This window comes from Tachypleus tridentatus, chromosome 10, assembly GCF_004210375.1.
Source record: "Tachypleus tridentatus isolate NWPU-2018 chromosome 10, ASM421037v1, whole genome shotgun sequence".
In the NCBI taxonomy this organism is placed as follows: Eukaryota; Metazoa; Arthropoda; class Merostomata; order Xiphosura; family Limulidae; genus Tachypleus; species Tachypleus tridentatus.
Genome location: NC_134834.1, coordinates 111,117,198 through 111,172,105, shown reverse-complemented (window position 1 = coordinate 111,172,105; position 54,908 = coordinate 111,117,198). Strand labels below are relative to the sequence as shown.

General features: G+C 35.6%; 1 protein-coding gene across 1 annotated transcript; it reads right to left on the bottom strand.

The window, feature by feature from the left end:
* Positions 1–14,837: 14,837 nt before the first annotated feature.
* LOC143228442 (choline transporter-like protein 1) lies at positions 14,838–49,239 on the bottom strand. Its single transcript, XM_076459702.1, has 16 exons — positions 48,208–49,239; positions 47,841–47,912; positions 46,154–46,268; positions 45,778–45,841; positions 41,675–41,783; positions 41,469–41,592; positions 38,342–38,389; positions 36,625–36,696; positions 36,199–36,333; positions 33,701–33,807; positions 32,187–32,327; positions 24,320–24,432; positions 21,491–21,657; positions 20,577–20,669; positions 16,402–16,494; positions 14,838–16,102 (listed from the first exon to the last, which is right to left on the bottom strand). Exons 1-16 carry the CDS (start codon positions 48,471–48,473, stop codon positions 16,034–16,036), a joined length of 1,788 nt encoding a protein of 595 aa, XP_076315817.1. The 5' UTR covers positions 48,474–49,239; the 3' UTR covers positions 14,838–16,033.
* Positions 49,240–54,908: the final 5,669 nt, after the last annotated feature.

Here is a 54,908-nt window from a genome sequence, read left to right as displayed (position 1 = left end):
TTTATTTTGCCACCACTATCGTTATGTATATGATCTTACTTATTTCCGTTGTCGCTCTTTCGCCTCCGTTTATCACTGTGTAATCCTCACTTGTTCTCTTAAAAGTAGGTTTTTTCAATACAAACCGTTGTTATCTACAGTACGTGTCTGCGACTTGTTGGCGATAAATTTTAAAAATAAACGAATAGCACACAATCCACTTGTTTTAAAATAATGTGTTCAAAACAAATCAAAATATGTACAAAATTCTTTCACATTGTAAGATATCACAGATTGTCTTTTATTTCTGTTATTATAATACCACTGTGAAACTCACACTTTAAATATTTCTCGCTGAGGCTAAACTAAGAATCACGCAGTTCAACTTTCGTTTCAGAAACTGAAGTTGCACGTCACGGAGTTAAATACTGAAAGTACAAATAGCAGTACTTGTAATAGAGGTAAATACTTAAAACAAACGGTAGTATGGAGCCGGTCCTGTAAAATGTTTTTTGGGGCACTCCCTGTTTTGCCCCACATCCAAATCCCAGGCATTGGATCTTTAGATCCCAGCCAAGGCAATATTCTTGCCTGACCCCAGAATTGTGCCGTATGAGTTGATGTTTTGTCGGGCGAGCTCCTTGCTGACTTACTTCATTTGTCTCCCTCCCCTCTCTCACCCGTCAGTTTTATAATGCCCCACCTCACTTCATCACCTTAAATAGGCCAAATCAAATTACAAGAAAACTTCCACGTGAAAGTAACTAACCTTCCATGAGCGGGGACGAAGAGGAACCACAACGTCCTCTGTTGGGGAGAGAATTCCTCAGGTTTCTCTCTCTCTAAACTAAACCCCTGCCAAGTTCAAGTTCAGTTTGTGATATAAAAGTACAAATAGTTATTATAGGGCTAACATTGAAAGTACAAATAATATTACTGTGATAGAGTTAATCACTGAAATTACAAATAGTATTTAATTTTAATAATGTTAAACACTGAAAGTTCAAACATTGGTCATTGCGATGCAGCTAAAACATTTGCAATTCAGCTACATGTGAAACCAACAACCGTTCTGCCTTTTTTATATGAAGAACAAATTCTTTTAAAATTTGTGGTGTATACTGGATGGATTTACAAATTTTAATAAGGTTAAGAATAACAACTTTATATAACCGATAAGTATAAAATAATATATTCTTATTTAAACCATCGTCGCCTTTGCGAATTCTTCAGGGTTAACGTATATAATATACACGTATATTAACCGTGAAGGTTTATTATGTATATTAACCCTAAAGAAGCCGCAAAGGCGAAACGTTAGTTTGAATAAAAATATATTATTTTATACTTATTTGGAAAGAAAATGTCGTTTTCTCTTAACTTTTATCAAAATGAAGAACATAATGTGTCGAACATTATTTCTCTAGGACTTAACATCCTCCCCTTAACTGTATATAAATAAAATAGTATTGTTTGTTGTATGTCCATGTAACTACTTGGTGTCGATGGATCCTCACCAGAATTGGTGTAGAGGTTCATTAGATCCAAACATTCAGCATTTTGGTTGTTCAGGTTTGTACGAACGCTTTTTTTCAAATACTCCGCCTCCTATACACGGATCTTCACCAAATATGGTATGGATATCCAATGGGTCCTTGGTGAGATACATACAAATTTTCAGTTTTGCAATTTTTTTCTGTCATATATAAGGAGATAAACTAAAATAACCTTTCATTAACGACTTCAATATTAAGTTCTATCTTTCGTATCAGATTATACTTAAATTATTCATTTCTAGACACAAATATCCAAAAAGTAGAAAACAAACGGAACAGTTTTCCAGCCAGAGGACATGCTTGCTGAATGGATGCTCGAACCAAAAATCTAATGGTTTATAACTTCATAGACCTCGTTCTCAAAGATTTGGTTTATTAGAGCGAGTACGGTGAGAATCTTTACGATCCATAAATTAATATTAAGATAACCACAATTACATAATATAATGTGATGCTACAAATATCCTCAGACAGAAGTTTTATAAGCGATCAAAGAAATACCTGGTGTTTCAATACGCTTCATAATTTTGTTTGGTTTTATTTATCGTAATGTGACTTAAAAGTTACAGTTGCAGTAAGAACTGATATCCAAAAAAAAGAGTTCTCTTGTTCTTTGGATGATATTAGTTTTAATAATACAAAAGAAATTTTTAGATGACGTCAGCTTTCCGTTCAGTCTTTGCTTCCTATGTACTGATTGTTAATTGTATCAGGGTCTTCTTATCCAACAAAGAAAATAGTTACCTTTATACACAAGTTTAGGATATTTGATGTGATAAATATAAGACAAGTTTTGTTACCGACTCGGTTATTATATCAGATTGTATACATAATAGCCAAATAAAAAATTTAAATTCAGTTTAAATTTGAGGCCCCTTGGCATTAAAACGTGCTCTGACACTGGTCTTTCCTGTCCATCTTTATAATCCTGACATTGCAGTATTAATAGGCGTTACGTAACGTTTCCAAAAACCTAACAACACAGACCATCAGTATTTCTTAAAATAGCTCATTTTTACACGATTGGTTTAGTTGTTGAGCACAAAGTTACTAAACGATCTATCTCTGTTCTGCCTCACACAGGAGTCAAAACCTAATTTTTAGCGTATTAAGCATGCAAATTTACCACTGAACCATTTAGCGTTTGCACGATTAAATAAATATCGGGCTAAGCGTTCTACACAAAAGTTGCATTGGGAAAAAATTCGAGTGAAACTAATGTTATTACTAAACAGCCCCCCCCCCAAGAGTACATCAGTATGTCTGCTGATTTACGACACTAAAAACAGGGTTTCGATACCTGTTGTTAGCAGAGCACAAATGGTCTATTGTGTAGATTGTGCTTAACTAGAAACAAACATGCACCACACACACATAAACACGTAACAAGACGAGAACCATAAACCTTTGGCTACACAGTAAAAATAATATATTAAAATTAATTGTGGGATTCACAAGCTGCCTGGATAGCTCAGGCAGGATGCTAGTTTCTGTCCTTTAGGAAGTCAAATCTTTAACGGATGGAATGTAAAACAAGCACATGCTATCACAAATACTTCAACGATATTTTTATAAGGTAAATTACTGCACAGTGATATAGCTTGAAAGTTTTGGCTTTGGGGTAAATAATATATCAGTGTTAATAAAGGATTCAACTTAGCTACTAGTACTGAGTTCAAGTTATTATTGTTTACTTTACCGTCGAATTCAGTTTCATAAAGAAATGTTACTGACATGACATGGTTGGGGAAGTCTGGTTATTTGTTACTGTTCAGTTATTATAATTAACGTGTTGGCTGTAATACAGAGGCTAGAGAGTTTCCATTGTAATTCTAAAAGTTTGTGATTCAAGCCAGTTGCCACAAACAACGCACTCAGCAACGTGTATCTTTTCTACTCTAGGTCAGAAAAAAGTGACTGCTTCGTACAGAATGAATACTTTGTTAGAAATATTATATTATATTTTATTATATTACTTACTGTTATTGTAACGTGGTCGTGGGCTGACTTGCTGGCAGACCGAGTGGATTCTCTCTAAGGGGAGAATTGACGGCCTAATTATAGTTCCTTGGTGTCAGCTGACTTCCTGTTTGTAATTTCTTAAGCTTGTTAGTTACTAATAGTTCATACTCACGCGTCATCAATGGTCAAAATTTCTTTCTTGTTTACGAACTTCTAAATTTCTTAGTTAATAACTCTGCTCAAAACAATAGCCCATGCTGTAGCGTCGGCCAACTAGCCAAGGTTCTTCTAAGTTTCAACGTCCAAGTTTGCTTAACCCCTTAGCGTCAATTCACTTCAACTGAAACATACAACGGACAGTTTCTCATTTTTAATTTATAGCTTGAATGCCTCTTTTAACCTTGATAGTGTCTGTCTATTTCAATCTAAATAAATAGCAGATATTTTTCAGCGGCTTTCTCTGAATCTCTATTTTATCAGATTATTCCATGGGTAATGTCCGAAAATTTAATAAATAAAGTACATCATCATTTCTGTCTTTGTAGAAGGCTTTAATGACTAAAATATGTAGTAGGACGTGTATAAAAATATTCAGACAAATAACAGAAACTAACCCAACTCCACTTTTTTCAGATTATTAATAAAATAAACCCTTATGAAGATGGATGTGTATGAGGTGCACATTTGGAATATAATGCTTTATGAGTTTAAAAAAGGCAATAGTGCAGCAGAAACTACACGAAACATTCAAGATGTTTATGGTGCGGAGTCTCTCAATAAAAGAAAAGGTGGTTTCAGAAGTTCAGATCAGGTGACTACCATGCGTCACGTTCAGGTCATCCTGTTGAGTTTAATGATGACTTGCTGCTGGCTGCACTCAATGAAGATTGTGCTGTAACAGTTGAAGAACTAGCACAGAAGCTTAATTCAATCCATTTAACAGTTCACTGTCATCTGCAACACATTGGAAAGATGTCAAAACTTGGAAAATGCGTCTCCCATGATTTGACAGAAGCTAACCTCAGAGCGAGAGTGGACATTTGCACTTATCTGTACGCTCATGAACGTAACTGACCTGTTTTGGACAAGTTAGTGACTGCAGATGAAAAAATGAATATATTATAAAAATGTCAAGCGCCGCATACGATGGCTCAGTACAGGTAAACTGGCTAAAGCACAGCCTTAAACGGACCTCTACTTTAGGAAAGTCTTGTTAAGCGTTTGGTGGGGGTATTATTGGTGCGATCCACTTCGAGTTGCTGCCACTCAATGTAACAATTACATCAGACTTCTACTGTCAACAGTTAAAGGAGCACTTGAATGTTCCACTGAAAGAAAAGAGGCCTGCTTCGATCAATCGTAAAGGTGTTGTGTTACACAAGATAATTCATGGCCCCATACAGAAAGGATCACATCTGTAAAGACTGAAGAACTAGACTGGGAAAAACTTCCACATCCTCCTTATTATCCAGACCTTTCCCCATCTGATTATCATCTATTCCGAGGTTTGCAGAACTATCTTGATGGAAAAGAGCTTGGAACACATGAAGATGTCAAAACTACCCTCACTACACTCTTTTGTTCCCAAATCCCAAGAATTGTATAGAAGTGACATTCAGAAGCTTGTGAATCATTGACAGGAAGTAATTAATAATAATTGAACATACATTATCGATTAAACAAGATTAAAAGCGTTTGAAATTCTTTCTCTTTTTCTGAACCTAAAATCGGACGTTACTTAAGGGATGACCTGATAAATAACTCCTCTGTTGTTCATGATAGCGTCAGTTCTTCATAAACTAGCTATAAATTAATCACATGGCAATAAGTTTCTCGGCGTGTCTCCTTGAACTGTCGTTATTTTACAGACATCATTGTCTTTAACATTTTTTCTTATACCTTACTATTTACTTTTTATTATTACAGTTACTTATACGAGGCATCCAAATACTTAGCGACAGCTAGAAAGAGTGAGGTAAAATTAAATATAAAAAATTAGGTAAAGTACTGGAAAATATAAATTATGGTTTTTAAAAACTAGTTTTCTGTAATAATTTTGTTTCTTCACGGAAAATGTAAGGAATGACTGACAAGGTCAAGAAATAAGTCGATACCTATCAAATTCAACTCGATGTTGAATTATTGAAAATGAATTATAAAAAAATAGGACAAAATGGTAAGGATGATTAGCATTGTTTCTATTTGCTCCATTAAACTGTCAAGTAATTTTTTATAAATATGGACGATGAAGGTTTCCATTTTTTTACTCATTTTACACTGGATTGTATTAGGCTAAATAAACTATGTTACTGGTTTTCCACCGAAGCTTTAGAAAAAAATGTCGCGGGTGGAATATATTTATTTTCAGTATTATTGTAATTTAGCGTTTTATTATTTAGCTTAATATTGGATTTAAAATCAGACAAAAAGGCCGATTATTCTAAGATAACGTGCGTTTATAATTAGTTCTGTTACGTCTAGCAGTTATGCCTGTTACACGTGTTATTTTTTATGTTATTCTGATAATTATCACTATTACGTGTTCTAGAACAAAGTGCGTCTGTAATTAGGTCAATTATCTGTTCTTTATTCCAGTACATCTAATAAGGAACATGTTATATGTGTACTAGGACAAAGTGTGTCTTTAACTAGGTCTGTCACGTATTCTATGTTCAAGTGCGTCTAAATTTTAGATCTTTTTAACTTCTATGTTCAAATATAATCTATAATTTATCTAGTAGTTAAGTCTATTGGTGTTATGGGGTCAAAACGTTTAATAATTAGATCTGTTACACGTTCTATGTTGAAATGTGTCTAATATTTAGACGTGTTACGTATTCTAGGATCACGTACATATAATAATTAGGCCTTTTACGTGTTCTAAGTTTACGTGGGTCGAATAATTAGGCTAGTTATGAACTTAGACAATTAGACACTGAGTTTACACATTTCAGTTCGTGATGACGAGAAACCCACTTGAAGTAACAATGTATCTCAACACGGCTGGTGTAGGTATTAAAACTTTTGTTAATATAAAGTGGAGAACAACTAACCGTTGCCGGGCGAATGTATTAGGGTCGAGAGTATAAACGGGTACGAGATTGTAGGGGCGTTGCAGTTGGATGTTAGGTTATTATTAATTAGTATAGGTATAAATATGTTCCTTTATATTGGTTTATTTTGGGTTTAAGTTGTTGTATAAGTAGGGCTTCTTTTATTTTGCGTTTGTTTATGTTTGTTTCTTTATTTACTATTTGAGTGTTTTTCATGGTTATATTGTGTTTATTTTATTTGTAGTTTCACAAACGTGTGAAGGCGTTTTTTTGTGCTATTGGAATTTGGTTTCCATTTTTCTGCTTGTTTCTCCAATACAGAAGTCGTGGCAGTTGTTACATTGTATTTTATAAATCAGTACAGTTTTTACACACTATGTACTTTAGTTTTGTACCTGGTTTTTGAATAAATTTAGTGTTTACTGGAATGCTGTATTTTGTTAAAAGTTTTTTCCAAAAGTTGGTTATCATTTCGCTGACACCAGAAATATCTGGTATGCAGCAGTGTAAAGTTTTGTTGGGATTTGTTATTGTTTGTTTGTGGTTGATCGTCTTGTTGATCTAGGATGTATGTATCATTTTTTCAACGGTTTTTCGAGGAAATTTGTTGATGTTGATGAAGTGTTGTTTTATTTTGTTGATTGCATCGTTAATTTTATCAGGTGAACATAGTTTTATGGATATGTTTATTTGGTTTCTTAATATGTTGAGTTTTTGTTTTGTTTCATGTACTGAGTCCAATCTGTATGTTTCTGTTTTGAATTTTGTATCAGTTCGGGCGGTATTGAGGTTGAAAAATGCTTTCTGATTATTTTATTTGTGTTCACAGGTGAACTTAATGTTGGGATGTATGGAGTTAACGTTTCTGTTTTTGAATTTCGCGCAAAGCTACACGCTAGCCGTCCCAAATTTAGTTATGGTAGACTAGAGGAAAGGCAGCTAGTCATTACCACCCATCGCCAACTCTTTTACCAACGAATAGTGGGATTGACCGTCATATTATAACGCCCTCACGACTGAAAGGACGACCATGTTTGGTGCTACGAGGATTCAAACTCGCGACCCTCAGATTATGAATCGAACGCTTTAACCTACCTGGCCATGCCGGGCCGGAGTTAAGGTGATTGAATAAAACTCAGTGTGTGTTCTGTATATGTGAATCCCGCAATTGTATCGTCAACAGATCTGTAACAGTTTAGTGGTGGATGTAAGGCTGAATTAATCGCTTGAGATTCAGTCTGTGTTATGAAAATGTTGGCTAGAACTGGTGACACGGGATTGCCCATACTTTATTTTAATAAAAGTTTTAATATCAATACCAGTCGTCTTGAGATACATTTATACATTTTAGGCTTTTTAAAGACGTGTAAAAATCAACTTTTTTATTCGAATAACATTTTATTTAATAGAATTGTTTTTGTAATAAAACGAAGTTCAAACATTAATAATGAATAATTTCAACATACATATATTAGTTCCTTATTAAGTATTCTATTATGGTTTCCCAGACACAGTCTACAATGTCACTTATTTATAATATAGATTCAGACCAAATATAGAAATCGATTAGATGAAAATTCAGTAAAGTAGTTTCAAATCCTTATACAAGGAGAAGCTAGTGCGAACGGTTCAAGGTGAATATAATGATTAAGTTTTTTCCATGGCAAAAATAATTAATTATTAAACACTGGCAGCCTTGAAAATGGATACATGTGTACAAAACGGCAACTAATATGTATCATCTTTATGTGCAAAATAAATACTGATTTCTTATCAAACACAAATATTGATTTAACGATAATGAAGAAAGCGAATTATTCTTGGTACTTTGATCAAACGAAAATTCTTAAATAAAAGGAAAAAGGCAACATCAAGTCAGTGATTGATCAAAACAGTTCAACAATATTTCAAGCGAGTTTGGAAACGTAAAACTTTGCACTGGTATTGTAATAATTATACAGATATTCAATATGATAACATTCAAAAATTTATTTTAAAAAGATAGGCATTAACTTTTTTTTGTATTTCAATGCAAAAATAACATAAACAACAATAATAACTTGCGACTTATATCAGTTTGTTTTTTAGTGTTTCACTAGTGAAAATAAATTACTGACTACATTACTGTACTGTCATATCTGATTAGTGCTATGAAGAAACTTGACACGAATGTTATTTAACTGATTATAAAACTAAAAATTCATCATCTTTTTTTGAGGAAACCTGAGACGGTGCTATCTCAGTGATCATAAAATAAGAGAGCAAATTTTTTCCTGATTTGCTTTAAATAAAATATGTTTAGGCTTGGTTAATTCATCCAAAAACTAATGAGACAAAGGTTTGAAATGCTAAAACACAATCAAGCTATTCATAATTGTGCTGGGTTTTTTAATCAAATGTCAAACTTTATGTGTTTTCTTACAGCAAAGCCACATCGGGCTGTATCCACCTATAGAAATCAAACTCCTGATTTCAGTGTTGTAAATTCGAACACTCACAGCTCTTCCCCTTGGAACGTGAGAATTTGAATATTAATGAACTGTCTATAATAAATAAAGTACAAGTTCAAAATATTTTTCACTAACTTTGATAAATCTCATGTATTCATATAACACTAATTTTAAAAATTCTGATTTTCTATGAAAACATCATACATATAAATTTCCAAAGTTTTTCTTATGAATTTAATTATCAATAAATAACCTTGTTAATCACCCAAGCTCATACAAGTACATCTTTACTAGAATCAATACATCACAGATCAGCAGTAAAAATAAACATATCGCTAGGACTAATTCCAGTTTTTTAAAAAAACTTTTAAAAGAAAAATTAGGAAGCAGTAATGGCAGCACTAAAAGGAGGGGAACAAGGTGGGAATGGGCAGGTAACATTACAATACTTAATGGTTTTTAATACAGTGCAACCCCAAAGAGGTGTGACAATAGTTCCGCCCATTAGGATTCATGTGCTTTTTGTAAGTTGGTAATTGTTCAAACTAAATGAATGGTGTATGTACACTACATGGCCAAAAGTGTGTGGACACCCCTTCTAATTAGTGGGCTCGAATATTTCAGCCACACCCATTGCTAACAGGTACATAAAGCATACATCCATACAATCTTCATGGACAAACATTGGCAGTAGAATAGGTCGTACTGAAGAGCTCGGTGACTTTCAACGTGGCACTATCATAGGATGCCACCTTTCTCACAAGTCAGTTCGTCAAATTTCTGCCCTACTAGAGCTGTCGCGGTCAACTGTAAGTGCTGTTATTGTGAAATGGAAACGTCTAGGAGCAACAAAAGCTCAGCAACGAAGCGGTAGACCACACAAACTTACAGAACGGGACCGCCAAGAGCTGAAGCGCGTAAAAATAGTCTGTTCACAGTTGTAACACTCACTGCCGAGTTCCAAATTGCCTCTGGAAGCAACGTCAGCACAAAAACTGTTCATCGGGAGCTTCATGAAAAGGGGTTTCTATGGCCAAGCAGCTGCATGCAAGCTTTAGATCACCATGCGCAATACCAAATGTCGGCTGGAGTAGTGTAAAACACACTGCCATTGGACTCTGGAACAGTGAAAATCCATTCTCTGGGGTGATGAATCACGCTTCACTTTCTAGCAGTCTGATGGACGAATTTGGGTTGGGCAGATGCCAGAAGAACGCTACCTGCCTGAATGCATAATGCTAACTGTAACGTTTAGTGGAGGAGGAATAATGGTCTGGGGCTGTTTTTCATGGTTTGGGCTAGACTCTTTAGTTACAGCGAAAGAAAATCTTAATGCTTAATTACATTCTAGAGAATCGTGTGCTTCCAACTTTGTAGCAACAGTTCGGGGAAGGCCCTTTTTTTGTTTCAGCATGACAATGCTCCCATCCACAAAGCAAGGTCCATAAAGACATGGTTTGCCGAGATTGCTGTGGAAGAACTTGACTGGCCTGCACAGATCCCTGACCTCAACCACATCGAACGCTTTTGGGATGAATTGGAACGCCGACTGCGAGCTATGCCTTCTCGCTCGACATTAGATCCCGACCTCACTAATGTTCTTGTGGCTGAATAGAAGCGAATCCCCGCAGCCATGTTCCAAAATCTAGTAAAAAAGCCTTCCCAGAAGAGTGGAGTCTGTTATAGTAGCATAGCTGCAAAGAGGGGCCAACTCCATATTAATACTCATGGTTTTGGAATTAGATGTTCAATGGGTGTGATGGTCGGGTGTCCACGTACTTTTGGCCATGTAGTGTAGTTAAATTTTTCTGTTGTAAACTTTGTTTGAGCAACCAAGTTCCGCTACATGCATGTAATCAAATTATGTGACCCTAATAAAATATATAACATCATAAATTATGCTAAAACTGACATAGGAAGTTCCAATATTTTGTTTATGGGAGATATTGTAGCTATCAGAGTGAAAGAATAGTATAGTGATTTTTAAGTTTCAATTTGTTCTATAATTGGGCCCGGCCTTGCCAAGTGGTTAAGGCACTCGACTCGTTATCTGAGGATTGAAGGTTCGAATCTTTGTCACATCAAACGTACTCTCCCTTTCAGTCGTGGAAGCGCTATAATGCGACAGTCAACCACACTATTCGTTGGTAAAAGAGTAGTTCAAGAATTGGCAGTGGGAGATGATGACTTCTCCCTTCCCTCTAGTCTTACACTGTTAAATTAGGGACAAAACAAAACAACTCTAATTGGATCAAAGCTCCATGTAAAACACGAAGTAGGAAAGGGCAGAATGATTACCACATCCACTTTGAGGTTGCACCATGTCAAAAATGTAATGTTATCCTCTTGTTTCCTTACATTTTGGTGCTCCTATTCGTGCGGTTTTTTTTAATTATTGAAGATGTTTATACTCTTGTCTCATATTTTTTATGTTTTATACTACACCCTTGTGCAAATTAATTGAAACAAATGGTCATTTTACAATATTTTCAGCATGGCGGCCAGTGTAGGCTCGCTGGACCCGCTGATTTCCTTTAATTGTCATTTTTTCGCACAGACGGCGTCATTAGCTGTGTTTTGCAATACGGTAGATCTATTTTTGGGATATATCACGAAATATTGAGGAATATTACGTCATTCGAAATTGTGTTAGAAGGGCAAGGAGACCAGTCAAAAAACAACTTCTTACCAACACAATGAAGAAAAAACTGTATCAATGGGGTCTGAAATACAAGAACTGGATGCAAAAATAATGGAGGAAGGTGTTATTCAGTGACGAGACTCATTTCTTCGTACAGGGTCAAAGAAGTCTGCATGTTCGCAGATCTCCAGGTGAGAAACTTCGAGAATCTCACATCAATCAGTTCGTAAAACACCCCTTTAAGAAGATGTTTTGGGGCTTTTTCAGCTACTATGGCGTCGGAGGCTTGCATATCGTAGAAGGTATGATGCGAGGACCACAGTACATCGAAGTTTTGCAGAAAAGAGTCGTTCTAGAATTGAAAAAGAGATTTCCAGGTGGATCTGGCATTTTTCAGCGAGATTTGGCTCCGTGCCACACATCGAAACTTGTGAAGAATTTTATGACTACAACGCGAATAAAGGTGCTGGACTGGCCTGGAAACTCTCCGGACTTAAATCCAATTGAAAATCTTTGGGCGATTTGTAAAGAAAGACTTCGGGGAAAAGTCTGTACTACGAAAGATAAGCTAATTGAGGCCATAATTGAGGTGTGGTACCGCGAAACAAAAATTAGTAAAGATTGCAGTTAACTCGTGGATTCGATGCCAAAGCGGATTAATGATCTTCTGAAAAATAAAGACGGCCATATCATGTATTAATTTGAGTAATTTTCGGATTTTCAGAAATAAAACGCAAAAAATTGAAAAAATCGTAATTTTCCGTCTTGTTTAAATTAATTTGCACAAGGGTATAACTATAAGAGTGTCGAGTATGTGACAGAGTCTCGAAAGTTATTGGACTCTTAGTATTTTTAAAACTCTTTTCCGACAATTCGTGGTTTCTGCTCATAGCTTTGCTATGTTTTCTCCCCAACTAGCCAGAGCAACAACCTTTTCGTTGGTTGTACTAATGGCTAAAGCTTGTTTATTCAACAATACTGTTTCTAAACTTATCTATAATATTCTTGAAGTAATATTCTGTCCACTGTGACAAATCTTTCAAAAGCTATTTTTGTTTTGTTTTATTTAAAGACATATTTTAAAAAATGCACTCTTTCAAGTAAGCCTCAGATGTCAATGGATTACAGTTATATTTAAAACAGTGAAAAAGGTAAATTATACAACTTATTGCTCTTAAGTCCAGACTGCTCGTCCCAAGTCATGTCAGACTTCAACAGTGAAGCATTTTTTCGTCGTCACGTAGTAGACTTATATCTTAGGCACAGGTTCCTATAATAGAAGTGTTTTGTGTAGCACAGAACCATCGAGTCAGATATATAATGAGAAGATAGATCTAGAGGATCTACGTAATCCACATTTTGTAGAAAGCTGATACAGTTGGAGGCTGATCAAATAACTTGTGCACATTTCACTGGTTAAAGCACCACCATTTAAAACTGTTACGCAGCTGTACATTTCCTTTACTATGTATTACTTTCCCATAATTCGAAACCATAATCTAGACGATCATTTCCCTCACTATCTGTTACATCCCTACCATTTAAAACTGTTACCTAGACGAGCATTTCCTAAAGTATGAAGAGCTTTCTGTTTCAATACCCATCCCTACCCGGATCTTAACCAGTTTTACCCTAGTTTCTCAGGATTGGGTTTAGTTTGGTTTGTTTTGATTTTCGCCCAAAGCTACACAAGGGCTATCTGCGCTAGCCGTCCCTAATATAGCATGTAAGATTAAAGGGAAGGCAGCTAGTCATCATCACCCATTGCCAACTCCTGGGCTATTCTTTTACCAACGAATAGTGGGATTGACCGTCACATTATAATGCCTCCACGGCTGAAAGGGCGAGCATGCTTGGTGTGACAGGGATTCGAACCTACAAGTGAAAAGTAATACGTTCACACATATGAAACAATCAAATGTGTTAATATAAAAACTGTGAAGGTTTTAAAAAAATAAACATTTTTCATTTTCACAGACCAATGAAATTTTAATCACTGACCTGCGTGAATGTAACCTCAGATTTAATAACTTAAGTGAAACCCTCTCAACTGTGAAGGCGTTACAACGTGATGGTCAATCCCGCTTTTCTTTGGTGAAGAGTACCGCAAGACTTTGCAGTGGGTGATCCAAGCAAGTTTGTAACCCTTTTGGTTGACAATTTTGAGACAGTGTCAGCTTGTCTTAGTACTTTTGCTGGACGCATGTAAAGTAATATATTACTGGTTTACCGTATACCTAGTTTTTTGTTTATATCAAATGTTACAGGATAGTTTATTATATCGACATGCCCATAAAAAAAATCAACATACTATACAGAGTAACTTATCGCAAAACGACTTTGGAATACAAACTGTTATTACTCAACATACTATACAGAGTAACTTATCGCAAAACGACTTTGGAATACAAACTGTTATTACTCTACATACTATACAGAGTAACTTATCGCAAAACGACTTTGGAATACAAACTGTTATTACTCAACATACTATACAGAGTAACTTATCGCAAAACGACTTTGGAATACAAACTGTTATTACTCAACATACTATACAGAGTAACTTATCGCAAAACGACTTTGGAATACAAACTGTTATTACTCAACATACTATACAGAGTAACTTATCGCAAAACGACTTTGGAATACAAACTGTTATTACTCAACATACTATACAGAGTAACTTATCGCAAAACGACTTTGGAATACAAACTGTCATTACTCAACATACTATACAGAGTAACTTATCGCAAAACGACTTTGGAATACAAACTGTCATTACTCTACATACTATACAGAGTAACTTATCGCAAAACGACTTTGGAATACAAACTGTTATTACTCAACATACTATACAGAGTAACTTATCGCAAAACGACTTTGGAATACAAACTGTTATTACTCAACATACTATACAGAGTAACTTATCGCAAAACGACTTTGGAATACAAACTGTTATTACTCTACATACTATACAGAGTAACTTATCGCAAAACGACTTTGGAATACAAACTGTTATTACTCAACATACTATACAGAGTAACTTATCGCAAAACGACTTTGGAATACAAACTGTCATTACTCTACATACTATACAGAGTAACTTATCGCAAAACGACTTTGGAATACAAACTGTTATTACTCAACATACTATACAGAGTAACTTATCGCAAAACGACTTTGGAATACAAACTGTTATTACTCTACATACTATACAGAGTAACTTATCGCAAAACGACTTTGGAATACAAACTGTCATTACTCTCTGCACTCACGCAGGTCGTTTGCATCGTAGTTTTCATTGCAAAAAGGCGCCGTTGTTATGTTGTCATGCTCACATTATATCAAGCGTCTCTGCATGTTTTCCATAGTCCATAGTGACTTAACTGTCATGACTACCCCTTTAGCTGCTTTTGTATTTTGTGATTAAATGGATATGTTGTTGAAGCAGCTTTTCTACTCGTTTGCCTGGCATGGCTAAGCGTGTTAAGGCGTGCGACTCGTAATCTGAGGGTCGCGGGTTCGTATCCCTGTCGCGCCAAACATGCTCGCCATCCCAGCCTTGGGTGCGTTATAAAGTTACGGTCAATCCCACTATTCGTTGGTAAAAGAGTAGCCCAAGAGTTGGCGGTGGGTGGTGATGACTAGCTGCCTTCCCTCTAGTCTTGCACTGCTAAATTAGGGACGGCTAGCACAGATAGCCCTCGAGTAGCTTTGTGCGAAATTCCAAAACAAACAAACAAACAAAATATCGTCTGTTGTTTTCACAGAACTTGCCGACATGGTTTTCAAACGAGGCCCAAAATTCTTGTCTTTCAACCAGTTCACTAACCTTCTTCAAGATAAGAAAGGATTTTGCTATATTGATGTTTAACATTATTTTAATATAACTTTCTCAACCACTTGTATAACTGACAGGTTGTGTGCAGTTCATTAAATTGCTGGTTACATTTGTAACCACTGATATAGGCCAACATGAACTTCATAATAACAAAACGAAGTTACCGATCGCTCTGAAAAAAGAAATCATTTTAATCCAAATTAATTCACTTATCTAACGTTAAATTCAACATCTAACAGTTGCACCTGTGTTTTTGAAATTGTGATTTTCTGTATATACATAAAATAACACAGGGATTGCATTTAGATTCTTGAAACGCTAGAAATCTAGCAAATACAGACGAGAATGATGAAAAAAACCACCCGAACTTGTATAATACAGAATAGAACTGGTATTTATATTTATATTACTCAAGGTTATTCTAAACAAACTATTCATTGATTCAGACAAACAGGCTTAACACATATTTTACACAACACAATACGTAATGATACTTGAAGTTTAATAAATATATTTCAGAATTAACTGTACGATTCGAAGACGCCAGATGATCAACCTCCATGATTCTTTCGACGTTTAGCTTCTAATTCTAAAGCCTTTTTGCTGTTTTCAACAAATATCTAGAATGAAAGAAAGACACCACTTTATAAAATTTGTCTTCAGTTATTTTCTGAAAAGAAACTTTTTAAGAACTTGTAATTGCTCATGTTCAAAATAAAAACTATATTCGTTAACTTGTAACATTTATTCGATACATTTAGGTGTAGTGATTACATACCATAAGGTAACTTTTATTCGATACATTTAGGTGTAGTGATTACATACCATAAGGTAACTTTTATTCGATACATTTAGGTATAGTGATCACCTACCATAAGGTAACTTTTATTCGATACATTTAGGTGTAGTCATTACCTACCATAAGTTTTCGGCTCATGAAGTAAGGCTTATTTATTCCATCATTTCGTTCGCAGTCCTCGCAGAAGCACAGAAACAGGGTGTCAATAGCCATCTTGAATAAAAACAAAAACACCAGGTTAAACACCGACACAGTGAATGGTGCGCTGTATAAATGGTTTAAATCATACAAATAAAGTCACGTACATGGTACTTTATTTGTAATACACTGGGTGTAGAGATGATGTTAGTGATTTTCAGAAGGATCATTAAGTGAGTTGGACAAATCAATGTTAGAGGAGTTTTAATCATATTAAATACAATATATACATGCAAACATATATTTATCTACAAGTGGGTTTTATCGACATCACTGATTAAATGCAATATAGTCCATAAATTATAATTCGGTTGGAAGTAACATTCAGAGTGTCATGAGAGAAAGGGATTTTAGTGTAATAGTTGATCAGTTATCCAAACAGTGTGATGTTGATAGTGGTAGGGTGATCCATCCAAACAGTGTGATGTTGATTGTGGTATGGCGATCCATCCAAACAGTGTGATGTTGATAGTGGTAGGGCGATCCATCCAAAAAGTGTGATGTTGATAGTGGTAGGGCGATCCATCTGAACAGTGTGATGTTGATAGTGGTAGGGCGATCCATCCGAACAGTGTAATGTTGATAGCGGTAGGGCGATCCATCCAAACAGTGTGATGTTGATAGTGGTAGGGCGATCCATCCAAACAGTGTGATGTTGATAGTGGTAGGGCGATCCATCCAAACAGTGTGATGTTGATAGTGGTAGGGCGATCCATCCGAACAGTGTGACGTTGATAGTGGTAGGGCGATCCATCCGAACAGTGTGATGTTGACAGTGGTAGGGCGATCCATCCAAACAGTGTGATGTTGATAGTGGTAGGGCGATCCATCCAAACAGTGTGATGTTGTTAGTGGTAGGGCGATCCATCCAAACAGTGTGATGTTGATAGTGGTAGGGCGATCCATCGGAACAGTGTGATGTTGATAGTGGTAGGGCGATCCATCCAAACAGTGTGATGTTGATAGTGGTAGGGCGATCCATCCGAACAGTGTGTTGTTGACAGTGGTAGGGCGATCCATCCAAACAGTGTGATGTTGATAGTGGTAGGGCGATCCATCCAAACAGTGTGATGTTGATAGTGGTAGGGCGATCCATCCAAACAGTGTGATGTTGTTAGTGGTAAGGCGATCCATCCAAACAGTGTGATGTTGTTAGTGGTTGGGCGATCCATCCAAACAGTGTGATGTTGATAGTGGTAGGGCGATCCATCCAAACAGTGTGATGTTGATAGTGGTAAGGCGATCCATCCAAACAGTGTGATGTTGATAGTGGTAGGGCGATCCATCTAAACAGTGTGATGTTGATAGTGGTAAGGCGATCCATCCAAACAGTGTGATGTTGTTAGTGGTTGGGCGATCCATCCAAACAGTGTGATGTTGATAGTGGTAGAGCAATCCATCCGAACAGTGTGATGTTGATAGTGGTAGGGCGATCCATCCGAACAGTGTAATGTTGATAGTGGTAGGGCGATCCATCCGAACAGTGTGATGTTGATAGTGGTAGGGCGATCCATCCAAACAGTGTGATGTTGATAGTGGTAGGGCGATCCATCCGAACAGTGTGATGTTGTTAGTGGTAAGACGATCCATCCGAACAGTGTGACGTTGATAGTGGTAGGGCGATCCATCCGAACAGTGTGATGTTGTTAGTGGTAGGGCAGATAGTATTTTAGGTTGTAACTACAAATATATTGAATAGAAGTTTAAAGAGATTATAACTTCATTGTATAGGCCACTGTTTAGACCACATTAGGAATATTGTGTTCGGACTTTGGCTTCTTACGTCACTGGATAGAGGGATTAAGATAATTAGAACTGTTTTCTCTTGAAACAAAGTGTGAGAGTGACTCTGATTGTAAAAGGAACTGATAATGTTGATTTATCAACTTTATACTTTACAGCAAGAATTATAAAACTAGGGGAGAGAGAGATTTGGGTAGGGTTATTTTTAAAATAGGCTGGTTGACATGTTGCCTTCAGATGTTGTCAGGTAGTGTATTTAAGCGCGTTTAAAAGAAAGTTTGATAGATATATGAATGATAAGAACTGGCTTTAATTTCATTTATTTAATAGTTTTAGTTCGACTTAGAGGATTGTCAAACAGAGATGGTCCCTTGTTATCCCTAAACTTTACACAGATGACATATTTTTTACTCAGCTAGTTCCGAACCACTTAAAGACATTTCTTATGTTAACATAAAACAGCAAAGTTCACAGTTGATTAATTACCTACCAAATTAACTTTCTTAGCGTCTTCACGTGATGGCCTTCTAAACACTAACATATACACCATAGCTATTGGCAAATAGTAATAGCTTCAACACTAACTGAAATAAAAAAGGGAACTGAACCAAGAAAACCTGTACTGGTGAAAACAGGTTACAGACAACATACTAGTATTTAAAACAAAACGTGTTACAAAACTGACAGACGAAATGAAAAAGTGACATCCATAAACAGTGCAATACCAACGTTTCAACCTTTTGTTATTACCTATCACGTTAAAGTGACATCCACAAGCAGTGCAATACCAACGTTTCAACCTTTTGTTATTACCTAGCACGTTAAAGTGACATCCACAAGCAGTGCAATACCAACGTTTCAACCTTTTGTTATTACCTATCACGTTAAAGTGACATCCACAAGCAGTGCAATACCAACGTTTCAACCTTTTGTTATTACCTATCACGTTAAAGTGACATCCACAAACAGTGCAATACCAACGTTTCAACCTTTTGTTATTACCTATCACGTTAAAGTGACATCCACAAACAGTGCAATACCAACGTTTCAACCTTTTGTTATTACCTATCACGTTAAATTCACAAATGTTTTCCGCTTTATAAAAACACAAAAAAACATTTTCATCAACTACAGCTCATATTTTTCTTGAAGTTCACAGCATGCCCTTCCAGAACAGAAGTTTTAAAAGACATTCTTATCCACGCCTAACCGTAAAATGATTGTCATTCATGTGTTAAAGTTCATTGTTAAAGTACGGATATCTCCAGGAAGGTCATCGGTAACTTTCTGAACGTGGGGTGATGAAATCTGGGGTTAATTCCCACGATGAACAGAGTGCAGATACCCCATTTTATTTTGTAACAAACAAAAACCGACAAATATAACAATAAAAACCTTAATGTTTCTAAAGCAATTAATTTCACAACACCCAATATCATGCATCTCATATAATGTACAATCTGTAACGGACAGAACCAAAACATCATGCATCTCATATAATGTACAATCTGTAACGGACACAACCAAAACATCATGCATCTCATATAATGTACAATCTGTAACGGACACAACCAAAACATCATGCATCTCATATAATGTACAATCTGTAACGGACAGAACCAAAACATCATGCATCTCACATAATGTACAATCTGTAACGGACAGAACCAAAATATCATGCATCTCATATAATGTACAATCTGTAACGGACAGAACCAAAACATCATGCATCTCATATAATGTACAGTCTGTAACGGACAGAACCAAAACATCATGCATCTCATATAATGTACAATCTGTAACGGACACAACCAAAACATCATGCATCTCATATAATGTACAATCTGTAACGGACACAACTAAAACATCATGCATCTTATATAATGTACAATCTGTAACGGACAGAACCAAAACATCATGCATCTCATATAATGTACAATCTGTAACGGACAGAACCAAAACATCATGCATCTCATATAATGTACAATCTGTAACGGACACAACCAAAACATCATGCATCTCATATAATGTACAATCTGTAACGGACACAACTAAAACATCATGCATCTCATATAATGTACAATCTGTAACGGACACAACCAAACTACATTTAACATTAGGTCATTAATGTGTCAGAGATTGTTATTTGTTCTTATGCTATACTTAAATTTAGAGAAAATTTTGTTAAACGCTAAAAGTTGTTTATATTTTAACTCAGTAGCAATAACGAATATATACAGAAAGTTAATATGGTGATCATAGTACGTATTATAATTAAATTATCAGCTCTATAAGTTACATTAACAATTTTATCACTATTATTTCTCTCTGTTTGTTCGTGTTTATTTGTTTACCTCATACACTCCTAGAAAGGAATGTGCAACAAGATAAGCGAACACGCAGGCCAGTGAGACCGGTACCCATGTGTAGTTAACGCCCTCTTTATCCTGTAAAGAAAAACTTATAAGAATGTTTTCATACAAACTGTTTACAAGGTTAATATGTATATAATTATGGAATATTATGGTATTTTCGCACCACTAATTCGTTTATTTTATCAATTAAACCACTAATTTAAGCCAATGTTCACAGACAACGGGTAAAATATACCAATTACGGTATAATAAACCGAACATTATCGTGTCAAAACGTTAGTTAAAAAATTTGAAACAAAGTGAGACAATAAAGTTATCTAGAGAAAGTGACTGAATAATAATACGTCGAGCGTAATAGGTTGGACAAAACTGACCAATCAAAACCATACTGCAAGATTCTTTAACTGGATTTAATGATTGCAGAATGACCGATAAGTTCACAAAATCGTTTGGCTTATTTACCCAGTGTTAATTTCAGTATGACCGATTAGAGCACATTTAAACAGTTTCAAACTCTCTTAGCATGATGCCACAATTTATATCAAGGGTATCTTGTGCTGGGTAGATGTAGTAGTACTAGTTATTTAGAATGTGTCATTTATAAAAACACAATAAATAATTAGTAAATAATGATAGATTGGTTAGATTAGAGTTACGGGGTGTGTGTAGGGGCACTCCATGAGGTCTGCAGGCCATGTGCAAAATTTCATAAAAATATTATTTATAGAATAAAAATATTTTCCTTAAAATTAAAATTTATACGAAAAAAAGGATCCATGAGTTTGTGAACCGTTGGGTTACACACATCATTGTATTCATTACTAGCATGAACCACCAGAGTACATTTAAAAATCGTAATTTTGACATCCATACAGACAGACGGTATAATTTACCTTCACAAGTTCTAGTCCAATGAATGCAGTCGCTACAGTAACACCAGCTTTACCAAGAAACAGAACAAAATCTCCAACCGAGTTGATTGCTGCTACTCGGAGAATGTTGTTCGACAGCAAGTGAAAGGCCTTTTGTGCGGCTTTGCAAAACGAATAGCCATAGATTGCTAGTGGACAGAGAGTGTGGTGTTAAAAGGTTAGATCTTCTTTCTAGAACATCAAGATCTTAGTCATAACTTCTAGTTTCCAGGATCAGAAATAAGGTTTCGTTAGAATTGTTACCAGAACGGATGACCGTGATCTCATGTTCCACCTGAGTGGTAACCAGTTTGGTAGCCATGATAAAACTAAATTTTAATAAGCAACTTTGTATTATAAGAATATATTGTACTTAAAGATTATGTTAGTAACTGAAACTATTTAAAAATCAAGTACAACATATGTATTGTTCAAATTTTGTACAGACAAGTAGGTACCAATATATACGTAACAAAGCTAGCTGTATAGTAATATACGTAACAAAGCTAGCTGTAGTAATATACGTAACAAAGCTAGCTGTAGTAATAAACTTTTAATGGCAAAAATTATTACAATAAGAAAGACATAACTACAAAAACTGGGTTACTTAAGATTAACTTTGGTTCAGATTAACCTGATTACCTAATTTAATAACGCAACACTAAAGGGGAAGCATATAGTCATCACCACCCACCGCCAACTCTTAGGCGACTCTTTTATTAAAGAATAGTGGGATTCACCATTATAAAACTCTCACTGCTGAAAGGACGCGCATGTTTGATAAGGATTCGAACCCGTGACTTTAGTATTATGATTCGAACACCCTCGCCTTGCCAGACCGACGTTTTGTTTTAATATTCTAAGTAACATTAAAGTTTTCTACATTACTAAAGCTGGCATACATATCCATACCTCCATGGATGTAAAGCTTTTGAAATAGTTCATTGTAATTTTTTTTCCTTTGTCCTAACTGTATTTTTGTTCATGCGCAGTACCAAGTGTAAGATGCGTATATCAGGATTTGTGCCAACCTGCCTTATGTATGTATACACACACTAGTACTCTTTTTCAGCACAAGAAAGAAGTCATTCAGACCTCAGATAACAGTTCTATCAGAGTCATTCAGACCTCAGATAACAGTTCTATCAGAGAATTAAAGCGACAAGATTTCGTCATTTATTCTGTATGCTTCTCTGGAAAAGTCACTTATTTACTTAGATAAAAAATTAGTTGAAATGGTGAAATTTTGATTGACTTCGTAAACACATATATAGCAATTAAGGTGGCTTTATAAGTACAGTAAGCTTTGATCTTGCTCAGCCAATACTGTGAAATATTGGTAATATTCAGGTATTTTCAAGGCAGTTTTAAAGGAACGATTTTTATGCCCGCCATTTTGTTTTATCACGATGCATACTATTAAATATCAGGCCGTCCCATAAGTAATGTCCGAAAATCTAATACAGAAAGTACATCATCATTTCTGTCTTTGTAGAAGGCTTTAATGACTAAAATATGTAGTAGGACGTGTATAAAAATATTCAGACAAATAACAGAAACTAACTCAACTCCACTTTTTCAGATTATTAATAAAATAAACCCTTTTGAAGATGGATGTGTCTGAGGAGCACATTTGGAATATAATGCTTTATGAGTTTAAAAAAGGCAACAGTGCAGCAGAAACTACACGAAACATTCAAGGTGTTTATGGTGCAGAGTCTCTCAATAAAAGAAAAGGTGGTTTCAGAAGTCCAGATCAGGTGATTACCATGCGTCACGTTCAGGTCATCCTGTTGAGTTTAATGATGACTTGCTGCTGGCTACACTTGATGAAGATTGTGCTGTAACAGTTGAAGAACTAGCACTGAAGCTTAATTCAATCCATTTAACAGTTCACTGTCATCTGCAACACATTGGAAAGATGTCAAAACTTGGAAAATGCGTCTCCCATGATTTGACAGAAGCTAACCTCAGAGCGAGAGTGGACATTTGCACTTATCTGTACGCTCATGAACGTAACTGACCTGTTTTGGACAAGTTAGTGACTGCAGATGAAAAACTGAATATATTATAAAAATGTTAAGCGCTGCAGACAATGGCTCAGTACAGGTAAACTGGCTGAAGCACAGTCCAAAATGGACCTCTACCCTAGGAAAGTCTTGTTAAGCGTGTGGTGGGGTATTATTGGTGCGATCCACTTCGAGTTGCTGCCACTCAATGTAACAATTACATCAGACTTCTACTGTCAACAGTTAAAGGAGCACTTGAATGTTCCACTGAAAGAAAAGAGGCCTGCTTTGATCAATCGTAAAGGTGTTGTGTTACACAAGATAATGCACGGCCCCATACAGCAAGGATCACATCTGTAAAGACTGAAGAACTAGACTGGGAAATCTTCCACATCCTTCTTATTCTACATATCTTACCCCATCTGATTATCATCTTTTCCAAAGTTTGCAGAACTATTTTGATGGAAAAAGAGCTTGGAACACATGAAGATGTCAAAATTACCAATTCTTTTCCTCCAAACACTAAAAATTTTATAGAAGTGACATTAAGAAGCTTGTGAATCATTGAGAGGAAGTAATTAATAATAATGAAACATACATTATTGATTAAATAACATTAAAAGTATTTGAAATTCTTTCTCTTTTTCTGAACCTAAAACTGGACATTACTTAAGGGATGACCTGATACAATTATACTTGATATTATTGTTAAATTCAGTGTTACAAATAGTGATATTTTTCTTGACATTTTGTGGTTAAAGATTCAACTATTCAAACAATAAATTCATAAGAACATGCTTACCGACTTCAATAAAGGCATTTCGGTTTAAAAAAACCAAGAACTTTTCAAAACACCAGAGACAACAACTACAGCACTGGATGAATGTGGTACACCAGGTTGGATGTTCTTTCATTCTAATGTTGGATAAATTGAGCAATAACAAATGTTTTAATTTTCTCAATAACAACAAATAACAATGAAACAATTAATACTGCTTTGAAAAATATTGAAAAAAATAACTTGAATAATAATATTTTGAAAAGTATTGTATGCAACCAACAGCACGTGTAAGAATGTTATGTACGGTTAACACAGGTAGCAATATATGTAACAACTGGTATAACTAACATTATCTGTAAGAATGTTATGTACGGTTAACACAGGTAGTAATATATGTAACAACTGGTATAACTAACATTACCTGTAAGAATGTTATGTACGGTTAACACAGGTAGTAATATATGTAACAACTGGTATAACTAACATAACCTGTAAGAATGTTATGTACGGTTAACACAGGTAGTAATATATGTAACAACTGGTATAACTAACATTACCTGTAAGAATGTTATGTACGGTTAGTAATATATGTAACAACATGTATTGCCTGTAAGAATGTTATGTACGGTTAACACAGGTAGTAATATATGTAACAACTGGTATAACTAATATTACCTGTAAGAATGTTATGTACGGTTAACACAGGTAGTAATATATGTAACAACTGGTATAACTAACATAACCTGTAAGAATGTTATGTACGGTTAACACAGGTAGTAATATATGTAACAACTGGTATAACTAACATTACCTGTAAGAATGTTATGTATGGTTAACACAGGCAGTTATATATGTAACAACTGGTATAACTAACATTACCTGTAAGAATGTTATGTACGGTTAGTAATATATGTAACAACATGTATTGCCTGTAAGAATGTTATGTACGGTTAACACAGGTAGTAATATATGTAAGAACTGGTATAACTAACATTACCTGTAAGAATGCTATGTACGGTTAACACAGGTAGTAATATATGTAAGAACTGGTATAACTAACATAACCTGTAAGAATGTTATGTACGGTTAACACAGGTAGTAATATATGTAACAACTGGTATAACTAACATTACCTGTAAGAATGTTATGTGCGGTTAACACAGGTAGTAATATATGTAACAACTGGTATAACTAACATTACCTGTAAGAATGTTATGTACGGTTAACACAGGTAGTAATATATGTAACAACTGGTATAACTAACATTACCTGTAAGAATGTTATGTACGGTTAACACAGGTAGTAATATATGTAACAATTGGTATAACTAACATTACCTGTTAGAATGTTATGTACGGTTAACACAGGTAGTAATATATGTAACAATTGGTATAACTAACATAACCTGTAAGAATGTTATGTACGGTTAACACAGGTAGTAATATATGTAACAACTGGTATAACTAACATTACCTGTAAGAATGTTATGTGCGGTTAACACAGGTAGTAATATATGTAACAACTGGTATAACTAACATTACCTGTAAGAATGTTATGTACGGTTAACACAGGTAGTAATATATGTAACAATTGGTATAACTAACATTACCTGTAAGAATGCTATGTACGGTTAACACAGGTAGTAATATATGTAAGAACTGGTATAACTAACATAACCTGTAAGAATGTTATGTACGGTTAACACAGGTAGTAATATATGTAACAATTGGTATAACTAACATTACCTGTAAGAATGCTATGTACGGTTAACACAGGTAGTAATATATGTAAGAACTGGTATAACTAACATAACCTGTAAGAATGTTATGTACGGTTAACACAGGTAGTAATATATGTAACAACTGGTATAACTAACATTACCTGTAAGAATGTTATGTGCGGTTAACACAGGTAGTAATATATGTAACAACTGGTATAACTAACATTACCTGTAAGAATGTTATGTACGGTTAACACAGGTAGTAATATATGTAACAATTGGTATAACTAACATTACCTGTAAGAATGTTATGTACGGTTAACACAGGTAGTAATATATGTAACAACTGGTATAACTAACGTTACCTGTAAGAATGTTATGTACGGTTAGTAATATATGTAACAACATGTATTGCCTGTAAGAATGTTATGTACGGTTAACACAGGTAGTAATATATGTAACAACTGGTATAACTAATATTACCTGTAAGAATGTTATGTACGGTTAACACAGGTAGTAATATATGTAACAATTGGTATAACTAACATTACCTGTAAGAATGTTATGTACGGTTAACACAGGTAGTAATATATGTAACAACTGGTATAACTAACATTACCTGTAAGAATGTTATGTATGGTTAACACAGGCAGTTATATATGTAACAACTGGTATAACTAACATTACCTGTAAGAATGTTATGTACGGTTAGTAATATATGTAACAACTGGTATAACTAACATTACCTGTAAGAATGTTATGTGCGGTTAACACAGGTAGTAATATATGTAACAACTGGTATAACTAACATTACCTGTAAGAATGTTATGTGCGGTTAACACAGGTAGTAATATATGTAACAACTGGTATAACTAACATTACCTGTAAGAATGTTATGTACGGTTAACACAGGTAGTAATATATGTAACAATTGGTATAACTAACATTACCTGTAAGAATGCTATGTACGGTTAACACAGGTAGTAATATATGTAACAACTGGTATAACTAACATTACCTGTAAGAATGCTATGTACGGTTAACACAGGTAGTAATATATGTAACAACTGGTATAACTAACATTACCTGTAAGAATGTTATGTACGGTTAACACAGGTAGTAATATATGTAACAACTGGTATAACTAACATTACCTGTAAGAATGCTATGTACGGTTAACACAGGTAGTAATATATGTAACAATTGGTATAACTAACATTACCTGTAAGAATGCTATGTACGGTTAACACAGGTAGTAATATATGTAACAACTGGTATAACTAACATTACCTGTAAGAATGCTATGTACGGTTAACACAGGTAGTAATATATGTAACAACTGGTATAACTAACATTACCTGTAAGAATGTTATGTACGGTTAACACAGGTAGTAATATATGTAACAACTGGTATAACTAACATTACCTGTAAGAATGTTATGTACGGTTAACACAGGTAATAATATATGTAACAATTGGTATAACTAACATTACCTGTAAGAATGCTATGTACGGTTAACACAGGTAGTAATATATGTAACAACTGGTATAACTAACATTACCTGTAAGAATGCTATGTACGGTTAACACAGGTAGTAATATATGTAACAACTGGTATAACTAACATTACCTGTAAGAATGTTATGTACGGTTAACACAGGTAGTAATATATGTAACAACTGGTATAACTAACATTACCTGTAAGAATGTTATGTACGGTTAACACAGGTAGTAATATATGTAACAACTGGTATAACTAACATTACCTGTAAGAATGTTATGTACGGTTAACACAGGTAGTAATATATGTAACAACTGGTATAACTAACATTACCTGTAAGAATGTTCTACATAACTAACTTAGATCATAATATCTTGAAAAATGTTATATACAACTGATATAACGGTGTCCGAAAGAATATTCTATACAACAAACTAAACAATAAATACCTATAACAGTGTTTCGTACAACTACTGTGGACAACAGAACCTATAAAGGCGGTAATAAAGAACAGATATGGATAACACTTACTTATAAAAATGATTTTGAAAGCAACATTCATAAAAGATTAAAGACTACACTACAGTAACTATAAGTGCAACATACCCATTTTGAGCTTGAAGAAAAAAGTTCTACCTCTCAAAAGAGCTCGGATTATGGGTTTTTAAATTAATTTCTATAAAAACGTCTGGAATTTACGTGTTTTTCTCATATCATAAGTGTACCATAAGGATTTGAATACCAGTATCGTTAAAGAATACATTCTACTTAGACAATACTATAATAACATAATTTCACACTAAGATTTTAGTAGAAGCACTTGTCGTAATGATAATGTTATAATAGTACAGTTGCACACTACGGATGTTAATAGAACTTGTAACGATAATGTTATAATAGTACAGTTGCACACTACGGATGTTAATAGAACTTGTAACGATAATGTTATAATAGTACAGTTGCACACTACGGATGTTAATAGAACTTGTAACGATAATGTTATAATAGTACAGTTGCACACTACGGATGTTAATAGAACTTGTAACGATAATGTTATAATAGTACAGTTGCACACTACGGATGTTAATAGAACTTGTAACGATAATGTTATAATAGTACAGTTGCACACTACGGATGTTAATAGAACTTGTAACGATAATGTTATAATAGTACAGTTGCACACTACGGATGTTAATAGAACTTGTAACGATAATGTTATAATAGTACAGTTGCACACTACGGATGTTAATAGAACTTGTAACGATAATGTTATAATAGTACAGTTGCACACTACGGATGTTAATAGAACTTGTAACGATAATGTTATAATAGTACAGTTGCACACTACGGATGTTAATAGAACTTGTAACGATAATGTTATAATAGTACAGTTGCACACTACGGATGTTAATAGAACTTGTAACGATAATGTTATAATAGTACAGTTGCACACTACGGATGTTAATAGAACTTGTAACGATAATGTTATAATAGTACAGTTGCACACTACGGATGTTAATAGAACTTGTAACGATAATGTTATAATAGTACAGTTGCACACTACGGATGTTAATAGAACTTGTAACGATAATGTTATAATAGTACAGTTGCACACTACGGATGTTAATAGAACTTGTAACGATAATGTTATAATAGTACAGTTGCACACTACGGATGTTAATAGAACTTGTAACGATAATGTTATAATAGTACAGTTGCACACTACGGATGTTAATAGAACTTGTAACGATAATGTTATAATAGTACAGTTGCACACTACGGATGTTAATAGAACTTGTAACGATAATGTTATAATAGTACAGTTGCACACTACGGATGTTAATAGAACTTGTAACGATAATGTTATAATAGTACAGTTGCACACTACGGATGTTAATAGAACTTGTAATGATAATGTTATAATAGTACAGTTGCACACTACGGATGTTAATAGAACTTGTAATGATAATGTTATAATAGTACAGTTGCACACTACGGATGTTAATAGAACTTGTAATGATAATGTTATAATAGTACAGTTGCACACTACGGATGTTAATAGAACTTGTAATGATAATGTTATAATAGTACAGTTGCACACTACGGATGTTAATAGAACTTGTAATGATAATGTTATAATAGTACAGTTGCACACTACGGATGTTAATAGAACTTGTAATGATAATGTTATAATAGTACAGTTGCACACTACGGATGTTAATAGAACTTGTAATGATAATGTTATAATAGTACAGTTGCACACTACGGATGTTAATAGAACTTGTAATGATAATGTTATAATAGTACAGTTGCACACTACGGATGTTAATAGAACTTGTAATGATAATGTTATAATAGTACAGTTGCACACTACGGATGTTAATAGAACTTGTAATGATAATGTTATAATAGTACAGTTGCACACTACGGATGTTAATAGAACTTGTAATGATAATGTTATAATAGTACAGTTGCACACTACGGATGTTAATAGAACTTGTAACGATAACATCATTAACAACGTTAAAGATTCTTTGGACAAATCTTTGTCCTATTTTGTTTCTTGCATCTATTTATCCAGTTCTTTATATTTTCTGAACATTGTCCAATACTCATTTGAAGACTAATTATAGACTGAAATCAAACCTATACACACAACAATGTGTTTGTCGTGAAGTAAAAAGCAAACAATGGGCTTTCATTGCTTGAAGTTTATTTAGAGTAAAAAATAACACAACTTTAAAATAGATTCATAACTTATTTAAATGTGTAACTTATGACGAATCTTAGAGTACTTGACTAAGAAGGAAATACAGTTCAACGTAGCTTAAGAACAAGTTTTGAACAAACCCGATAAGACAAGGTTTACTCTCTTTCAACTGTAGAAGTAAGAATACTGATAAAGCCAGCTTATGCTATGATGTCACACCAACAATGTAAACTGATGGAGATACTGTTACGATTATTCACTAGGTATTCTACAGAAAGTTACCAACACAGTGTATCTACACTATACACAGTGGATAAAGCCAGCTTATGCTATGATGTTACACCAACAATGTAAACTGATGGAGATATTGTTACGATTATTCACTAGGTATTCTACAGAAAGTTACCAACATTGTGTATCTACACTATACACAGTGGATAAAGCCAGCTTATGCTATTGATGTTACACCAACAATGTAAACTGATGGAGATACTGTTACGATTATTCACTAGGTATTCTACAGAAAGTTACTAACACAGTGTATCTACACTATACACAGTGGATAAAGCCAGCTTATGCTATGATGTTACACCAACAATGTAAACTGATGGAGATACTGTTACGATTATTCACTAGGTATTCTACAGAAAGTTACCAACACAGTGTATCTACACTATACACAGTGGATAAAGCCAGCTTATGCTATGATGTTACACCAACAATGTAAACTGATGGAGATACTGTTACGATTATTCACTAGGTATTCTACAGAAAGTTACCAACACAGTGTAGATAAACACTATTGCTGATCATGCCAGTTCTGTAACACTGTATTGTAAATGGCGATAATACACCAATGGATGACATACCTATTGTAAGAACAGTATAATGGCTAGGTGACATACCTATTGTAAGAACAGCATAATGGTTAGGTGACATACCTATTGTAAGAACAGTATAATGGCTAGGTGACATACCTATTGTAAGAATAGCATAATGGTTAGGTGACATACCTATTGTAAGAACAGCATAATGGCTATGTGATATACCTATTGTAAGAACAGGATAATGGCTATGTGACATACCTATTGTAAGAATAGCATAATGGCTAGGTGACATACCTATTGTAAGAACAGCATAATGGCTATGTGATATACCTATTGTAAGAACAGGATAATGGCTATGTGACATACCTATTGTAAGAATAGCATAATGGCTAGGTGACATACCTATTGTAAGAACAGCATAATGACTAGGTGACATACCTGTTGTAAGAACAGCATAATGGCTATGCGACATACCTATTTTAAGAACAGCATAATGGCTATTTCTGTCACATTCATTGGCCACAAACAACCACCATATACAAGTCTGATTGGGATTTGTTGAGCATACAACCACAATATGAACTTTGATTGGGGTTTGTATAAACATCGTGTTCCAGTCTGGCTGGGGCTTGTTGAGCGTACTCACAGTGATAGTTAATGATAAATGAGTCGCAATGTTACTAAGATAGACGGACATACTACTGAGCCTATATCACTCCATCTCCACAATAGAGAAAAACCAATTCAGCACCTAGTTGATTTGAAGTGTGTAGCAAAGATATTAAAGCTGGTTATATCACTCGAGCCAATAATTCTAAAATCTAGCATTACAAGGTAAAATAAGCGTGACAGATGTGGTGAATACCATTCCAATAAATGTATTGGTGAAGTTTCCTTCAGTTTATTTTTTATACTCCTGTCATTAAACAATGGTAGGTCCATTAGTATTACCTAACAGTCAAACAGCACCATTTTTATACCAGTTGTAGGCCACATGATGGCGATGTACCTGTTTCTTATTAATTTGTATGTTGTGTACTTCCATTATAAGCTACATTACATACGCCACTAAGCACATAAAATAACTGTATAAATTAAAACATACGTATAGTAGGTATACGTGTACTTACTGTCGTTCAATTTTTTTGAAAATGGCGCGAATAAGTTTAAGAATAGCGACAAGAAAGGAACCGAGAGCAACAGAACCGAGATGATATCTCACTAGGTTGTAGAAACTTGTAGCGATTGGTGTCCCCAGTCTATTCTTGTTCCTAGGAATAAAATACAGAGCACCAGTAAGAACTTTATACACTAATTATGTTCCTAGAAATGAAATACAGAACACCAGTGAGAACTTTATACACTAATTATGTTCCAAGAAATGAAATAAAAAACACCAGTGAGAACTTTATACACTAATTATGTTCCTAGAAATGAAATACAGAACACCAGTGAGAACTTTATACACTAATTATGGTTCTAAAAATGAAATACAGAACACCAGTGAGAACTTTATACACTAATTATGTTCCTAGAAATGAAATACAAAACACCAGTGGGAACTTTATACACTAATTATGTTCCTATAAATGAAATACAGAACACCAGTGAGAACTTTATACACTAATTATGTTCCTAGAAATGAAATACAAAACACCAGTGGGAACTTTATACACTAATTATGTTCCTATAAATGAAATACAGAACACCAGTGAGAACTTTATACACTAATTATGTTCCTATAAATGAAATACAGAACACCAGTGAGAACTTTATACACTAATTATGTTCCTATAAATGAAATACAGAACACCAGTGAGAACTTTATACACTAATTATGTTCCTAGAAATGAAATACAGAACACCAGTGAGAACTTTATACACTAATTATGGTCCTAGAAATGAAATACAAAACACCAGTGAAAACGTTAAACACTAATTATTTGTCACAGAAAACTGTTACATTGCATGCTATGAGTAACAGAAATTTCTAGAATTATTTATATATTTTAGGGTGTATTTTTTGTAGTGAATAAATGATGTTGAATAACCTTTTATGCAACACATGAGCTTAAGACTAAGTCAGAGAACTCACGTTTAAAATGTTCTTAAATTGTTTATGAGTTTTGTTATATTGTTTATGAAAATACGCGCCGTGTTGAAATAATTTTCTCAATATTATCCACTTTAATAGAGGGCGCTTCTTGAAGAAATAAACTGTTTCAATAGCGTTTAGCTTTCGCTCAAAAACAAAATGAAAATGTATCTATTTTAAAGTAAACTATCAAATTATTTAAAATGTATGTATTTTAAAGTAAACTGTTAAATTATTTAAAATGTATCTATTTTAAAGTAAACTGTCAAATTATTTTTATACTTTAAACATCATATTTATTCTTAAAACTAGAAAAAGATATTCGAATACTGATAGGAAACTATTAGTTTTGACTCGAAAGTAAAGTTTTCGTAACAACAAGTTTAAATCATTGATCTGTACAACAATGTCGACTTATTAAACTTATAAACGTGATAATCGTACATAAACTGAAGTTGCATTTATCAATAAAAGTTGTCAAACAATAACATATTTATAGATTCTTGTCTTTAGTGGTACTCAATTGAAGTCGAAACCAAGAAAACAGACCTGGTAAAAAACCACATGGCTACAGAACCCGCTATAATCACGTGTTGACAAGAAATGACGAACTGTGTGAACCAGAATAATGCAAACAGATGATACCACTTCATCAGCTGTAAAAGAAAAGAAGAGCGCAAGTCTACAGATTGAAACGAACACTTTTATACAACACTTTGTCAGATACTAAATATCAGATACTTTGTCAGATACTAAATATCAGATACTTTGTCAAATACTGGTAAATTCTTTCTTAAATGTCAATAAATGCTACCCGTATATATTAATAAAACAACACAAAACTACATTAAAGACACTACATGAATTAAACGGATCGCAAAGGTTCTGGTTATAATGAAGGATATAGTAGGGTTCATATTGTTGTATGGATACATTGTGAACTGGTGGAATAGGTGGTGTGTATATACCGTTTACTGGCTTTAGTTTTGTTCAGCATGTTAAAAGAAAATAAACAAAAATTTAACAAGAAAAATAAGTTATGAGAGTGAAATGTGAGTGCTCAAAATTCACAACGCCCCATATTTGTATCACCCTTCACTGACTACAGACAGTTGTGGAAAGGTGACTGTTCTTCTAGGAAATATACAAAGAATAAGAAAAAGACAATCAAGTTCAAACAATAGTTGTACAAAGTTCTCACTTAGAGATTTTGTAACGAATGTAAACACTTCTTTATTGATGTTTAGGGAATTATACTGATAACTTAGGCTAGGCTTACCATAGTAATACACTAAGTTGTTTGTGTTTATGTCCAAACATCATACTGGGTTTTGAATTGCCACTTTCCAGGTACCGTCTTATGGCATTACATTACACTTACTATTTTTATAAACCTTCTCACTGGGTGCAGATAGTGCAAGGTGATAAGTATGTGGGACGTTTCTGGCTTGAGCACCCACACCCCTAGTATGTGGGACGTTGCTGGCTTGAGCACCCACACCCCTACTTTCACCTCTTTCTCAAGATGTGCTACGTTGCTGCCTTGAGCACCCACACCCCTACTTTCATGTCTTTCTCAAGATGTGCTACGTTGCTGCCTTGAGCACCCACACCCCTACTTTCATCTCTTTCTCAAGATGTGCTACGTTGCTGGCTTGAGCACCCACACCCCTACTTTCATCTCTTTCTCAAGATGTGCTACGTTGCTGCCTTGAGCACCCACACCCCTACTTTCATCTCTTTCTCAAGATGTGCTACGTTGCTGCCTTGAGCACCCACACCCCTACTTTCATGTCTTTCTCAAGATGTGCTACGTTGCTGCCTTGAGCACCCACACCCCTACTTTCATCTCTTTCTCAAGATGCTACGTTGCTGCCTTGAGCACCCACACCCTACTTTCATGTCTTTCTCAAGATGTGCTGCGTTGCTGCCTTGAGCACCCACACCCCTACTTTCATGTCTTTCTCAAGATGTGCTACGTTGCTGCCTTGAGCACCCACACCCCTACTTTCATGTCTTTCTCAAGATGTGCTACGTTGCTGCCTTGAGCACCCACACCCCTACTTTCATGTCTTTCTCAAGATGTGCTACGTTGCTGGCTTGAGCACCCACACCCCTACTTTCATCTCTTTCTCAAGATGTGCTGGCGAAACCGAATAGACGGAGGTACTTCAGTACAATTTGGATCTTACTTGCACCAGTAACATAACAAAAACAGAGTACATCACACAATAATTCATCTTATAGCTTGTGTCCTAATGTTTGCTCTGTGGCTGTTTCTGTTTAAGTATATTTTTCATTCATCCATTTCTCTACAAAAATTAAATCTAATATATATTAAAACACAATATAATACAATGGCATATATCAGCCAGTTGTTTATTAGCTTTCAAACTATCGATTATATTTATTGTTAATAGCCTATTAAATCAGCACTATAAAACAATGGATTAAATATTGCATTACTGTTATCGATAGAGTTTGTCAACTTAGTGCCATAAGGGATATCTTTGAAAATTCAGTTTAGTCTGTTTGAACGGTAAGGGTATTTACCTGGTGTATGCTTGAACCGTAATGGTCCCTACCGGTGCATGCTTCAATGGTAAAAAGCCCTACTTACAGTGAGCATGTGCTCAACATGAATAATCTGTACTAGTCTGTTTACAATAAATCAATTCTTTATAAGGACTGTATATAGTTCTAATTCTGGTGTGCATGACCATTGTGATTTGTTCTAAAAGTAATAGGCCCGGCGTGGCCAAGCGTGCGACTCATAATCTGAGGGTCACGGGTTCGCATCCGCGTCGCGCCAAACATGCTCGCCCTCCCAGCCGTGGGGGCGTTATAATGTGACGGTCAATCCCACTATTCGTTGGTAAAAGAGTATCCCAAGAGTTGGCGGTGGGTGTTGATGACTAGCTGCCTTTCCTCTAGTCTTACACTGCTAAATTAGGGGCGGCTAGCGCAGATAGCCCTCGAGTAGCTTTGTGCGAAATTCCAAAACAAACAAACAAATCTAAAAGTAATGAACCTGTAACGTTACGTACACTTACTTGAAAGAAGGTGCTCAGATGGAATGTGACATAATCTGTTTCGGGATCGACAGTGGCGTCCTCTGCAGTATGAATGTAAAGATACCCGACAAACCAGCTCACGATAATTGCAGCTAATGTAATAAAAGTCTGTAGAAAATTACAAAAGTTACCAATTATGTTATTAACAGTATAGATGCGATTCATTTCAAAAGGAGCTAACTGTTATGTTTTGTCGTCTATTCTATTTTATATTGTACTATGTAACTAAATGTTGTTTTTTCAGAAAACAACCCACAATAAGTATTGTAATTAAAAATATAAGAAATTTATTCAAAAAAGTAACAGAAAACCTTTGTTACATACGTAAAACAGTGTTCTACTTGGTTCAACTGTAAATTAATGTTTTATTAGTCCTACAAAGTCCTACGTGCAACGTACCAAGAGAGGTTGTAGCAGTAGTAGAGGCATCGCCGCAACAGCTCTTCCCGCCTCTTTAAACAGAGCTGACACCTATCGAGAGGTTAGAGAATTAGAATTTTAAATAGATGAAAAAAAGGCAACACATGTTACAATCAGAGCTTAAGAACAGTCGCAACGTGAACAGTATCAAACAAATGTTTTATGAAGACAACAAACCAATAAGAAATAATACTTAACCAGAAACTTAACAGAAGAAATATGGATATTACAAAGATAAAAATGAATTTTCAGTGTTAAGTTTATTGTTATATTTACAGCTCACACGAAGATTTACGTTTTTTAGACGTTCTTTAATTATCCGTCAGATATAACATTGCGATATGACTGAGTTTTCTGTGTACAAATATAAACACACACACAAATATACATAAACTATACACATAAACTACAATTCTGTAATTTATACACATTGTAAGCAACCAGATAAACCAAGCAATATTGTTTAGCAACCACAAGCTTCAAAGTTCATTTATTATGTTTTACTCCTTCTAAGTCATATTGGTTATTTAAAAATGTTAACCGTTTGTGTTTTGAATTCAAATTCGTTATGAATTTAACGACATACATGCATATATCTTACTGGCCTTTCATTTGTCATATTTTATTACTCCATTTATAAAAAAGCTCACATCGAATTTTTGTTACTGTGTCTCTGAGGTTTCTTTTGAAGAACAGAGTCAAATTTGTTCACCAAGATCCCATTTTCCAAATGTTAACAAAAAACTGAGTTTCTATGACTAAACTGAGACATCTTTGTCATTGTAACGAGGAATGAATTATGACGATATCTTATCATTATGACAGCCCTTGATGCAGAAAATCGAGTAGCTCAATGTCATTTAGGTCACTCTCAAATTTCTTAACACTATTTGGTGGCAAACAACATGCTAATAATTAATAACTAATTCAGTAATATAAAATAGAACATATTTAATAAATTCCTAGTTACAAATGTTAGATTTCTATATAATAGCACAATATGGTTCGAAAATATTGCTGTTCGTGTAACATTGCTAATTTAGGTCAATTAAAATTAATTTACTGGAGTCGTAACAGCCAATTTAATCATACAAGCTATCTGTGAGTCGTAACAGCCAATTGGATCATATAAGCTATCTGTAAGATTGTCTTCTGTAAACAAACAACAGACGAGTGAGTGAACAGCGACCATCAAGACTGAGTTGAGGAGCTTTAAAGTGCCTCCGTAACACCCATTTCACGGGCCTTAAGAGAGTTTCTGCGATAACGCCAATCACACAAAAAGGCCTCTAAAGGGAGTGAGAGTTAATTAGTTGAAAAGCTTCTCTTGTTTACCAACAGGTAGTGCGAGTATACATACTGTTAAACTTCGATGTACTGAATAGAAATACAGAAACAATTAAATGTTTTCCAGGACACAGAAAACAAAGACAGATCAATGTTATTCGACTATATACAGTCATAGTCTTTCAAATGTGGCCTACAAAGTGTCGAGTTTATTTCAAGTGTTTCCCACTAGATAATATGAGCCAACACATAACGAGTTCGTTAGGACTATTTTTAAGGTTTCCTTGGCTGTTTTGTTAAACTGACGAGTCAAACATAGTAGAAACTATTCCATCACAGTACTTGAATAACAACTAATTATAATGTCCTTAACCATTCCAAGAACACATGAAAAGAGTTATCTACTCACCAGTTCAATCCTTTTCCTCATAACAATAATGATAAGAAGAAACAGAAACTGTAAGATAAATTAAAATTTTATATCACACGTGGTGTAAATTATAACAATATATAAATAACACATCCCTTATAATATATGTCGTTTATTTTACAACCAATGGTAGGAATATAACACAACATGCACTACTGTTACACAACCCGAGAAAATAAAAAATATACAAATATGGTTGTTCCTGCATCCACTCATCTTTGGACGACAAGGAGAGTTTATTTAGTACAACCTAATTTGCTTGTAACCAGAATAACTCACACCAACCCTCTCTATCTTAAACTGGATAACCAAGTAAATTCAGCCTAGCTTTCGCTGGTTCTGGCTCCAAACTGGTTACTTCTCAGAAATGTACTGTTGAAACTAATACAGTTCATCCTTCCTGGTAAACCAATAAAACTTTTACCAGATAATCAACATAGTTTGATTATCAAACAAACAATTAACAACACATTTTAATCAACATATTTCGGCACAGCCCCAGTTAGTTTCAACAAATACATTGGTATAACAGATTCTGGTTCTACAGTCATCGAGTATCTTCCTATCTACGGAAGGAATTAGACTTCTCTCTCTCTTGTACTAGCGACTGTCGCCTCAACAAGTCCATTCTTCACTCTTCAGTGATAGCCAGCATAGTCTAGTACGACACTTTCTGAAGACAACCAAGATAATCCATTACAACCTTCCTACTTGTAACTGGGATAATTCTGCAAGGTCTTCCGCAACTGTATTGGGAATATATTTTTGAAATTCGAGCAAAGCTAGCCGTCCCTAATTTAGCAGTGTAAGAGTAGAGAGAACACAGATAGTCATCACCACCCACCGACAACTCTTGGGCTACTCTTTTACCAGTAAATAGTAATTATAACGCCTCCACGACTGAAAGGGCGAGCATGTTTGGTGTGACAGGGATTCGAACCTGCGACCTTCGGATTATAAGTCGAGTGCCTTAACCATCTAGCCATAACGAGCCGAGTATTGTAGATAATCCAGTAAAAGATTTGGCGAAAATGAATAAATAAATATGAAAGCTAAACTGACTCTAGTCGAGAAGCGATGTTGCACGAGGAAGTGCATGGCTTCACCGCTAGAGTGAGCGATACATCTTTCAGTAACATCAGTTGTAAAATAAGAAAAAGTAAACGCTTCATAATAATAGCCGATAAATATGTGAATAAGAAATATTAATAGCAGGACGTTGAATGTTACTTACAGTGAAAATTGTTGATGTGAATAAGAAATATTAATATCAGGACGTTGAATGTTACTTACAGTGAACATTGTTGATGTGAATAAGAAATATTAATATCAGGACGTTGAATGTTACTTACAGTGAACATTGTTGATGTGAATAAGAAATATTAATAGCAGGACGTTGAATGTTACTTACAGTGAAAATTGTTGATGTGAATAAGAAATATTAATAGCAGGACGTTGAATGTTACTTACAGTGAACATTGTTGATGTGAATAAGAAATATTAATAGCAGGACGTTGAATGTTACTTACAGTGAAAATTGTTGATGTGAATAAGAAATATTAATAGCAGGACGTTGAATGTTACTTACAGTGAACATTGTTGATGTGAATAAGAAATATTAATAGCAGAACGTTGAATGTTACTTACAGTGAACATTGTTGATGTGAATAAGAAATATTAATAGCAGGACGTTGAATGTTACTTACAGTGAAAATTGTTGATGTGAATAAGAAATATTAATATCAGGACGTTGAATGTTACTTACAGTGAACATTGTTGATGTGAATAAGAAATATTAATATCAGGACGTTGAATGTTACTTACAGTGAACATTGTTGATATGAATAAGAAATATTAATATCAGGACGTTGAATGTTACTTACAGTAAACATTGTTGATGTGAATAAGAAATATTAATAGCAGGACGTTGAATGTTACTTACAGTGAACATTGTTGATGTGAATAAGAAATATTAATATCAGGACGTTGAATGTTACTTACAGTGAACATTGTTGATGTGAATAAGAAATATTAATAGCAGGACGTTGAATGTTACTTACAGTGAAAATTGTTGATGTGAATAAGAAATATTAATAGCAGGACGTTGAATGTTACTTACAGTGAACATTGTTGATGTGAATAAGAAATATTAATAGCAGGACGTTGAATGTTACTTACAGTGAACATTGTTGATGTGAATAAGAAATATTAATAGCAGAACGTTAAATGTTACTTACAGTGAAAATTGTTGATGTGAATAAGAAATATTAATAGCAGGACGTTGAATGTTACTTACAGTGAAAATTGTTGATGTGAATAAGAAATATTAATATCAGGACGTTGAATGTTACTTACAGTAAACATTGTTGATGTGAATAAGAAATATTAATAGCAGGACGTTGAATGTTACTTACAGTGAACATTGTTGATGTGAATAAGAAATATTAATATCAGGACGTTGAATGTTACTTACAGTGAACATTGTTGATGTGAATAAGAAATATTAATAGTAAGACGTTGAATGTTACTTACAGTGAAAATTGTTGATGTGAATAAGAAATATTAATAGTAGGACGTTGAATGTTACCTACAGTGAACATTGTTGATGTGAATAAGAAATATTAATAGCAGAACGTTAAATGTTACTTACAGTGAAAATTGTTGATGTGAATAAGAAATATTAATAGCAGGACGTTGAATGTTACTTACAGTGAACATTGTTGATGTGAATAAGAAATATTAATAGCAGGACGTTGAATGTTACTTACAGTGAAAATTGTTGATGTGAATAAGAAATATTAATAGCAGGACGTTGAATGTTACTTACAGTGAACATTGTTGATGTGAATAAGAAATATTAATAGCAGGACGTTCAATGTTACTTACAGTGAACATTGTTGAATATTACTTACAGTGAACATTGTTGATGTGAATAAGAAATATTAATAGCAGGACGTTCAATGTTACTTACAGTGAACATTGTTGAATATTACTTACAATGAACATTGTTGATGTGAATGTTACTTACAGTGAACATTGTTGAATGTTACTTACAGTGAACATTGTTGAATGTTACTTACAGTGAACATTGTTGAATGTTACTTACAGTGAAAATTGTTGAAAATATTGCTCCCACCAACCAGTGGGTGACGTCATTTTCCCTGTTTGACTTTCTGGGATCATCAGCTGATAGGTCCTTTAACAGTTTCTTCTTGATCTGCCACATGTACCTTCAATGTAAGAAAAAGAAAAAGATATGTACCATACGATGTCGTCTAAAGTAGAGAAACCCACAGTGATAAAACTACTTACCAAACATATCCTGTACCCACAACACTCGTGACACTCAACGATAGAAGTACCAACCAGATGAGAAATCCGACGATGAACCGGAGAAGGATGATGACGAAGCAAGCTAGGCCTGAAATTCAGAATTAGGATTAAACGTCAGCTAGCCTTCGAACCGGAAACCAGAAAACAACGATATTTATAGTAAAAACCAGTGAAAGACAGCTACAGGAGCTATTGTTGTTGACAATTATTTTGCGGTAAAAAAAGACCTATATTTCCATACATATTACGCTTTTAAGAAAAAAAATATTGACAATGTAATATTTACTTTTATACTGATATAATCAAATTTGTTTTGCTTGTTTGTTTGTTTGTTTTTGAATTTCGCACAAAGCTACTCTAGGGCTATCTGTGCTAGCCGTCCCTCGTCCCTAATTTAGCAGTGTAAGACAAGAGGGAAGGCAGCTAGTCATCACCACCCACCGCCAACTCTTGGGCTACTCTTTTACCAACGAATAGTGGGATTGACCGTCACATTATAACGCCCCCACGGCTGAAAGGGTGAGCATGTTTGGCGCGACGGGGATGCGAACCCGCGACCCTCAGATTACGAGTCGCACGCCTTAACACGCTTGGCCATGCCGGGGCGATTTGTTTTGCTCTCGCAGGTTCTGATCTCATTTTTTGTAATGAAAAAAGTAAAAATATTTCAAAACCACACTGCATAAAGTCAATTCCATAAATTTAAAATATCTTTTTCATACGATATACAATTCCAGAAGTCAGTTTATGAAAACTGCATATTGTTAAATAAAATTACATGTTATAAATTTTACACAGGTGGCGTTGCTGTGGTAATAAACTGACTAATATCCCAAACTTTCAGGTCTTGGAAAATTTTAGACAGGTGGCGCTGCTATGGTGATAAACTGCCTAATATCCCAAACTTGTTATCAATAAGTTATTGATAGAGTAGAAATTGGGGAACATCAGGGTACAAGTGATAATTTCTCTATTACATCGATGTTTTATTACATTTGGACATAAGTAATAGTGATATTTTGGTTACAAATTTACAAAATGCAGGGTCTGAATGGGTGAGATATGAAACATCTGTTGTGAATTAGACAGCCGAGTAATTTAGAGCCAATGATGTGATGTGGAAATTTTTAAAGATAAAAATTTTTAAAGATTCAAGGTAAACATATTCCTTATACAAAGAAAATGACAGGTGTAAGTGAAAACCCAGGTTGGCTCACAAAGAACGTAACAGATAAAATTATAGAAAAGTATTATAAATTTAAATTGACTGGTATGACAGGAGATTTAGAAGATACAGAATAAAGTTAGTAAAACAGTAAGTTAGGACATCAAAAATGATGTATGAGGAAAGGTTGACTAGAAATGTACAAATTAACAGTAAGGATTTATTTAAATATATTAATGATAAATAAAATGTTAAATAGGAAATAGGACCCTAGAGGGATGGTAAAGGTTGACTAGAAATGTACAAATTAACAGTAAGGATTTCTTTAAATATATTAATGATCAATACAATGTTAAATATGGAGTAACACCTTGAGGGATGGTAAAGGTTGACTAGAAATGTACAAATTAACAGTAAGGATTTCTTTAAATATATTAATAATAAATACAATGTTAAATAGGGAGTAGGACCCTTGAGGGATGGTAAAGGTTGACTAGAAATGTACAAATTAACAGTAAGGATTTCTTTAAATATATTAATGATAAATACAATGTTAAATAGGAGTAGGACCCTTGAGGGATGGTAAAGGTTGACTAGAAATGTACAAATTAACAGTAAGGATTTCTTTAAATATATTAATGATAAATACAATGTTAAATAGGAAGTAGGACCCTTGAGGGATGGTAAAGGTTGACTAGAAATGTACAAATTAACAGAAAGGATTTCTTTAAATATACTAATGATAAATAAAATGTTAAATAGGGAGTAGGACCCTTGAGGGATGGTAAAAGTTGACTAGAAATGTACAAATTAACAGTAAGGATTTCTTTAAATATATTAATGATAAATAAAATTTTAAATAGGGAGTAAGACCCTTGAGGGATGGTAAAGGTTGACTAGAAATGTACAAATTAACAGTAAGAATTTCTTTAAATATATTAATGATAATTAAAATGTTAAATAGGAAGTAGGACCCTTGAGGGATGGTAAAGGTTGACTAGAAATGTACAAATTAACAGAAAGGATTTCTTTAAATATACTAATGATAAATAAAATGTTAAATAGGGAGTAGGACCCTTGAGGGATGGTAAAGTTGACTAGAAATGTACAAATTAACAGTAAGGATTTCTTTAAATATATTAATGATAAATAAAATTTTAAATAGGGAGTAAGACCCTTGAGGGATGGTAAAGGTTGACTAGAAATGTACAAATTAACAGTAAGAATTTCTTTAAATATATTAATGATAATTAAAATGTTAAATAGGAAGTAGGACCCTTGAGGGATGGTAAAGATTGACTAGAAATGTACAAATTAACAGTAAGGATTTCTTTAAATATATTAATGATAAATACAATGTTAAATAGGAAGTAGGATCCTTGAGGGATGGTAAAGGTTGACTAGAAATGTACAAATTAACAGTAAGGATTTCTTTAAATATATTAATGATAAATACAATGTTAAATAGGAAGTAGGACCCTTGAGGGATTGTAAAGGTTGACCAGAAATGTACAAATTAACAGTAAGGATTTCTTTAATATACTAATGATAAATAAAATGTTAAATAGGAAGTGGGACTCTTGAGGGATGGTAAAGGTTGACTAGAAATGTACAAATTAACAGTAAGGATTTCTTTAAATATATTAATGATAAATACAATGTTAAATAGGGAGTAGGACCCTTGTGGGATGGTAAAGGTTGACTAGAAATTAACAAATTACCAGTAAGGATTTCTTTAAATATATTAATGATAAAAACAATGTTAAATAGGGAGTAGGACCCTTGAGGGATGGTAAAGGTTGACTAGAAATGTACAAATTAACAGTAAGGATTTCTTTAAATATATTAATGATAAATAAAATGTTAAATAGGAAGTTCGACCCTTGAGGGATGGTAAAGGTTGACTAGAAATGTACAAATTAACAGTAAGGATTTCTTTAAATATATTAATGATAAATAAAATGTTAAATAGGGAGTAGGACCCTTGAGGGATGGTAAAGGTTGACTAGAAATGTACAAATTAACAGTAAGGATTTCTTTAAATATATTAATGATAAATAAAATGTTAAATAGGAAGTAGGACCCTTGAGGGATGGTAAAGGATAGTGGTAGGACGATTAGAATTTTAGGTTGTAACTACAAAAATATTGAATAGAAGTCTAAAGAGATTATAACTTCATTATACAGGCCACTGTTTAGACCACATTAGGAATATTGTGTTCAGTCTTTGTTTTCTCACGTTACTGTAATGATGCTGAAGATGGAGGGATTGTCTATAGCTTCTCACGTCACTGTAATGATGCTGAAGATGGAGGGATTGTCTATAGCTTCTCACGTCACTGTAATGATGCTGAAGATGGAGGGATTGTCTATAGCTTCTCACGTTACTGTAATGATGCTGAAGATGGAGGGATTGTCTATAGCTTCTCACGTCACTGTAATGATGCTGAAGATGGAGGGATTGTCTATAGCTTCTCACGTCACTGTAACGATGCTGAAGATGGAGGGATTGTCTATGAGGACGGTAAAATTACTGAAATTTTCTCTTGAAGAATAATAAAGAGAAAGAGTCAGGGGATCTTATTAAAGTTTAAGTTTGTGAAGGGAATTGATAGTGTTAAAAATCATATTACAAGAGTTAACATAATAGGACTAGGGGACAAATATACATTTTTGGCATTGTGGGAATCGTCTTCAGATAAGAGTTTCATTTTTATAATAACATGGTTTACAGTTGGGATTGATGGCCTTCGAATGTTGTAAAAGCAATAATTTTAAATGCATTTAAGAAAAAAGTTTAACTATATGAATGATAAGGGCTGGCTTTAAGATTCTTTTTTAAATTATTTTAGAGGACTGAACAGCTGAGATGGACTAATAGGTCTTATGTTGTGCCAAAACGTTATATAATAATTACCTAAGGCTATGAGACACATATATACAACTTCTCTCCAACAGAGGGCGATATCTGTACTCAGCACCTGTTGAAAAACAATTTGATAAAATACACTTAATACATTCTTAAGAATGAACTTAAGTTTCAGCATATAAACATTCACTGTTGAAAAATTGACTACAATTAAAAGAAAAATGTGACAGTTGTGATACAACACTAAATAAGTGATGTAATACAAAATAAATGGATATACTGAACAAATGCATTGATTAGTGCAAATTTTACAAATATTTTAAAGTAGAATGTTATTAATAACAATCAGCCTAGTTCTATACATGCGTATAAATACACATGGAAAGAGGAATATATCTGAAAATGAAAAGAGAATTAGAATCACATGATAAAGACTGGTAGGGTTCAAATACCTCAAAAACGTTCTTGTTATGTTGAGTGCCTGTTGTATCAAAGTCACGTGGGGTTGAATTAAAACACAATGTCTCAGCACAGTGGACCTAGACGATACATCAATAAAACTGTTATTCAGTCCTACTCTATACAAAAATAAAAATTTACATTCATAATGTCAAACTTAATCATGTTTCTTATTTACAAAACATTTTCACTACCTTTTATACTAAATCGAACAAATACATACTAATAATATAGCTACACAATAGACTCCATGTGGTCTGTCCACCACTGAGAATCGACTCTCAGATTTTAGAGCTTTCAGTCTGGAAAGTTAGTAAATATTGAAAACGGCCCCACTTGAAGTTTAGAGATCCCTGGGTTCAAGGCTTTGCTTGAGAACACCAAATACTGCTATTATGTCATTTTAGAGAAACGCAGTACATCATAACTCACTTACAGCGTACACGGTTAGTGTGCAGTTTGATCCATTCAAAGAAAAAAGGTTCAGAAAAGAGACACAAGGATAGAAGATTTCCCACAGACATATATTAAGATCTCTTGAATTATTGTTCCTGGTAAAATCAAAATGTTCAATAGATTATCGAGAGGCCAAGAAACTCCATATTCTTTGTCTATATTCCGAAGATGAAACTAGAAAACATATGATTCAGATTTGGAAAACACAGGGCATTTTTTTTTTTTTCTAAGAGAGAGACTGACTTATAGAATACGTTGCCATCGATAGCAGCGAAGACCAATATTTGACATAAACTTAAAAGCGGAATCTATTGATTTCTTTAAGAATAAATGTTCCTTGTTGTCCATGGTTTGAGAAACATGATTCCATTTCCCGATCGATTTGTTTTCATTTCAGTAACAGAGATGAAGAACCAGCTATAACGGAACACTGGGGGACGGATAAGTTATTCCTTCTCTATAAATAACGGAGTTAATAAAAAACGATACTATCATAGAAAAAAGGCAAAGTACGGCATAAATAAAAACTGTTGTTTTTGTCAGTATTGTTTTGTTTATTTGTTTCGTTTGAATTTCGCACAAAGCTACTCGAGGGCTATCTGTGCTAGCCGTCCCTAATTTAGCAGTGTAAGACTGGAGGGAAGGCAGCTAATTATCACCACCCACCGCCAACTCTTTAGCTACTCTTTTGCCAACGAATAGTAGGTTTGACCGTCACATTATAACACCTCCTCGGCTGAAAGAGCGAGCACGTTTGGTGTGACGGGGACTCGAACCCGCTACCCTCAGATTACGAGTCGAGCGCCTTAACCACCTGGCCATGCCGGGCCGAGCTCTTTGCGTTAGCCGTTCCTAAACTAAGAAGCGATAGACAAAACAAACGATCGCGTAGTCTTGAGCTAATTTTTATTAACTAAAAATAGGACTGACCATCACATTACAAGGCCTCCAACAGATGGCATGTTCGGTGACGGGATGCGGACATAACATAAAAGACTTATCAGACCGTCAATTTACGCTGGTAAACTTCATAATGGATATTTGGGACACTTATTGATATTCTGCTACGAATAATGAACACAGAAAACTAAAAACACTGGATCAAATCAATATCATGATAATTAATAAAACAATTTTGTGATGTACGCTTATTAACCTCAAGGCCACAGTTAACTTTTCTCTACAAACCTACTCACGTGTACTCTTTTGCAGGACAGTTTTCAACACAAACTCTTGGAGGAACTCCAGAAGGTTTGTACAAAAGATACCTTAAAAATGAAAACAAATCTATCCTTCAGTGTATTTCAGTGGTAGCAGTTTTATGTACAATAAAACTTTTTTTGACTACACGAACTTAGTAAATTAGTTGTTAATTTCAACTGTTAACACTTCAACTGTTGCATTTTTAAACTACAAACTGATACATTTTGATTAAAAGAAAAGCAGTATATATCACACATTTAAGAGTTTATTGATAAATTATTTTTGTAAAGTAAACTTTCCCAGTTATATATTTTGGCTTGGTTTTTGCTGACGAAAACCTAGAACTATTTATATACTTACGGTGTTGATTCTCTGTTTTTTCCTGAAAGAGAGGCGTCAGGAATTTTTTTGTTTTGTATACCACAAACGTTACCGTAGCTGTCACAACCGTAAAGCAAACGTCCTGGCTCCCCCTTGCCTCCCGCAATAACCAGGACATAAGCCTGAAATAAAGGTTTGATCAAAGACGTTCTTACCCGGTAGTTTTCTGCCATTATAAATGAAAGCATGTTATTAGCGTGAATATTACACTTAAAGTACTTACAATATATCTGATGTGGTTTCATGTGTCTAGGAGCATTTTACTGCATGTCAAGATGTAATTAAAACTGGCATACAGTTTGACAACTTTATTTTTTCGAATTAGACGTTTGTTAGTGTTATACTTTATCAAGAGAAGGTTTGACGTCACAGAATGGCCTTAATGACTAAACAAAAAAACTTTCGTTGGAGTTAATTTTAACCACATAGGAAACGAATTGCACTACAGTTGGCCTATATATCGATTGATTTAGTTACGGTAAACAAATAATTATGGAGTTAGCGAGTTTGATTCGCCACTAGACACAAGCAAATGCTACATGTAAAAGAGAAATTAGTGCGATTAATATATTAGCGTCTACTGTGAAGTTAAGCCTATTAGCAAACATTAATAAAAACTAATTGGCAGAACCCAAACTTAAAAGAAATATGCAACACCTTTGTCATCTTTAAATTAACAACAAAAAGTTACAAAATTATCGTTGATTACTTTAAACAAGTGTGACATTAATACCAGAAACTTTATTAATTTCGAATTACCGTAGAGCTATTTCATCTGTCTTGACAAGTACGAAATTAATAGCAACGCCGTTTTAAACATCTTAACAAATACGATACTTCGAGAAAACCATTTTAGGCCCCTAAAGAAATGTTAAAGTAATACCAGAGTGATAAGGTACTTATTGTTGACAACTATAGCGTGATCTTCATAGTAATGAGATACTTTTTGTTGAAAATGAAATGCTTTCTCTGAAAAGTGTTGTGAAATATACCATCAGGGCAATTTAGTCAGTTTTTATTGTTTGTTTGTTCGTTTAGAATTTTCGTGCAAAGCTACACGAGCCATCTGCTTTAGCCTTCCCTTAATGTCGCAGTGTAAGACGAGAAGGTTCGTTGGTTTGGCGTTTAATGGCGCAAAACAATTGGGCTGTCTATGCTAAGACGAGAGGGAAGGTATTTAGTCGTCACTACCTACTGTTAACTCTTGGGCTACCATTTTTACCAACGAACTCGGGTACAAGCTACAACGTGGGATTATAAAATGTATCCTGCGTTTTGTAGGTGACTGAGAAGTAGGATCCACATTATATATATATACATACATACATACACATTATAACCATAAATTCTTATGCCATAAACAAAAACACATTAACACGAAACAAAATACGCTGCATATTTTCATAAAGGATCCTAGGGTACAAGCTACAACGTGGGATTATAAAATGTATCCTGCGTTTTGTAGGTGACTGAGAAGTAGGATCCACATTGTGGTGGGGATACACCGTCTATCAGTTTTAACCTACAATTCGCTAGTCTCACATAAGAAAATTAAAATTAGAAAGGAGATGTGGGTGCTCAATTCCACAACATCCCACATCTCTATCACCCTTTACCGCCTGCAGACAGTTGTGGGAAGGTGACTGTTCACCCAAGTTAAGATAAGAAAAAGAAAACACAAAAAGATGAAAACTAAAATAAATAATAAAAATAAAGTACTACCATTTGGGGGTAAGTAAGATAAAACTTAGGTCTTGAAGTTAGCAATTTTGAATTTATTTACAACAAAAATGAACTGTGACAAAAAAAAAGGAATGCAGTATGAATTATGAAAAGAAATTTACACATATATAAAGTGCATAAATAAATATATACAAGGCAAAAATTATTAGATGTATACAAAGCAAAAATAAATTGTATACAGTTAAAATAAAAATAATAAAGAAGAGACAAGAAGCGAGAATGGAGATGGGTGGCTCAGAACCCAAGCTCGGCAACCTCCCACCAGCGCACAGAGAGGAATGACGTCCGCCCGCCACCGATGGAAAAGTCCTTGAACTCAGCCTGGCGAAAATCCGCCTCGAGGTGGAGTAACAGCCTATAACTGGCCTCACCCAATATCTTGAAGTACCACACTGGCGCCTGCTCGAAAACAAATTGATTTTGTACAAGCCAGACGATGTACTTAAAAGACTGAGTGCATACTGGAATGAAAAGGCCAAGCGGCTGTGAACAGGGACCAGCCGAGAGCGGCGGGCCACCCTTTCCCAGAACTTCAACGACGTCAGACAGAGGACCAACTTGTGCATGTTAGAATCCACCTGAGTGTGGCACACGAGACACAACTCAGTTGCACAAGAGTTTTATAGGTATGTATGCTCCCTCACTGGAAGGATGTTATGCACGATGTGTCAGTTAAAAGCCTGGAGATAGCGATCAACACAACGCAGTGCAATGCGGCTCCAAATAATATCCCACGGCAGAGCAGGGTGGCGTTGCTCTATCCTGTGGGTATATTTATGGACCAGCAGTCAATAGAAGGAACAGGAGTCCGTCGGAACATCGGCTGACACGGCACGACATCGCCGTATCACCACAGCAACATCCATATACCGGGAAGGAGGGTCAAAACACATCGGTGCTTGCAGGCTCAATGGAACATGAAATAGCCTGCACCCCGTGTTAACCAAAAATCTAATGAGGTGGCAACAGGATGACCCTCCGAGGAAAGAAGTGAAAGGTGGTAGAGAGAAGGAAAGAAAGACACCGGGTTTGGACACATGGTATGTCCAGACCTCCCTATGAGGCGGCAGGGTAAAATAAAAAGCCAAGACACAGACTTAAACTTGTCAACCCACAAGAAGACAAAGACACGGCACTCGATAGCCTGTGCAGCACAGTCATACAGAAAAGAGACAGCCCATAGGTACCAGACCAAGGGGAGTATCCTCCTACATACCACCTCTGCCCTGCCAAATAATTCAGCACGGCAGTAGCGGTAATCATGCACTGCCGAACCGACATGCTGCACCCCCCCCCAGGCAACCTCGGGGCGCGCGAAAACGAACCTCAAAGCAAGTGACTGGGGGAGGAGGTCCAGTCCAGTCCAAACGGGTAGTCGGCAGCCGAGGCCCATTCGCACAAACACCAAGCCAGAGACTTGGCATAGTTGAGCAGGGCAGCGCTGGCCTGAAAGTAATAGTGGACAATGGCCAGCACCGAATCTAACGATGTTGATTTCGCCAGGACCAGGTTCACATCGTCTGCATGAGAAACATATGGCATTCCTAACCACCCGGCAACTGAAGGCCATGTACTGAGACCGAGTGTTACAGATAAGAGAGCAGGCACTTGATCACTAATGCACAGAGTGAAGGCGACAATGGACAACCCTGATGGACTCCCTGTAAGCTGGGAAAGGGAGACATCAGGTATCTGTTAAACAAGAGCCTGCTGGAAGCAGTCGCGTACAAGGTTTGCACGTACCAGACAAAAACAGTAAGAACCACAAAAAACTATAGTGAGCTCTATCAAAAGCTTTGCTCTGGTCGAGGGACACAAAGATTGCAGGGATATCTCAATTCGTGATGTAATGGAACAGGTCCCTGAAAAACACCAGATTTTGTTGTATGCTTCTGCTCTGTATGCCACACGTCTGAGCATAACCAGACCGAAACAGGCACACAGGACTTTAGAAATAATTTTTTAATCCACGTTCAGGAGAGATATGGAATGCCACAAGGAAAGTCCTTCAGACTGACTCTTACAGATAAGAGTAATAAGGCCATCCAGCGTTCCCGGCGGCATAGACCCCGTGGCCAGACAGCTGTTAAAAAGTCTGACGAAAGAGGGTCCAACAACATGCCACACGTAGTGGTAGAATTCTGGCAGCCCATCCAGCTCAGAATACTTACTGAGTGGCATGGACTGAATGGCCGACCAATATCCAACTGAGATGATAGGTTTCACCAGCTGTTCATGACAGGAAGGGTCAAGGAAGGGCAAAAACCGAGTAATGTCGTCTAACAAACCATCGTCCACGGGTGAAACCGAGAATAAATGGCAGTAATAGCCGAGACACGCGTCTAGAATGTCAAAGATGTCAGATGACGAATGACCATTCTCCAACACCAAACTGGAGCTGTGTCTGGTTTTAGTCATCTCCCGTGCCTTGAACTCGAGTAACGGTTCTGGGATCGAGAGATTCCACCAGACCAAAGATCCTCGCCACATGGAATAGTTTGGAATAATCCAAATCTATTTCCCTGCATAGGTTCTCAATGTCTGAGAGAACCCAGCGATCCATCGGCCTGCCACATAGCAGGCAACCAAGATGTCCTGCTTGCCCTGCAAGGCCAGGCAGCAGGCCGGCGAATGCCACATGCCAGCTTGCTGTAGCAAGGAGGCACTGGCCTCTTTGAGACTCGCCCATCAAGACCCGGTGACAGACTTGACAGAACAGAGCTCCCGGACAAGGACAAGCAAATCGTCTCCAACCTCATCCTTGGCAAGGAGGGAGACGTTGAGCCTCCACACACCGGGGCCCCGAAAACGGGGACAAAATCCCGAAATGTGGAAGGACGTGCCCGATGGTCAGACACATAAAACGAGACATCCCCGACCCAGTGAACAGCAGCCATGCTGAGGCTCTGCCAAAGGCCAGGTGTTACATAGAACCTGCCAAGGCGACAAGAAACGCCACGACCAGTCCAAGTGGCCACAAAAGCAGACCCATACAGCGCACACCAGACATCAGAAAAGTTGAAATCTGACAGCACCGCACACAGAGACCATGTTCACTAATCAACAAAAAGAGGATCGCCCCAATCTTGTCAAGATGAGGATCCAAGATGCAGTTGAAGTCGCCACCGAGGTCGATATTGGCCTGTGTAATCAAAAACCTGTCCAAGCCCGAAAAGAAGGGCTTCACCTCTCCAGACCAGACAGGCTCATCGACATCGACAAGGCGAACCTTACGACCCCCAGCGACAACATCAATGCTAACAACCCGCTCACGTGTCCTGTCAAACGACCAGAAGGCATGGACAGGATAGAAAACGAAAAGTGGTCCCTCAAGAGGCAAAATGGGTCATCTACAAAAAAAGCGTCAACTGCAAAGCAGTTGAAGAGAGAAAATGCGTAGAATTGCTTAGCAATGTCACGCATCATCTGGATGTTTAAAGTGATGCAGGAAAACCTAATCAACCAATCAAAGGGGGGAAATCGGTGATGCTGCTGCTTTGACTGGACAGACTGAGGTGGGGGCGAGCGGCCTCATGAGGCCACCAGACCCCACCCTGCTTCGTAGCTGTAGTTGCTGGCATCCGACCACCCCTACTGCACAACAGGAACATCCAGACCGAAGTCTGGAAGAGACAGGGCTGCAGAGCCCCTGCTCCCCTTATTCACGTCTTCCAGCCCTGAGAGTTGATTGAATAATGAAGGAAAGCAAACCGAGAGATCAATAGCGGTAAAGGACTGACTAGATGCATGAAAATAAGTGGAAGAATCAGTATTGAAAGAGAGAAAGGTTGTGATCAGAGAGCATACGCTCTACAGTACGACCCCTCCTATCAATATCAGCACTTCCCCAGAGGGGATGATGTCCATTAAAGTCCCCCAGGATTAGAAATGGAGACAGCAACTGTTAAACGAAAGCATAAAGGTATGATTGATCATATGTCTCTCCAGGCGACAGGTAGAGAGAACAAACAGTGATGGTATGACCCAAGGAAACACGGATGGCTACGGCCTCCAAGGGTGTGTTGAGTGACAAAGACAGGGTGGGCACATGCTGATCAACCAATAGTGCCATCCCTCCATGTACTCGTCTATCACACAGCCTGTCATTTCTGTACAGAGAAAATTGCCGAATGGTGACTGTATCAGCAGGTTTGAGAAATGTTTCTTGTAAGGAAAGACATACAGGATGGTAGGAAGCAATCAGTGTTTTGATATCATCCAGATTAGAACATAAACCTCGACAGTTCCATTGTATCAAGGTGGCCATTTTTAATGACGGGTAGGCGAAGTGGCTGGAGAACCCTTCTGTTTACGACCACGTCTTTTTTCCTTACTGTCCTTATTCGGAGGAGGTCTATCGACCTCCAAGGATCCTGTCCTGGGTCGATTGGGCAGGTCTTTGTTGTTGGAAGAGGATTCCAGTAACTGAGGACGCGAACGAATGATTGTTCTGCATCGTGGGGTTGGAGAAAAAGATGTATCAGAAGAAATGCCTGTATTTGAAACTGAAGGATGTGAATCTTGAGATTTGTTGGACTGTATGGGAGGAACAGAAATGGGTGTAGAAGTCGATTCATCAACCTTTTTAACCATGGAGGTCAAAAGGCTTTTCATCTGTTTTGAAAATGATTCTCTTGGAAGTACAGAGAGAGTTGTCTGCACTTCCACTGTAGTTGTGAAATAAAGTGCAGCAGCATATGTCCGAGATGGAGTGGCGGACAGCAATTTCCGAGCCTCAGGATAAGTAATGTTATGAGTCGTTTTCAAATGCTGCACCTCTTTTCCTCCAACCATTTTGGGCAAGAACGAAAGTAGGAAGGGGTGGGAACCATTGCAGTTGACACAATGTGGGTCCGCGTGACACTCATAGCATCGTGGTCCTTGCCACCACAACGAGCACATGTCAGGAACCACGACAGGACTTCTTTGAGTGGCCG

Coding starts and splice junctions, on each gene's coding strand:
- LOC143228442 (XM_076459702.1), bottom strand. CDS start 48,473: ATGAAACCACATCAGATATATTGTAAGTACTTTAAGTGTAATATTCAC. Junction 38,390..41,468: donor TATTTTCAACAATTTTCACT/GTAAGTAACATT, acceptor TTTATCTTACAG/TTTCTGTTTCTTCTTATCAT. Junction 16,495..20,576: donor CCTTTCTAGGAGTGTATGAG/GTAAACAAATAA, acceptor TTTTTATTCAAG/ATGGCTATTGACACCCTGTT.